This window comes from Eucalyptus grandis, chromosome 11, assembly GCF_016545825.1.
Source record: "Eucalyptus grandis isolate ANBG69807.140 chromosome 11, ASM1654582v1, whole genome shotgun sequence".
Lineage (NCBI taxonomy): Eukaryota > Viridiplantae > Streptophyta > Magnoliopsida > Myrtales > Myrtaceae > Eucalyptus > Eucalyptus grandis.
Genome location: NC_052622.1, coordinates 18863389 through 18935273, shown reverse-complemented (window position 1 = coordinate 18935273; position 71885 = coordinate 18863389). Strand labels below are relative to the sequence as shown.

Below are 71885 nucleotides of genomic sequence, written 5' to 3'. Positions count from 1 at the left end.
ATTTGCTTTCCCAATTAAATTTCCATGCTTAGTTGGCAGTGATTCCACCAAATCTCACCATTGTTGGTGAAATTTCTTGATGTTGCTCACCTCTTCATCTAGGGCAAACAGTTCCTCAATCTCCTCCAAATCTTCCTCGTCAAAGCTCTCTTTCTTTATGGGTTTGGAGATAGCGAGACTAAGTAACGGCAAAATGGTCATCTCGAAATGGGTTTTCCCAAACCCATTGTTTTTTCACGAACTGGAGGCAAATTCTAGGAAAAATTAGAGATCTTGACCCCGTTTTCAGGGTTTAAGATCCTGCAGATTAGTGTAGAAGCAAGAAAGGAGAATAGAGAGAGCGAGAAGCAACGGTGGGGAGAGATTGGAACGTGAAGTTCAGAGACTCTTTTTGAGAGCTTTTTGTGCTGAAACGACACTATTTGATTGCGTTTGTAGTGCAAGAAAACGCGCGATTAGCATTCTTTATCAGAGAAAGCATATCATGCTGTCAATCTATACCGGTGAATCACTTGCCATGCAAACATGTAAGATTTATGGTAGAACAACGGTTCTTGCTTGATTAACCAGAACTTTAAAAAGTAATTTCTATTGAATGAGGTCGGCATGTCTGTAATCGGATCCTGAGCGGGATGTTAGGTAATTAAAAAGATTTGCTTGCTAAGTATTGTATCGGCCTGGATCATGCCCCCCGATTCATCCTCCATCTGGTCAAAGTTCCTAGGGTTGTCGACCGAGTCGGAGTTGGGGTTGTGGAGTAATTCCCAGTCCTGAACTCGAGAAAGAAAAACAGAAGGAAAAAAACCAACCCAGAAATTTTTGGACAAAAAAATCCCTTCCCCACTGGTTGGAACAATCGCACGGCTCGCTGATCAGTGAAGATTTGGCTGGCCTGAGAGTTCAGCTCTTATTAGTGACTGATTTTGCACTTCAACCTTTATTTGAGAAAACAATTCCATTTCGAACCTTTATTTGAAATTTTGTCATTACCTGAATTGCTCAAACAACAAAAACCCAGTCACTACTGAACAAAAACATGTTCAGCCAATAGCCATTTAGAAAGGAAAACAAAAATAAAATAAAAGATAAAAAGAATCAGGGGAACCAAGAATAGGGACGGCCGTTTTCTGGGCTTAAACAATAACTGCTTTGATCAATGGCCACGGCAATACCAGGGTTTATTCGCGTCGAAACAGAGACCAATACGGTGATGAGAGTTGAAGGCGGTGGTTGGTGGAGATGAAATCTTTTGCCATACGAACTGGATGCTCTCTGGCCATTTTTTATTTTTTTTTTAGGGATGAAGCCACTGTGAGCGGATCTTGTGATGATTGGAGTGGCGGTGTAGAAGAAGAAGAGAAACAAATAGGGTTGCTCGAGCTTCCCGATGAGTTTAATGCAGATGGATTGTCTTCCTTTCTTGTTTATGTTGATCGAGTTCACCTTGTCTTTGGCCTTAGATTCGGAAGAAGAAGCGGTGACCATAGCTGAGCTTGACGAATTAAGAATTAAAGGGTTATATTGGCATATCTTAAAATGATTAGAATTAAATTGGTCAGATTAAAAGGTTTATAACTGAATTAAAAATTTAAGGAACTCTTTTTGTCTTGGAAATCGGAAATCAGAACAAAATAAAGAGAAAAGAAAGAACACAGGAGAAATCGTTTGTTTACCAATAGGAGGATTTTGGTAGTTATTTATCAAATATGATTTTGGTCTACGAAAGAAAAAATTCACACGATTTTTGTCTAGGAAAAATTAAAAAGATCCGATACTTACAAAAAGAAAATTTAAGTTGGTAAGGAAAACAATAAACGACTCTATTACAACGTGCTTGACGGAGTCTATGATAAAGGGCCCTGAAAAGTCATCTCTCTTGGTAATGCTCCAAGTAAGTCTTTCTCACAGGAAAGATGATGACAAAATTGTCTTCCCAACAATGAAAGAGAAAAAAAAAAAAAACAATGGAAAAAAATCTCACTTGGTTTCTTAAATTGGTGTCCTCTACTTATCAAGACTTGGTAATGGTCCAAGTCTTTTCGTTTGCTATGATACCATCAAGTAACTACCTTCAATATTATATATGACCAAAATCATCCGAACCCGATTTAGTCTCCAGTTTTGGTGGAACTTGTTTCGGAAAAAGCCTGAATATGGATTATATGAGAACGGGTGCACGTATCGAACCTGACAAGTGGCTCCGCAATTTTCGGTAGCTAAATTATGGTGATATCGATGTCTAAATCTGCGTGGAAGCAAAGTAATAGCGAGTCTTCTTCTGCATCTCTCAGTCAAAGAATTGGACTCTGAAAAGTAATTTACTGGACTTTACTCTGATCCCCACTTGTGCAATGGCCTTAACGCATCAAGTGCGGGTCAAGGATCACCTCTGCGGTTCAGTTGTCTTCTAACTTTCCGACTTTTCTAACTTAGAAAGCTGAGTTTCCGAAATATCCCATTTCTCAGAACCTTTCAAGCGTTGTCCTGATATGGCGGTCCAGAACAAAAAACGCGTCGTCAAAGTCCTCCAATCTGAAAATGGCTTAAGAGCCTTTCTGAAAGGAGAAACTTCAATGGTGAACAAAAGAAAATATCTTCAATTTTCATCATGTTAATATCTTGGGTTTTCTTTTTCATATCTTCAACTGAAACTGAAAAGTAGTCCGTCGCCATTGTCATCAAAGCGAACCTGATCGAAATAATTTTTCTCATTTTGGCTGCTAAAATAGGCGATCACTTCAGTGGAGAATCTTTTTCTCCATGAAAGATCTGAAGCTGACAATTCTGCACTTGGAAGCATCCTCGGATATGGGGTAGGAGTCATAAAGTAACAGAAGAAAAAGGCGTTTAGGTAACCCCGTCTTGCGCTCATCCCTCGAACAGGGTCGTGATTCTGGATGAATAGTGAGATCATTGATCTCGTGGAAAATAGGCGAGGATGAGGCCAACGACCCGGCCAAGCTCAGTCGCTGCCGACCACCAAGAAGCCTGTGGTCTAAAATGAGTCATCGTCAGCGCAATAGCTAGCTACGGAACCATTGTTTCTCTGTTCTGTCGTTGTCGGAGACTAAGTCAATGATCAGTTCTAATATAAGTTCTCATATGATAACGGTCTTGAAGGCCATAGATTTTACAAGTCGTCATTGGTTCGCACCATGCTGATAGTTCCAAGCTTGTTTGCGTACAAATTGGTTTCCATATGGATGGGAATTAGATTAACCCGTTTTCCACTGGTCTTGCGCAAAATTCTTGCCTGGATCCAAGTCTCTATGGACTTGATCCGTCATAATCACTTATTATGGGGGCTCCACGTGAGAGTCACACTCGATCATCGGCTGTGATTGCATATTATATGGGACACGGGCACCATACGCCTTTGAAGAAGTCCAATCTCAGCGGTCAAAAAAAGGCCTCGTCTGCTTGCCTCAAGTGCCAGTCAAAGATCACATGTGCAGTTCAGTTGCCTCGTACTTTCCAGTTTTTCTAACTCCGAAAGCTAAGATTTTGCATCCCCATTTCTCGGTACCTTCAAGCCTTGCCCGAATGGGCTTGTCTAGAACAAAAAACGAGTCTCCAAAGTCCTCCAATCTCAAAATGACTTGGAGCCTTTCTGGAAGTAAGAAAATTTCTTCACATCTCATCAGGTTAATTTCTTGAGTTTTTTTTTTTTAGCTGGCAAAATCCCGAAATTTCATGAAATTCGTGAAAGATTAGCTAAATTATGGAGACATGAATCCTACTCTAAGTAAGATTGGATTACAATTGCTCAATATTTCACTTCCCTGGACACATGGATAGGGATGATTAGCAATAATTTCCTGTAATTTATCCAATGTGCAGCCGTTCACTCATCGTGAAAAATGGTGAAATTCGAGTCCTCTAAACAAGGTTAAACTCAGAAGTCGATTTAATAAGTAACCGAAACAGTGCTAAACTAAGACAGATATTCAGAATTTACAGAAAGACCACATTCATGTTTAATTAGGAACTGTAAATGACCAATAATAAATACTAAACAAAAAGATTGGCAATGAAATGTGAAATTTTGCGACAATAAGCAAAGACATGGAACCATGTTTAATCTAGCGTGGAAGAGGAAGAATTCATACATTATTGGTCTACGATAAATTAAAATGAACCGACTCGTATGCGAAACAATTTAAGTCAAGAAGGAAAGGATTAGATATCTCAATTATAAAGATGATGACAAAATCATATCCCCAACAGCTGGAAAAGTCACACTTGGCTGCTTCCGTTGGTGTCCTTTACCTATCAAGCTTCGATATTTCCATATTCAAGGAAGCATCGTCACAGATACTAGGAAGTAGCAGAGCTGGAACAAAATTATGCGTAGAGTGCATCAGAATTCTTCCCCTCTTCCACATAAATAACAATATTAAGGGACTCAGTCCATATCCCCTTTCTCCATATGTTTAGGTCCATGCACACACAGACGTGAACATCATGTCGAACTCAGAGTTTCGAATTCTTGTGCTTCTGGTTTTCCTCACGATACAAGCATCCGGAGCTGCAGCTGGACTTGCAAGGCCCAACTGTGTTGAAACATGTGGGAACGTCAGCATTCCCTTCCCCTTCGGAATAGGTGCCGAGTGTTTCTTGGATCCCTGGTATGAGATCTTCTGCCCAAATAGGTCGGATCCAATACTAAAAAAGATGGGATTGCAAGTTCTCAACATTTCACTTCCCAATTCTTATGGATTCATGGATGGCATGATCACTGTCAGTCTTCCATTAATATACTCAAATGCAAGCTGCGGGGGCGAAGGACTTGGTGTGCCAGTGAACTTTAGTGGAAGTCCATTTGTCTTTTCCCAGACATGGAACGTATTTACGTCGGTTGGTTGCAACACCATGACAACAGTGAATAGTACAGAATCAGCTGTTGTCGGTTGCAGATCAAAATGTGCTGGAACCAATGCCAACATTGGCCGATATAGTGCTTGTTTCGGGAGGGACGGATGCTGCCAGACTACGCTCCCCTTTAACCTTCAAGGCTTTGATGTGGATTTTCAAGAAAAAGGTGAACCTCAGGGATGCAAGTACGCTTTCCTGGCAGATAGATCATGGTTCTTGAGGTCTAACGTTACAGGTTTATATGATTTGAGTTTGAACGATACAGTTCCAGTGGTGTTGGAATGGGGAATTTCAAACAAAACTGACTACGGACTCAGGCTTATCCAGCAAGCCTATGGCTTAGGCTATCTTAATACCTTCAGATGTAGCAGATACAGCCTCTATGGATCGTATACGAGTGAAATGCCAATTATACAGTGCTATTGCAGAAGGGGGTACAGGGGTAACCCCTATCTTACTGAAGGATGCCAAGGTAATATACTTCATGCTAACTCATTCTGTTTTTAAGGGCACTAAACGGAGAAGTGGCTTGTTCATTCCCAGAATTTTCTCTGAAAAGAACGCATTGAAACTGTTTGATGATCACGTACATGCTTATCTGCCTTCTTTTTCTTGTTTTACTGCTCAATATTACACAAAGTGAATTCCAAACAAAATTGCATGAATTATACTGATAATAATTTACTGGAAACAAAGGGGAGAGTCTGTTGGTTACAAGCATAATGTTTCGGCTATGGAGTAAACAATTCAAGAGGAAATGCGACCTACTAATCTCTCTAATTTTACTCAGGGACATGGGTTTCGCTGCTAATATGTTTGTTTTATCACCTGTCATCAGATATTAATGAATGTGAAGATCGAGACTTGTGCCCCGGGATTTGTGTGAACAAACGGGGAACCTATGACTGCATCGCTGGTAGAAAGACACCTATCATTATTGGTAAGTAGATCTTTTAACCTAGAATTTCAGACCCCTTCTTGTTCTTGAGTATTGTTTTACCTTACCGTTTGTTCTAACATGATTGTCTTTAGCTTATTGAGGATTATAAGTGAGTTTCAATAGACAGTATCTATCAAAACAACTGAGAAACTTTCTCAGCACCCTAATTTTTGATAGATAATAAAACATTAAAGAAATAAATAAAAAAATTCCTACTTATTCTCGTCATATTGGAAATGGAATTATTAGAAAGGAACTTTTCCACTTTCGTCAATGGTTTGAAAAATTACTGGACAAATTAACTTTTCATGGTTGTTAACATAAATCCATATGAAAGGAAAGTTAGGTAATCGATTCCATATATACTCCTTTCAATCAAAGTCACTATAATTCTTGATGATCAGTGCCTCTATAGATTCTTGACAAGCAGCAGGTATTTTTAACACTATTACCCCTTAAATTTTTGCGATGCAGGGGTTGGGGCAGCCTTTGGGGCACTAGTTTTGTGTCTTGTCTTATGGAGGTTGTACAAATACGTCAAGAAGAGAAGAGAAATCAAACTCAAAGAGAAGCACTTCAAACGCAATGGTGGCCTTTTGTTGAAAAGTGAGCTATCTTCACCAGAAGGCAATGTCGAAAAAAGCAAATTGTTCAATTCCAAGGATTTAGAGAAGGCCACGGACAATTTTAATGATGATAGGATACTTGGGCAAGGTGGACAAGGTACTGTTTACAAGGGAATGTTAACAGATGGAAAAATAGTTGCGATTAAAAATCAAAAGTGATTGACGAGGGAAAAGTCGAACAATTCATAAATGAAGTCCTCATCCTCTCACAAATCAACCATAGGAATGTGGTTAAATTATTGGGGTGTTGCTTAGAGACGGAAGTCCCGCTTTTAGTGTATGAGTTCATACCAAATGGGACTCTATACCAATATCTACATGACCCAAATCAAGAGTTTCATGTTTCGTGGGACACGCGGCTACGGATTGCAACTGAAATTGCAGGAGCCTTATTCTACTTGCATTCAGCAGCCTCTATTCCCATTTATCATCGAGACATCAAGTCCACCAATATCCTTTTGGATGAGAAATATCGGGCAAAAGTGGCGGATTTTGGTACTTCCAAGTCAGTTTCCCTTGATCAAACTCATGTAACCACATTGGTACAGGGTACTTTCGGCTATCTAGATCCCGAATATTTCCAATCAAGTCAGTTCACTGATAAAAGTGATGTGTATAGCTTTGGAGTGGTACTTGCTGAACTCTTAACAGGGCAAAAGCCAATTTCTTCATTGAGGGAACAAGAAGGAAGAAGCCTCGCAACGTATTTCATAATCTCGATGGAAGAGAACCGTTTGTTCGACATTGTTGATGCTCAAGTTTTGAAAGAAGGTAAAAAGGAAGAGATTGCATTAGTTGCTAACCTTGCGAAAAGGTGCTTAAACTTGAATGGGAGGAAACGACCTGCAATGAAAGAAGTGGCAATGGAGTTGGAGGGTATAAGGAAGCTCCAAAATCCTTCAGTTATTTTGCAAAATCAAGAGAACCACAAGGCAACTGAATCTTATAATGCTGCTTTTCCATCTAACAAGTCAAACATTGACATGGATGTCATTACATTTTCGGATGTTCAGCCACTCTTGCCTAGTGAGTCGTGGTGAAGATTTGTTCTGCCTCTTACTCTTATGGGTCATATTGCTTTGTTTGTCATGGAAATCAGTCTTGAGACCAAAAGAAAGAGAAAATAAAGAATGGAGGAAAACTCATTCCTTCACTAATAGGACTAGTTAGTTACCCATTGGTTATGAAGTTATTCTCGATGTTTGCGATCGATCAATTGTTAAGCTATACTATCCCAAATTATTCAGATCTCTGTAATTAGCTAGGCATCATCATTTAGTGGATGTGCCAATTTGGAAATACTTTGCAAACTGCAATCATCTTGCACAAGCATGATGCAGTGTTTTTTCTTTCATATGAGATCCGTAAATTACCTGTTGTCAATATGATTATTGCAGAAATTACTTCAGTCACTGGTACTCCTGCGGACAAGCATTTTTGTTAAGCCGGCTTTCACCATTCAATTAGCTTCTTATTTGCAGAATTTCATGAGACGTACCATGGGCCCAAGTCAGTATGGTCATATGTTGCATTTATTCATCGCGGGTAAAAGTGACTTAAGCACAATCAAGAAATTTTTGTTCCTTTTTTGAATTTTTATGTCGTATTTTTCTTTTTTAAAATTTTCAAGTTTTTTTATGTGGCACTTAGTGGAAGATTTATGTGTTAAGAAAGTAATAAAAAAACGACCACCTTAACATTTTCTATTAATTAAATTGAACGAAATTAACATAGGAACTTTATTATAGGAATTTAATAAGTTTAGGGATTTAATTGCACTTTTTGAAATTTTAAGATTTGATTGCATTTATCTCTATCATAGATCACGGGAGATGTGCATCGTAGGCCTTTGAAAAAGTCCAATCTTAGCAGTCAAAGTTGAAAATTGGATTTATTGCTCTTTTCTTTGCCAAACACTTGTGGCACATTGAAAGAAACAAAGATTTCGCAAGACCAAATTCACGTCTTTGTATATATATCACATGATTATTTCCTTTTAGATGAATTCTTAGATTCAGTTTAACAAAACGATTAACATCTTTCAATCAGATTGATTTACGGGGATCAGGTTCCGAAGTCAAAACACAGAGTTCTGCTGGACTCAGTGAATAATTTGACTCTGGGAAAGCGATTTACTTTGGACTCTTCGCCGATCCCACAACTGCTAATGCCTCAACTGCCGGTCAAAGATCACCTGTGCGATGCAGTTGCCTTGAACTTTCCGATTGTTCTAACTCCGTAAGCTATAGTTTTCGAAATATCCCCATTTCTCACTACCTTTCAAGCCTTGTCCTAATGTGGCACCAAAAAACTTGTCTTCAAACTCCATTCTGAAAATGACTTGGAGCCTTTCTGAAAGGAGACATTTCAATGGGAACAAAAGAAAATATCTTCGAATCTCATTATGTTGATTTCTTAAGTTTTTTTTTTTTTTTATGTTGGAAAAAAATCCCAAAAATTATGGGGAAATTCCCAGAAGAGTGGCTAAATTATGGAGACACGGATCCTATATTTAAGTAAGATTGGATTACAATTGCTCTCACTTCCCCTGGAAACACGGATGGGGATGATTAGCAATAAATTTCCTTTAATTTACTCAATGCCCAACTGCTCACTCATTCATCGGGAAAGGCTTCTAAACGAGGTTAAACTCAGAAATTGATTTAATGAATAACCTAAACAGAGCTAAACTCAGACTAATATTCAGAATTTACAGAAAGACCATGCTCATGTTGAATCAGGAACCGTAAGCGACCAAGCTAGTCAATACTAAGCAAAAGAGATTGGCAATGAAAAGTGATATCTTGTGACAATAAGCAAGGACTATTTAATCTAGCGCGGAAGAGGAAAGTTTCATACATTTTTGGTCCTAGGATAAATTAAAAACGAACTGATGCGTACATGAAACAATTTAAGTCAGTAAGGAAAGGAATAGAGGTATTAATTAAAATGTGCTTAACAGGGGCCATCCCGAAACCTCATCTAGCTAGGTAACTCTCCGTGTCTTTCTCACGAGAAAGATGATGACAAAACCATCTCCCCGACAATTTGGAAAAGTCACACTTGGCTACTTAAATCGGTGTCCTCTACGTGTCAAGCTTTGAAATTTCTATCCTCAAGGAAGCATCGTCAGAGATACTAGGAAGTAGCAGAGCTGGAATAAAATTATGCGTACGGTGCATCAGAATTCTTCCCCTCTTCCACATAAATAACAATATTAAGAGACTTTTAGTCCATATCCCATTTCTCCATACGTTTAGGTCCATGCACATCCTAGACATAAAAATCATATCGAGCCCGGTGTTTCGAATTCTCATGCTTCTGTTTCCCTCATGGTACTGTAAGAGTTTTCCTTATGTGGATTACATTAATTAAGATTGTAATTACCGTTTTACGGAGTTGGTCTGATAAGGTAAGGCATAAGATTTTCTTAATGGTCGAATATGGGCCTGGCATTGTTTGGGCCGAGTTGGGCCCGGCCCATGATGAGAGGGCCCGTCCAAAACTCTATAAATAGCGCTAAGGTCCCTCCTTTAGCCCTCATTCTTCCATGAAAGTCTCTCTCACCTCACATAAGGCAAATCGTGAGTAGTGGTCTCATCGAGCCAGGAACCGAGGGTCATAAAGGAGAAGATCTTCAGCATTAAATGCTCGGATTGTTGTTGGATCATTGTCATTCTGCATAAAGAACGATGGATTCTAAATAAGGTAACAAATCTTCATATTCTCCTCCTACATGTTCGGTTTTCTAGCTACGCCAATCCTAGAAAGCCGCTTCGATGGCCAACAGGTACAAGCATCAGGAGCACCAGGACTTGCAAGGCCTAACTATTCTGAAAGATGTGGGAGCAATACCATTCCCTTCCCCTCTGGAATAGGAGCCGGGTGTTTCTTGGAGGACGGTACGAGATCGGCCGCCAGAAAACAACACGGTCGCCATACTAAACAGGATTAAATTGCGAGTTCTCAACATCACTCCCCTCTATTCGGACATTCATGAATGGCATGATTGTCGTCAGTCTTCCATTAATTTACTCAAATGCAAGCTGCGAGGGCGAAGGACTTGGTGTGCCAATGAACTTCGAAGGAAGTAAATTTGTCTTCTCGAAGACACAGAACATCTTTACATCAGTCGGTTGCAACACCCTCGTGACAGTGAACAGTATAGAATCAATTGTTGTCGGTTGCAGGTCAACCTATGCTGGAACCAACACCAGAACTTGCTAGTGTAGTGCTTGCTCCGGGAGGGATGGATTCTGCTAGACTACGCTGCTCTTTAACCTTCAGGGTATTTGTATGGATTTCAAGGAAGAAGGTGGACATCAAGGGCGCAATTACGCTTTCCTAGCAGATAGATCATGGTTATTTTGGTCTAAATTTATATGGTTTGAGATTGAATGACACAGTTCCAGTGGTGTTGGAATGCGGGATTCCAAACAATACCAAGGATGCACTTGAGCTTATCTGGCAAGACAATGCAATATCCAGATTGAGTAATACGAAGCCCTTCACTTGTAACACGTACGACCTCTACGACCTGTATTGGTATGGAAGTGAAATGCCATTTACGCAGTGCTATTGCGGAAGGGGATATGGTACTAATTTCTATTTTATTGGAGAATGTCAAGGTAACATACTTCATTCTATCCCATTCTGTGTTTAAGGGCACCATATAGAGAATTGGCACGTTCATTCCCAGATTTTTCTCTGAAAAGAAGGCATTCACACTGTTTAGTGATCACACACACGCTTATCTGCCCTATTTCTTGTTTATCCGGCCAAGATTATACAAAGTAAATGTACTTTCAAACAAAACTAAATGAATTATGATAATAATAATTTACTGGAAACAAAGGAGAACAAGACAGTCCTTTTGTTACAAGCATAATATTTTTTTTTTAGCTTTGGATTTAACGACTTTTGAGGAAATGGGACCTAATAGTCTCGCTAATTTTACTCAAGGAGATAATGCGAAGATCCAAAAATGTGCCCCAGGGCTTGTGTGAACAAACAGGGTGGATATGACTGCGTTGCTGGTAGATCTTATTAGTAAGTAGATCTTTTAACCTAGAGTTTTGGACCACCTCATGGCTTTGAGTATAGTTTTACCTCACCCTTTGCTCTAACATGATTGTCCATTAGCTTATTGATGATTATACGTAAGTTTCAATCAACAGTATCTATCGAAACAACCTCAAAACTTTCTCAACACAATAATAATTATTTTTTATAGATAGGGAAAAACTAGAACTTTTCTAGTGTAGTCACTTCATATCTATCAAAAGATATCAAAGATTCTTACTTATACTCGTCATATTTTAATGGAAATATTATTAAGGAAAATTTTCACTTTCATCAATGGTTTGCGAAATTCCTGGAGACAAATTAACTTTTCATGGTTGTTAATATAAATCCACGTGAAAGGAGAGTCAGGTTAATAACTTCCAAATGTTTTCCTTTCAATCAGAGCCACTTAAATTCTTGATTATAAGTGCCATCAGAGTCTTGACAAGCAGTGGACATTTTCGACACTTTTACACCCTCAAACTTTTGCCATGCGGGTCTTGGGGCTGGGCTTGGGGCACTACTTCCGTGTCTTTTCTCATGGAGGTTGTACAAATACATCAAGGAGAGAAAACAACTCATGCACAAAGAGAAGTACTTCAAACGCAATGGTGGCCTTTGGTTGGAAAGTGAGCCATCTCCATCAGAAAGCAATTTCGAGAAAAGCATACTGTTCAACTCCATGGATTTAGAGATGGCCACTGACAATTTCAATGATGATAGGATACTCGGATAAGGTGGGCAAGGTATTGTATACAATGGGATGTTAACGGATCGAAGAATAGTGGCCATCAAGAAATCGAAGGTGATAGACAAGGGAAAAATTGAACAATTCATAAATAAAGTCCTCATTCTCTCACAGATCAACCATAGGAATGTGGTTAAGTTATTGGGGTGTTTCTTAGAGATAGAAGTTGTGATATCCTCGTTTTCGACCTGGTTTTTCATAACGGAATTATTTCGGCAAGCGATCATCGGACAAGATTGTCTTGAGAATTGATAGATCACGAGGACATCGGAAAAGGCTATTTAGGAGTGAAAACTAGATTTTTCTTCGGTAAGAGCATATGAGTGCAGAAAAGTGGAAACAGGTCATGGACGGGGATCGAGTGGGCTCGAGCCCAAAAGGGTGGCCCAAGGTCCACATGCCCAAGGGGTGGGCGGCCAAGGGAGGCCCATGGGCCCCTCAAGCCTATCAAGCCTCTTTTGACACAATCTTAGCATTAAATGCATGAAAGGATATGAATAGTGCATGAATAGTGCAAGATTCTGGTGAAAGGATCGAAGTACCCTTCCATTGGACTAAAGATGAAGTTGCAAAGATGGAAATTGGTTATGGAAGGGGCGGCCATGCATGTAGTGGGTGGCAAAGGAGGAGTTTGAAGCCTGCCTAACCTAATCTAGTCCAATCAAGCCACTTGAGTGCAATTCACCTCCATTAATGCTAAATCTTGCTTTTATTTTGGGCAAGCTTGATGGACATGAGCAAAGGGAAAGTGATAGGGCATTAATGGAGACAAGACTTCACTCTCTCTCCTCTTTTTCCCCCCAAGGTCATCGGTCTCTCTCTCTCTCTCATTCCCTCATTTATTCACTTGTTTGGTTGGAAGACCTCGATCTCTTTTCCCTCACCACCACCAAATGCCCACACCTTCATTTTCTCTCCTTGCAAGCTTGTTCGTCACTTGTTCCACTTGTTTTCCTCGCCGGTAACAGCCCGTTGAACTCCCGACGTCGGACCGCCCTTTCGCTCCACTGAAACGTGGACTAAGCCAATCAACCAGCCACCTTAAGGGCTGTTCGGTGTTGTGCAACCCTCACTGGAGCTCCCTCTCGCTCATTTCTTCTCCGATCTAACCCCTCACGAAGCCTAGAGGTTGTACCAACGTCAAACCATCATCGGACCGCCGATGAGCCACCACCGGAGCCGCGACTAGCCACTGTCCAGCTCCCTCACGTGTGGTGGACGAGCAAACAACAGCCCTCAGCAGCTGATTCGGTCTTGTTGTCCCTTCTCTCGACGTGTTTTGAAGCCCGAGTAGTTAATGAGTGGCTTTCTAGCCTTTGATTAGAGCTTTCGTGGTATTTATGAAGTAATTTGGGACTTATGAGTGGTTATATGATGATTTGTTGACGTGATAAGCTATTGTTGAACTTAGATAGGTTATCGAGTATCCAATGATAGGTTATCTCGTTTAGGGCAACACGTTAACGGGTTATTATGGGTAAATTTGATATATGATTCCATTATGTTGTAATATGCCATGTGGATTAGTGGTTAAACATGATATTTGGGTTATGTGCCATGTGGATTAGTGGTTATATAGGATATTTGGATCATATGCCATGAGTTTAAGAAGTGAATGGTGCATATGTATGTTGGCAGAAGTACACCACAAGTGCCATAACTTGGCAGGACACTTAAGTCATAACTTCAAAAAACGGTACACTTAAGTGCCACTTTTTTTTTCGAGTGGGACACTTAAGTGCCACCTCCGGCGACCCTTGCCGGAAATCCTACGTGTGCAATATTTTATTATTATTTTTTGCTTACGTGGCTCGGAGCTCCAAATCGCATAAAAATTAAAAAAAAAAAAAAAATTAAAAGTTTTAATTTTAAAAAATTTTAAAACTTTTTTTTTTTTAAAAAGAAAATTTTAAAAATTTTAATTTTAAAAAATTAAAAATTTTAAAAAATAAGAAAATTTTAAAAATTTTAATTTTAAAAATTTAAAAAAATTTTAAAAAAATTTTTAATTTTAAAAATTTTAAAAATTTAAAAAAAAAAATAAAAAATTTAAGAAAATAATAAAATTTAAAAAATTTTAATTTAAAAAATTTTAAAATTTTAAAAATAATAATAATAAAATTTAAAAAAATTTAAAAATTAAAAAAAGGGGGGAGGCGGCGGCGGCGGAGGTGGCGGCAAGGGAGCCGCCCATTCGGCCTCCCACTCCCCACTTTTTATAATTTTTTATAATTTTAATTTTTTAAAAAAATTTCTTAATTTTTAAAAAAATTTAAAATTTTCTTAAATTAAAAAAAAATTAAAATTTCTTAATTTAAAAAAATTAAATTTTCTTAATTTTTTTAAATTTTTTAAAATTTTCTTAATTTTTTAAATTTTTAAATTTTTTAAAATTTTTAAAATTTTTAAATTTTTTAAATTTTTTAATTTTTCTTATTTTCTAAAATTTTAAAAATTTTAACATTTTTAAAATTTTTCTTAATTTTTTAAATTTTTTAAATTTTCTTAATTTTTAAATTTTTCTTAATTTTTAAAATTTTTCTTAATTTTTCTTTTTTTTTAAATTTTTTGAATATTTTAAATCTAATTTAATTAATTTATATACTATTATTTACACGTAGACGCGAAACGGCGTCGTTTTGCATTTTCTCCGCCACGTCGCGTGCAAAACGACGCCGTTTGGGACCGAGCTCGCCGGAAAGTCGCCACGTCAGCCATTTGGCCGGATTTTCGCCGGAGTGGCACTTAAGTGTCCCATTTTACTCCGATGATGGCGGCTAAGTGTACCATTTTAAAGTTATGGCAAGACTTAAGTGTCGTCTTGCCGATTATGGTATTACAGACTGCGTGTCCCGCACTCTATGTATGTTATATAATGCAATGCGCGTGTATGAAATGATGGCATATGACAAGTGAAGTTGCATATCACATAAGTATCGCATGAGTATCATATGAGTTAAACAAGAAAGATAAGAAATGGAATGTGTGATTGTATGCTCGTCTAATCACTTAAGATTCTGATGCATTTTACGTGGAGTGTGAACCCGTCCTGAGGTATTTTACGCAGGACAATGCCTGATTAAGTTCAGATGCCCCAAAGTCAACGGGATGCCATTCACAGATGGATTTCGGAACGAAATTCCTTATAGGAATGTCTCCAAGTCAACGAGATGCCGTACTCGATGGAGTGAGACGATGCCTGGTTACGCCAGATGATTGTGAACCTTTGGGTTGACCTTGGGTCTTGAGTAGGCATAATTATTTGGACAAATGTGTATGAGAGGTGCATGGGATTCATATATGATTGGGCTTGGATTATTGCATGGCATGACCGTATGACTTAGATCATAATGCACATTCATATGTTTGGCTTGAGAGCATGAAATATATATTATGGAATTGTTTATATGTTTATATTGTGGCTTTAATTAATAAATTTGTTGTTATGAGGATAGTGAGCGAAAAGCAAGAAGAGCGTGGTCATGTTTTGCCATCAATAATTAATTGCATGTTTAGGGCGCTTCCGAGATCAATGACTCCCCTGTGTGAAGTCTAGACAATTTACTCATTGAGTTTATTTCATATTTGTTTGTTGAAATGTTTACAGACCCTAAGAATGACTGAGCTGTTCCAACATATTCGTTTTGGCCTCCCCCGTCGAGCATAATTAGGAGGTGACAGAGTACTCGATTGCGAGAGGGGCCGATGCGCAATATACGTGTTACATCACAACCATTTGGATCAATGAGGGCTTGCCTAATCTCGTACCACACCGATTCATGGCCTGGTACTTTTGGGTGGGCGGTGAGAGTCATGGTCCCATCCGTAGCTTCAACAATCCATCGAGTGTCGGAGGCTCTATGGGAGGCATTAGTCGAGAGGCAAAGAGGGGGACGTTCTCGATGTGGAGGTGTCCGACCCTGAGCTTGATCCCGATCTGATCGTCGAGTCAGAGCCATGGATCCCAGAAGCCATAAGAGCTTAGGTAGTTGCATGGTTGTTAGCACTTTTGGACCACCCTCGTAGTATTAGAGGTGTAGGTATACCCCCAATCCCTTTTTATAAGAGGTCGTGCCGAAGCGGTTAGACATGTCGGATATGTAAAGCTAGTTGTTTAATCTTCAAACTCGTTGTGTGTGAGATGTTGACTTATGACGCTTTTTATAAAAATATGATTATGTTCTCAACTATCCCTGTTGATTGATGGTTGTAGATTTGTTTATATTTCTGCTTGTGCATTTTAAATGTTATCGCAAATTGAGTCGGCGACGCCTTCTGGGACGTCACAATCGAATGACCAAAAGATAAGTAAAGGTTCAATGGGCATAGGTTGTCGCGCGGCCATAGAGGTTTGGGGCGTGACAAAAGTCTCACTTTTAGTGTATGAGTTTATACCAAATGGGACTATTTCAATATTTACACGATCCAAATGAAGAGTTTCATGTATCGTGAGACACACGTCTATGAATTGCAACTGAAATTGCTAGAGCCCTATTCTACTTGCATTCAACAGCCTCCATTCCCATCTATCATCGAGACATCAAGTCCACCAATATCCTATTGGATGAGAAATATTAGGTAAAAGTGGCAGATTTTAGTACTTCCAAGTCCATTTCCCTCGATCGAACTTATGTAACCACATTGGTGCAAGGGACTTTTGGCTACCTAGTGTCACCACCTACCCTTACCCTTTGGTAGGGAGAAGAGTACCTTTAGGCGTATTACCTAAAGAATGAGCCTAAGGCTCATAATTTAGATGCGCGTTCTCTCTCCTTAGCCCATACCTCACGCGACGTCGATGTTCGAATACATGCTATGAGAATTTTTTAAAAATGAGTCACCACTAACTTATTGGAATCAGTTAGAAACCAAGTGAAGCATTGGGCATTCTTCACTTCCTACGTAATCAAAAAATTTAGGTTGGTGACTTCATTACACCAATTAAACAATTAATACTATTTCGGTACCTAATTTTGTTCATTTCAGAAAGATTTTTGTCAGGCAATTTAGATTGATTTTAGACCTATTTACTAATATGTGAAATGATTATGCAAGTGCACGATCTTTAAAATAACAATTAGTAACCAAATGAAACATTAAATTAATTGCAAGGGAAAACAATCATCTAACACTAAGAGATAAATAAATGTCAATCCTAACTAGGTTAAAGGGTTCGACCAAAAAAAAAAAAACTAGGTTAAAGGGAAGCCATAATCATCATGTCGAAAAGTGCTCAATCAAGAGTATTCATCTCTAAGGATAATCAAAATCCTAAGGGCTTGATCAACTTTAAGCACAATTTTAAATAAAAGAAGGCTCCCACTTTTAGGAGAAGATTATCCAAAAACCATTTTTTAAGCTATTCGAGGAATTCTAGTTTTTGAAAAAAATTTATGCATTTTCTGAATGGCGTGAATTTCTGAATTTTTTAGAATTTTAGAATTAACTTTTTATTTTTATTTTTTGTAAAAGATATTTTATTCCGAAAATACAGACTCGGCCCGGGACCTGTGGCCGAGCCCGCAAATAAAAGCTGCTGTAGGTCACACGTATCTGGGCTCAAGGATACGAATGGGCTATACTCATTTAAAATTCCTTTTTTTTTTTTTTTTTTTGGTCGTAAAGCACATTTAAAACTTTAATAGATTAAAAACGAATTGGGCTCAACACATACAATTAAGCCCAATTCCTTCTGTATTTAACTAAGCCCAATCCCAACGGATCAAGTTCAGGCCGAAGCTAATCTAACAAGCCCATCTAACCTAACCAGAGCCCACAACACTCTAACCCACAACACTCTAAGTTCACATGAGCCCGAAGTCATCAAAATCCAGCTTCGGCCCTCATTTCCACAACATGGAGAACTTCCTTCTTCCTTAGTTCTCTTCAGCCTCCTCACTCCCCAGAGCATAAATACGTCAACTTGATGCGGGAGGGGTATGAGTGCACTTCTTCTGGATCTTAGGACGCTTGAAGAAGGACTGACTTCAACAGATCCTTCCTTTGGAGTTGGGGCTCCAAATCTGACTTGCTTGTTAGGAAGTAAAGGGTTGTACCCTCGACGAAAGAAAGCGCCGCTTATGGACGGCCATCTCCAGCACTGAACGAAACCTCACCGTCATTTACCACCACCTTCTCACCAAACCAACGCCTCCGAACATTACAATCACGGCGCTCCAAGAATAAGGCGGAACATTTTCAACTAGATTGCGAGCATCACAAACAGTGAGCACCTTCGAATATCGGCCAGGTCTAACGCAAGTCTTAATCACACTAGGTGCAAATCAAACAAACCTCAGCAACAATCAAGCATGTTTGATGAAGTTTAAGTAAGTTTTACTAACCTACAGATTTGTCCGACGTTCATTGGTGATGGAGCTGCTGTTCTACAACAAACACACAAAATCAATGCGGAATCTGTGCTGATTGAAACCAGAGGAAGGAAGCGAATCACTTAGCTTTAATCCATTGCCGTAGTCTTTAGTTCGGTCGGAGGAGGCTACGAACACGTCCATGAAGATGAACTCCAGAGTAGAAAACGAAATTTCTGAGAACACGACAAGTAAACCGAGAGTTCAGCACTGTAGATCGAACCAGAATCAAAAGCCAGAGAAAAACAGAGGAGACTTAGCTCTGGTTTTTCTGCTGGACAGCCACAAATTGAAGGTAACCGAGCTTGAATGATGATGATTGATGCTGCAAAGAGATCACTGGAGCCGTGCTGGTTTGAACTTGAATCGCAGCAGAATTGATGGACTTCGGAAAATGTACAATCATCGAAATCCCTCTGCAAGGAAAAAGTCAGGGATCAGCCTTGATTCTAATTTCAAGAAAATGTGAGAACCCGAGAAAGAATGAGTGGAAGAAGCAGACCTTAACTCCGGGAAATTAAAAGAGCCTCATTTCTTCCCTCTTCCCAGCCAAAAGCCTGGCCTTCACCTTCTCCATGTGAGAGTCGGTCTTCACCATCTCGGCGCGATAGTCCGAAGGCCTGAGAAATGGAAGCCCCATCGACTGGAGTTTCCCAAAGGCTTCCCTCGTCCCCTCGAGCACCTGCGTATAGAAAGAGAGCTCCCCCGGGAGGTCGTCATTCATGTCGACCTCTTGCTCTTGTCGGCTATCGATATCTACGGAGAGTCTACGTACCCAGGGCACATCCTGTGGCCAGCCCGTGTCTCCGAGCTTATCCAGAATGCCGTCCCTGTCGTATGCGACGTTTTCCTTAGCTTCGGGCAACTTCACATGTTCCTTTTCTCCTGCGTCTGATACGTTTCGGGATCAAAAGCTTCATCCCCGAGATCATTCATTTCGTCTTACGGCATGTCGTCCTCATTGAGTACGCTGGTCTCTCTCCGATTTACGGCCATCTGACAGGACTCGGTTTCGCCTCCGCTGGGCAAGCTTTCGCTTCTGCACTGGCAATTCGCCCCGCGAGAGAAGAGAGACCCCCCTACCATAGATCACCCCTCTGCTCACCATCTGTTCTCGCTCGCTGGGACCTCTCTTTTTCCAAGCTTCTATGGCTTTTTCCTTCTTGCTCTCCCCAAGAGCCTTGAGAACATAGTTGCTTCTCTCTCTCTCTCTCTCTCTCTCTCTCTCTCTCTCGCCTTCTCAGTCTTACCAGTTGTTGGGGAGAACTCGGGTACAATAATTCACCACAGCCAAACGCAATCCAGGATCAATTTCTCCTCCGAAACTAAATCAACTAAATTTCTCTTAACCCCTAACAACAACCAGCAATATATAGCCTCACAATATGCAAATATAATGCCAAAATGATAAGTAGACAAAGCAAATAATAACACCAAGGATTTAACGTGGCAAAACCCGATATGGGAAAAATCACGGACCACCCAAAAACATCCACTAATCACCAAGAATAAGAAAGATACACAAAGTATTCTTCACACACACTGAGGCTCAACATTAACATTACAATAATCTTTTCTCACCACATGTGCAGACATGCAGTTTGGAGCAAGAAAACCTTAATCGCAACTGGAGAATTTGGAGACGGTTCTCGACAAACAAAACCATCAACTTGTAGCCCTCGGTCTCACGAACAACATACTAAAATTTGAGTCGATTCCATCAATATTTGGCCTTCGAATCGAAGCCGTAAAGTTGCAGTCCTCTTCCTTTTTTTTTTTTTCTCTTGTTTTCTCTCCTCTTCACTTTTGGACGCACACGCACGACCCCACTTCCACTTCTTTTTGTTCTTTTCTTTTCTTTTTTGTTTTGTTTTTTTTTAATTTTATTTAATGCTGGCTAGGCCCCACATGAAGGTGGACCCAGCCAACAAATCTCCCCCTCCACCTCATGTGGGAAAATTCGTCATGCCGCTTTTCTTCTACAAGCATCAAGCTTCATCACGGGCAAGACATTGGTCATCATGTCGGACCTATTATTGTCGGTATGAACTTTCTCAAGTAGGAAGAGCTTATCTTTTAACTTTTCTCGGATCGAATGATACTTCACATCAACATGTTTCGATCTTGAATACAACACCGGATTCTTGCCAAGATGGATGGCACTCATGCTATCGCAATATAGAACAAACTTCTCTTTGCTTCAAGCCCAATTCTTGTAGGAATTTTTGTATCCACAAAAGTTCTTTACCTCCTTCAGTAATAGCAATATACTCCGCTTCAGTTGTAGACAAAGCAATACATTTTTGCAATCTTGATTGCCATGAAATAGCTCCCCCTGCAAAGATTATTATATAACCCGATGTGGATTTCCGAGAATCAACATCACTAACATAGTCCGCATCCGAGTTGCCACTCAACTTAGGCTTCACATTTCCATAACACAAGCAAAGTGTAGAAGTGTCTTTAAGATATCTCAGAATCCATTTAACAGTGATCCAATGCTTCTTACTTTGATTAGAGAGAAATCTACTCACAACACCAACTGCATGAGCAATATCGGGTCTTGTACAAACCATGACGTACATCAAATTGCCCACAGCCGATGCATAAGGAATTTTCATCATCTCAACCTTCTCTTTCTCACTTGAATGACACTCATTACTACTCAACTTGAAATGGCCTACAAGTGGAGTACTCACCAATTTACATGTGCTCATGTTGAATCTTTCAGGCACTTTTTCAATATACTCTTGAGATAACCAAGGTTTCTTATTCTTCCTATCACGAGTAATTCTCGTGCCTAAGATTTGCTTAGCCGGGCCTAGGTCTTTCATTGCAAAAACTTTACTCAACTCATTTTTCAAGCTTTTGATTTTCTTGGTATCATGCCCAACAATCAACATATCATCCACATAAAATATGAGATAAGAAAATCATTATCTGATAATCTTTTCATAAAGACACAAGAATCGGAATTTGTCTTACCGTATCCTTGTTCTTCCATGAATGATTCAAACTTCATATACCATTGCCTTGGCGTTTGCTTGAGACCATATAAGCTTTTCCTTAATCTACATACAAGGTGCTCCTTGCCTTCAACTTCAAAACCCTCCGGTTGCTCCATAAATATCTCTTCTTTTAGATCTCCATGAAGAAAGGCCGTCTTTACGTCAAGTTGTTCAATTTCTAAATTCAAACTGGTGGCCAACCCAAGAACAACTCGAATAGAATACATCTTTACAACCGGTGAAAAAATTTCTTCAAAGTCTATGCCTTTCTTTTAACGAAAGTCTTTCACAACAAGTCTAGCCTTGTATCATGGTTGCAAATTATTTTCTTTTGTCTTCAACTTGTACACCCACTTATTTGTGAGTGTTCTCTTACCCTTAAGCAACTTCACCAATTCAAATGTATGGTTCTCATGCAACGATTTAAGCTCCTCTTGCACGACTTCATGCCACTCATTCTTTTGTTCACATAATATAGCCTCTTCATAAGTTTATGGCTCTCCTGCATCAATGAGTAACACATACTCATGTGGCAAATATTTTTGAGAATGCCTACGCTCTCTTTTAGATCTTCTAACTTGAGGTGGGATAGATTGCTCTTGCTAAACTATTTCACCTGTCTCAGCTGAAGAATCAACATTATGTGAGGATTCACCATCTTCATGATTTCCATGCATTTCTCTCCCATGATTTCTATTAATATTAGAAGGATTTGGGCTGAAACTAACTGAACGTTGAGCTATATTATTTTATCTCTCCGCCTTGTCAATGTCTTCAATAGTTTGATACTCACAAAACACCACATCTCGGCTTCTAATGACCTTCTTTGCAACTGGATCCCATAACCTGTAGCCAAACTCTTCATGTCCATAACCTAAGAAGATACACTGTTTAGACTTGTCATCAAGCTTGGATCTTTCATCTCTTGGAACATGCACAAATGCCCGACAACCGAATATTTTTAGATGGCTGTAGGAAACATCTTTGCCACTCCAAAATATTTGCGGAACATCCTCCTTAAGAGGAATTGATGGAGACATATTTATCAAATCCACCGCTGTTCTCATCGCTTCACCCCAAAATGACTTAGGCAACTTCGCATAAGAAAGCATACATTGAATCTGATCATCAATTGTCCGGTTCATTCTCTCTGCCACTCCATTATGCCGTGGTGTTTTTGGAACAGTCTTCTCAAGCTTGATACCATAATCCCTGCAATAGTGTTTAAATGTGCCTCTATATTTACCACCGTTGTCAGCCCGAACTCATTTTAGCTTCTTCCCAGTTTCTTTTTCCACATTGACATGGAATTGCTTGAAAGCCGCAAGTACCTGATCTTTAGATTTCAAAGCAATAGCCCACACTTTTCTAAAACAGTCATTAATAAATGTCACAAAGTATAATGCACCTTCAAGAGTTCTAGCATCCATGCAACAAACATCAGTGTGAACTAAATCAAGTACATTTGATTTTGTGTGTGGAGAGGAACTATGAAATGAGAATCTATGTTGCTTACCTGTAAGACAATGAGTGCATTCCTTTAGATTTTTCTCCTTCAAAGGTAAAAGATTTTTTCTAGCAAGAGTTTCAAGTCCTTTCTTGCTAAGATGACCTAGCCTCATATGCCATAAATCAACCGAGGAATCCTCCACTGCATTTACCTCTTCTTTAATCAAGTCAGCTTGCATGGTGTAGAGAGAGCCTGTTTTCTTACCTTTTGCCACTACCATGGAACCTTTAGTCAACTTCCATTTGCCATCAAAGAAGGAATTACAATAAGCATCATCATCTAAGGCACCCGTAGAGATTAAGTGAAGTCGAATATCCAGAACATGTCTCACATTTTTCAAAAACAAATTACATTCGACATCGGTTTCTAATAAACATCTCCCATGCCAATAACCTTGGAAACATCACTATTTCCCATCCTAATATAACCAAAGTCGCCGCTACGATAAGAAGCAAAGTAATCACACCGTGAGGTGACATGAAAAGAAGCCGCAGAATCAACAACCCACGTAGAGTCTTGGCATGTAAGGTTCACACATCCGTCGTCACATACAAACACAATATCGCCATCGAATACAACCGTTCTTGTAGCTTGTTTCTCTTCTTTCTTTCGATCTCCATTTCTATCATGGGATCTATCTCTCTTTGGTAACCAATACTCTTTTGCATAATGTCCCATTTTGCCGCAATTATAACACTAGACACTCCTCATCGGTCTTGATTTCGACCTTCCTCTTGACTAGCATCAGGTATCATTTCTTTGAAACCTTCTTGATTGACTTCTCGCTCTGTTTTCTATAACAAGAGCATCTGATGTGGAAGCATAATTCTAGCATTTTCTTCTTGTTTCTTCATTGAACAAACTTTCTTTAACCATGCTCATATAAAGCACACCAAAAGGAGTCGAGTTGTTTAATGCAACAACCAATGTGTCCAAACTATCAGGAATAGTACCAAGTAATAAGCATGCTTGCAATTCATTACCAAGATCAATCTCAAGATTTGTCAATTGATTTACAACATCTTGAAATTTACTCAAGTGTTCCGCTATATTACTCCCCTCCTTGTATCTCAAATTCACAAGTTGTTTAACTAGAAGAGCTTTATTTTGTGGAGTTTTTTTCTCATAGAGATCTTATAATTTTTTCCACAAAGTGTCCGTCTTCGTTTCTTGAGCAACATGACAAAACACACTATCATCAATCCATTGTCGGATAAATCCAACCGTTTTCCGATTCATTCTCTCCCATTCTTTGTCTTCCTTATTTCCTTTGGCTTCATCACCCTCAATGGGATCAAATAAGTCTTTGCAATACAACATGTCTTCCATCCGAGGCTTCCGAATAGAAAATTTTGAGGCATTTAACTTAAACATGGTGCTGTTAGTTTCTTCCATTTAACACTAGAATCTCAACCTAGCTCTGATACCATTTGTTGGGGAGAACTCGGGTACAATAATTCACTACAGCCAAACGCAATCCAGGATCAATTTCTCCCCCGAAACTAAATCAATTAAAATTCTCTTAACTCCCAGCAACAGCCAGCAATGTATAGCCTCACAATATGCAAATATAATGCTGAAATGATAAGTAGACAAAGCAAATAACGACACCAAGGATTTAACGTGGAAAACCCAATGTGGGAAAAACTACGGACCGCCCAAAAATATCCACTAATCACCAAGAATAATAGGATACACAAACTATTCTTCTCTAGTCACACACTAGAGGCTCAACATCAATATTACAATAATATTTTTCTCACCACATTGGTAGACAGATAAGTTTGGAGCAAGAAAACCTTAACCGCAACTGGAGAATTTGGAGACGGTTCTCGACGAACAAAAATCATCAACTTGTAGCCCTCGGTCTCACGAATAACATACCAAAATTTGAGCCAATTTCGTCAATATTTGGCTTTCGAATCGGAGTCACAAAGTTGCAGCCCTCTTCCTTTCTTCTCTTCTCCCTTGCTTCTGCAGTTTCTTTTTTTCTCTTGTTTTCTCTCTCCTCTTCACTTTTGGATGCACACACGCACGACCCCACTTCCACTTCTTTTTGTTCTTTTCTTTTCTTTTCTTTTTTGTTTTTATTTAATGCTGGCTGGGCCCCACATGAAGGTGGACCTTGCCAACACTAGTTGCTCTCCCTTGGCCCCAGCAAGCAAAAACTGAGTCCCTCCTTTTATGTAGCAGCGCGCATGGGATGTGGCGTGCCAACTGCCTCTGGCCAGTCTGCCCCTAACTAACGGAGCGTCTCTCGCAATCGCTCGCCCTGTTCTCCCTATCCTTCGTCGCTTATGTCGTCCTTTCCGTCTTCAAGCCACAGTCCAAGTGGACAGAAGGAAAGGAGAAGAAGAGCCACGCTCGAGTCGGGCCGAAACAAAAGGAAGATGGGCCGTGTGGGGGAAATAAGAAGGAGCTGGGCCTAGGCCCAAGCGAAGAGAGATAAAGGGGAGAGGAGAAAGAAAGGCTCGACCAGCCTAGCCTGGTCCGCTTTTTTCTAATTTCCTTTTTTTAATAATAAATTTTCGATTTTTTTTAAATTTTTGAAAATTTTAATAATTAACGCTAACCATGAAAATATCTTTAATGTATATGCGCGATGCATTTTAATGAAAATTATTTACTTTACTCTTTTTAATTAATTAATTTTTTAATAATTTTTTAAAAATAAAATTTCAAAATTTTTAATAATTAATACTAGTCATGATAATGTTCCTAATTAATGAAAATTAATTTTTATTCAGGTGTTAATAATTAATCCTCAATTTTTTACATGATAAAGTTCTTAATAAAATGATAAAACTTAGGTATCAACACCAAGATTTCAAGTATTTCCAATCAAGCCAATTTAAAAAAAAAAAAAAAAAAAAAAAGTGATGTGTACAGCTATGGAGTTGCAGTAGTTGTACCATTGATGGGACAAAGCCAATCTCGTCACTTAGGGAACAAGAAGAAAGAAGCCTTGCGACCTATTTCATAATTTCAATGGAGAAGAATCGTTTGTTTGACATTGTTGATGCTTTAGTTTTAAAAGAAGATAAGAAGGAAGAGATAGAATTAGTTGCTAACCTTGCGAAAAGGTGCTTAAACTTGAATGGGAGGAACCTACCGAAATGAAAGAAGTGGCAATGGAGTTGGAGGGGATGAGGAAGCTCCAAAATCCTCCAAGCATTCAGCAAAATCAAGAAGATTGTGAGGCAATGGAATTTTATGCTGCTACTTTTCCATCTAGCAAGTCAAATATTGATGTGGATGTCATTAAATTTTTGGGTGTGCAGCCACTCTTGCCTGTGAGACATAGTGATCAACTGTTTTGCCTCTTATGGGTCATACTACTCTGCAAAGCAAAAGAAAGAAAAGAAAGGAGGGAGGAAAACTTCGCCAAACCGAAATCGTATTTGGTTAATTATCTATTGATCATGAGTTTATTTTGGTGTTTGGGATCAATGAACGGTTAAATCATAGCTATTAGAAATTTATTAAGGTGGTGTAATTAGCTAGGAAATACTCTGCAAATTGCAATGATGTAGCTGGAGCGTGAGGTAGCGATTTCGCTTCATCTTGTGATCCATGAATACTTGCTGTGGATGGAATTATTGCAAAAATCACATCAATCACAAGGGTACTCCTGGGGGTGAGCATTCTTTGCTGCACCAGCCTCGACCATTCGATTTGCTTATTACTTACAGATGCCTAAAAGATGTATCCTGGGCACAAGTCAGTTTGGACATCCGCTGCATTTGCATTGATTATGGTAAAAGTGATTTCAGCACATTTAAAAAGAAGATTACTTTTCACCGATACGATTTGTGCGCACGATCAACTATTTATGTCATGCGATGGGTTTGCCTTGTACTACTCCGTCTCTTCTGGATATGTGATTGCTCTGTGCTGATGACTGAAAATTCAAATGAGTAATAGGTTCCTAAAAATATAAAGATAATTTATGAGAAATGACCGAACTTTAATTTCCTTTTATGCTAAATCATAATCGAGTCCGAAATATTATCCTGTTGGTCCGAAATTTTTTTAAAATGACCAATCAAACTGAACATGTTACATCTTGGCTGGCACAAAGAAGGCTCATCTAAAAAGATGGGAGTAAGACAACGAGATCCAATCTAATGCAAAACATGTACAATGGTACTCCTTGGAGATGTCAAGAAGAACTTGACATGTGGCCCTCCTCATGTTGACACATGTCCCACTATTGAACCTTTCTTTTCTCTTTTCCATTTTCCACAAATACTAAATATATTCATATCAATTTTTGTTTTAGAATAACATTAGAGCCTTCACCATTGGTGTACTTAAAAGTAGTCCGCCCTAGGCAACACGTTAAAAGGCTTATTTTGGGCCATGAGATGTTAAAATGAAGTTGGGTGGAGCCCGGGGTTGAGGCTCGAAAAGATTCTGACTCAACAAGGTGGATTATAGCATTCGGAAAAAGATACAAAACAACTTATGTAGCCACAATATTATGTAGCTTCTTTTGGGCCATGAGATGTTAAAATGAAGTTGGGTGGAGCGCGGGGTTGAGGCTCGAAAAGATTCTGACTCAACAAGGTGGATTATAGCGTTCGGAAAAAGATGCAGAACCACTTATGCAGCCACAATATTGAAAGCAATTACACATACCAAGACATATGTCTTCCACATTGAACTTTTCTTTTCTCCTTCTTACTTTCTACAAACTTCAAAAAAAAAAGAAAAAAAAAAGAACATATCCAAAGAAGTTTTGGAAGAAAAACGACATTAGAAAGTTTCATCATTGCGATTCTTATGTAGGAAAAATTATTAATACTAAAATTTTCTAAGCTTCTAGCCACATTTTCATTGACATTATCCAATTGAAAGTAATTATATAGTGGCGAATTTAATCTCAAATAAGCCCCAAACTTACTTACTGTCAAATCATTATATGAATAACTCTTGTGATTTGTTCTAGTGGCCACCCTTTTTACTTGAAAATATAGAAGTGAGAGTTCAAAACTCCACTTTTTTAAGGGGATTGAGAAGAGGATGATTTAGTTTTGGATATAGAATTTGACTCCCACGCCTTGTAAGGAGGTAAGACAAAAGTCTAAAAGTGAGTGTTAAAGCAAAAGTAGAGTAGAATTAACAAATTTAAATAAAAATCATTATATGAATAGGAACATTTTCGTCAAAAAATATTTTTCTTTCCTTTTCCTTACTCCTTTCTCTCTCTTTCTCTATGTTCTCTTTCCTTCTTTTTTGTCCTTTCTTCTTCCTTGTTCAACCTCACCTTGAGACTTCCCTGTCCAACTTGGATGACCTCCTTGGTCCCTTTCCCACTTCAACTGTGACTTCCCCTACAAGAACACCTTCGATGCATTTGCCTTCTCGACCGCCTCAACAAAACCCTACACATAGTCTTGGTGATCAGCACCTTTGGCCTCAATGTTGCGACTCTAGTCTAGTGCAATAGCCACCTTCAAGCTTTACTCGACAGAGTCTACCTTGATGCGTTGCCGAGTGGTATACATGAGTACACCTTATTGATTATAGTGGCCTTCTTGAATATGATCAACAGGGCATTCATTAGTCCCATAGTGGTTTCCTAAATCACAAGGTTATACATGATATTACGAGACAACTTCACTTGAATAACATCCAATATCTGTCTATCCAACAAATCCAAAATAACTTACTTATCAACTCTGTCTTCTTCCCACAAGAGGATAAGTGCAGATTCCTTTGATACATATTATTCTTGAGAAAATTGTTCAAAAAGTCTTAAACTTATTACACTTTTATCAATTCAGTCATAAACTTTTCATTTTGCCAATTGAATCCTAATTTTTTTTACTTCTTGCCAATTAAGTCCATTAGACTAATTTTAGCTAGAAATTGCTAATGTGAAAGGCGGTGACGCCACGTAAGATTGTCAGCGCGACGTGGATAAATTTTAAAAATATTTTAAACATTTTTTTGGATTTTCATTATTTTTTCTACTCTCTCTCTCTCTCTCTCTCTCTCTCTCTCTCTCTCTTCAGCCTCACCTAGGCCAGGGTGGCCTTGCTCAGCATCACCTTTGCCCAGTCGACACCCGGAGAGGCCGCCCTAGCCTTGTCGAGGGTGGCCTTGCCTCACCAAATCTAGCTCGGGCGAGGTTGACCTTCACCAAGTCTCGTTGGCACAAGGGTGAGCCTCGCTAGGCGAGCCTATGCCCAGTTTGCGCCTCGCCTGTAGCAGGCAAGGCCAATTGGGCTGGCATGGCTGGTGGCTGAACACTAGCAAAAAAAAGAAGAAGCATAAAAGAAAAGGAAATAAAAAAGAAAAAAGAGAAAAAAATTTCAAAAAATAATAATAAAATTCAAAAATATAAAAATATTATTAATAATTATCCATGTCGGTGCCAACAATCCTACATGGCATCCCTAGAGTTCACATCAGTGATTTTCAGTCAAAATTAGCTGAATGGATTTAATTAGTAAGAAACAAAAATGTTTAGGACTCAATTGGCAAAATTAAAAGATTTAGAATTAAATTGGCAAATGTGTAATAGATTTAGAACTTTTTAGACAATTTTCTCTTTTATTCTCGATATGCATATTTCACAAACCTACATCATTCCAATCAAATTTGTCAGTTTTCACCTCTGCTTCTTCTGTTGCCATAGATATGCTTTAACTTAGCCTAATTGGACTCCTATATCAATTGTTGCAAAAACAAGCGAGTGAAGGCAATAATAAATAGAACAAGAAAATAAATTTGACATCAGAAATCCGTAATTCTGACAATGTGACACATTCTACGAGGAGAGCAACATAGGATTTCACTATAGAATAAGGAGATACATTAGAGACCACAACCAAGGTCAAATTAGTCCAACACTCTTAGTATTTCCATCCTCCAATCACACGATAACTTACACAGTATTTGGTCATTGCAATTCCTTACAAAAAAATTTCTATCAACCTTGCAGAGACACACCCATATTTACAAGACTTTGTCATAACTCCAAAACACTGGCAATTTCTTTAGGATATAATCCACGAGCGTGTTGTACAATTGATTGTTACGATTACAAGTTCTATGCTCATTCATAAATATAATCTCAACAAGCTTCCAAATGAAATATCATCACGCCATCTATGGCAAATTATGGGTGTTTCTTCAGCATGGCAATAGTGCATAGGGATCTTCTTTCAGCAATCTAATCTTTCGAATTCTAAACATTCACTTATTTACAGTGGATGTAAATGCCAGTTTGACAGTTAGAGACCTTCGAGTGATTCTTAAGTTTTTATGTTCTTAGAACAGTCATGGCTTCCTTCCTCTTCTTCAGAGTAATAAAAACCTCATTAAAGTGGAATTGGTGCTCTATGCATAGATCTTATGTTTCTATTAAGCATGCGTGGATAGAAAATTGAAGTTTTGATGATTTTATCTTCGATGAAAAAAGAAACTTCATTGGTTGTCTTTGTTGTGGCTTTCAGAAAAGGAGACACTTCAATGAGGGAAGAAAAGAAAATATATTCAAATTGTTTTTGTTGTACAATAATGTAGAAGTGCTGATAGATCTTGCAATTAAATAAATACACAATCACCAAAGAAATATATAATGATCAATAAGGAACACCATAAATTTGGATAGATTGGCTTGGGTGTCAGTATTTATTCCACAAGGAGAGCCAGTAATTAATAATTCACTAATAATCGTATAATTACATTATTATAATCGATTGTTTTCCACACATATATAACACTCAAATCCATGGTGTTTAGTCTCACCGAAGAATAAACGTCTCAATTGGATATACACTTCTTAGGGGTGTAAATGGGTCGGGTCGGGTCGGGTTTTGACGTTACCCGACCCGACCTGAAACATAAGGGTTACATTATGTTATCGACCCGACTTGACCCGAAACACATTAGACTCGCATCAGAAATTCGGGTCGGGTTTCTGGGTTTTCCTTATTCTTTTTTTCACCTCCCTTTTTCTATTTGTTCCATTTAAAATGTAATTATTTTTAAAATCGGTACCTGACCCATCCGGTCCCTTCTACACCAATGAATTGGATTTTCTTTTTTTCTATTTGTTCCATTTAAAATGTAATTTGCACTTAGTCATTTATTTATTTATTTATAGTTCTTCTGCATCTTTGTAAAGTCTGATTACCTTAATTAAGAATATCGCTCATTTTGTTTTGCTTGTTTTTCAACTGGGTATTACCATTTAGAATATCGCTCAACACATATCAAGCTAAATGCGAGCTCCTGAATGCCAATCTAATGGCAAAATCGATACCATTGAATATGGACGAAGCTCTTGGTAATTGGGATTTCTTGCTTAAATATACTTGGACAACCAAAAATGCTATCTTGCAAATTTTTCTCCATGAAAAGGTTTTCTGATGAAACCGTGTCTACAACTGAGAAAATTCCATTGAAAAGAACGAAACCTTAAATTCAGTCTCTGTAGAAAGTCAACCATAGAGCTGGCTTTGCCAAGAGGATGCCCACCCATTTACCAAAAGAGTCAATCTTACTAAATCCTCTCGACTGTTGGAGATCTTCTTGTCTGTCTTATAGGTCAGATTTTCTTCTGGCACCCATATATATAATTCACATCCTTCAGAAACGCAGGACTTTGTATCAGCATGTTTGTGGCTACAGCAGAATAAGTTTCCCATTCGAGTCAAATAATTCTTCTTGATGACAAGCTTGCTTATGCATGTCTCTAAACTGGGAAATAGTCCTGGTGGCAGCACATTCTCAGAAGAATTTTGTCCATCAAGACCTACACTTAACTGGCGAGCGAGCTGTTCATCACTAAAAACTTCAGATGTTGCATCAGGAAGGGCAGCATTGATTCTGGTTACCCCTACTAGAGGTGAACTCCTCGGGATTGCAAGCTGCCCAAGTAGAAATTGAAAACGAACTTACCCATAGGCGAGCCAAAAGATATTGTTAGGAGTGCAAAAAGAGAAATAAGACTTACACAAGTTGCATATTATAAAATACTAACCTCTAATACGTCAATCATTGAGAGAAGTTAACATCGAGCTTGACTCCGTAGTTGTATTTGGCAATTCTACCTTCACAAACCACGTTCAAGGAGTCCCACGAACCAAACCCACCCTGCGGCACGTAAAATTCCCTTCACTGTGCGGCTTGAAGGAATAAATAAAATGCAGCCAACTTTCAAGGGTCAAATCTCGGACAGTAAGATTTGCACTTTTCTTGACCAACGGGCAGGGACTTCCCCAAAGACCAAAAACGCGTCTCTGTATATATGTCATGTGAATAATCCTCCAAGATAAATTCTAATTAAATTAGGAAAGTGTGATATTAGGATTTCTTTCCTAATAGATTCGTTTTTTACTTTATTATTTTCTATTAATCTCTTTCTTATATCCTCATATGAGACTGAAACACAATGTGTCGCGATCGCCATCAGAGCAAACTTGATCGAAACAATCACTTCAGTGGAGAATTTTTTACTCCATGACGGGTCTGAAGCTTTGACAATTTTGCTATAGGAAGCATCCTAGGACATAAGAATGTTTCAGATTCTTCTGCTTCTAGGATCACTTTTGCTTCATAAACAAGCATCACTAGCTGCTCCTCTGGGGAAGGGCAATTGCACCCTAACATGTGGTGGCGTCGCCATTCCCTTCCCCTTCGGGATTGGAACCGGGTGTTTCCAGGACGAGTGGTACGAGATCGTCTGCCAGGAAAGCAGCAATGGCACCGTCCCAATACTGAAAAAGCCCAACTTGAGGGTGCTCAACATTTCACTACCCGATTCCTATGGCAAAACAATCGGCATGGTCAACGTCGTTCTTCCTATAATCTACTCGCCCAATATGAGCTGCGGGGGCAAAGGAAGCTTCACGCCTGTGAGCTTGAAAGGAAGCCAATTCGTCTTTTCCCAGTCGAGGAACGTCTTTGCAGCTGTTGGTTGCAACATATCTGCTCTGATAAGGGACACGAAGTCCGTTATCAAAGGTTGCCAGTCCAGTTGCGAAGCAGACAACAACGTTGTTAGGAAGACTTGTTCAGGCAGCAATGGATGCTGCCAAACCACAATTCCCTCGAATCTTCAAGATTTTACCGTCACTTTCCAGGCTGAGGAAAAAACAGCAGGAGACAATGGATGCAATTATGCCTTCTTTGGAGATAGGTCGCAGTTTATACCTTCAACTATGGACTTCAATGAGTTGAGGGCAAGCGGGCAATATGCAGCAGTGCTAGAATGGAAGATAGCTAACTCCTCAGGACCAGAGCTTTATGAACAAAACTTCATCTCTGGTAATCCCTATAACTGCAGCACATTCAGTTTCGATTTAGCACATCGGACGGAGATGTCATATTTGCATTGCTCTTTGCAACAATGGCTTCACTGGGAACCCCTACATTAAAGATGGATACAAAGGCCAAATAGGTTACATTTTATCACACCAATCGTTGAAAACGTAGTGTTGAAACAATACAAATAAGAAGTAGCTCTTTGGAGGCTGAATTAGCTTTTCATGCAATCCTAAACACCCAATAAAGAGACGAAGCCCTACTAATTTTGATTCATCTTATGTTCAGATGTTGATGAATGCCGAGATTCGACCAATTGGTGCCCTGACAGAAAGTGTGTGAACCGACTGGGTCACTATGATTGTGTAGAAGAAAGTGAGAAAATCAAGTTTATCCTCGTGGGTAAGCAGATTTGTACATTATGTCATGAGTTATGAACAAGGACAAATGATCTTTTGTGCATCCAGATATTCCTGAATGTCGCTTCCTATAAATGCAGGATTTAGTCTATAAGTGATAAAATCCAAAATCCACAATTTAAAACAAGCATAGAGCATGATGCATTTACAGTGGATCGGAGGTAGGTGTTTCCGTAGAGCTCTTTGGAATCCAGTTTTTCTGTTTGACTTGGGCAAATATTTTTTGTTACAATTGTAACCTAATTAGTTCATACTATTCAACTTGATAGACTCATCGACACATACAATACGTCAAACTTAAAACCAGGTTCTTTCCATTTTACCCTTGATGCCCCTGGGGCATGAACAGCATAATTTCGATCAACCAATATCTGTGTTTTATTTTCTGGCTGCTGCTCGACAGACGAGATGGCTGTTTCTGTCATATGCAAAGTTTTTCATAAGGAGACTAATTTTGCACCAATCACATTAGCTTTCTATTTGATGAAATGGAGGGATATTCGGAAGGCATCTAGGGTAAATCTCTCCAGTATCAGATTAGCATTTCAGCTCTTCAAATAAAAGCAAATGCTTGATGCTTGCTTTTGGTTATGCTCCTACCACTGTGATAAAACAGGTATTGGAGCAGGCCTGGGGGCACTAACCTTGCTTCAATTGTTATGGCTGTCGCACAAGCTCATGAAGTTTAGGAAAGAAATCAAACTCAAAGAGAGGTACTTCAAACAGAATGGGGGTCTCTTGTTGCAGCAACAACTGTGTTTGTCCAAGAGCAATGTTGACAGGGACAAATTGTTCAGTTCAAGGGATTTGGAGAAGGCCACCGACAATTTCAACAAGAACAGAATACTCGGCCAAGGTGGGCAAGGAACTGTCTACAAGGGGATGCTCGCAGATGGAGGAATTGTCGCCATTAAGAAGTTGGAGGCGATCTATATGGGAAAAGTTGAACAGTTCATCAACGCGAATGCCATTCTCTTGCAGATCAACCACAGGAACATTGTTAAGCTATTGAGGTGCTGCTTGGAAACAGAGTCACCACTTTTGGTGTACGAATTCATATCGAATGGAACTCTTTTCCAGAATTTACATGACAATATAGTAACGTGGGATATGCGCCTTCGAATTGCTACTGAAGTGGCAAGAGCCTTGTCATGCCTACATTCTCCAGCATCAATCCCAACCTATCATTGGGGCATCAAATCTACTAATATTCTCTTGGACGACAAGTACTGCACAAAAGTGGCTGCCTTTGCAACTTCCAAGTCAGTTTTGGTTGACAAAACTGATGCGACTACAAGAGTCCAAGGGACATTTGGATACTTAGATCCTGAGTATCTTCAATCAGATCAGTTCACAGATAAGAGCGATATGTACAGCTTCGGTTTGATCCTTGTCGAACTCTTGACGGGGCAAGAGCCAATGGCATTTCTTGGAGATGACAAGGAGATAAACCTCGCAAGCTATTTTCTCCTCTTGATGAGCGAGAACCGCCTATTCGACACCGTGGACACTCGAGTTTTGAAGCAAGGTGAGAAAGAAGGGATTGTCCCCTTTGCTAACCTTGCGAGAAGGTGCTTGAAGTCACATGGGAAGATGCGACATACGATGAAAGAAGTGGAAATTGAACTGGATTTAGAATGCTGGAAAACCCTGCCACCAAGCATGGTCGTACCCAAGAGGAGTAAGTAGCACGCATTTGAAATCTGAGGTGTCCACACCATCGAACTTGCAACCGCTCATATGTAGTGAACCATCGTAAATTTGTTCTATCTATATTATTTTCGATATATTATTACTTCAAAAAGAACATCAGGATTTTGTTGTGTGTAAACGTCAAAGGACTGAAAGGAATAAATTCGTATGTTGCACTCTTTCTTGATGGAACTATTTCAGAATCACCATCTAACATGATAACAGTTAAGCGGACACTGTCACAATGTCTAATCGCCTCACTACTTTCTTTATTTTGTTGAATAGGAAGAAGGATGTTGCCGATTCCATATTCCTCTAAGTCGATTACCACTTCTTTCGTCGTCGGTTGCTTCCTTCCCTCCAAGTTTAAATATTTTTTTGCGAGTTTAGCAACAGACATAGTCTCTTCCTTCTCGCCTTGCTTTAGAACTTGAGCATCGACAGATTTGGATCGTTTCACTCGATAAAATTCCCGGAAATGGCATTGTTATGCTGGGCGTTCTACTAGTCCCAAAGTCATCCATTGGTTATCACCAATACCATTGTGGTCTTTCCACGTTTGTTTACGAGCAAATTGGTCTTCATTGATGACTCGACTCCTATTTCTGTATGCAAACATTGCTTTATATATCACGATGATCTCCCTCAGAAAACAGGAGTCAATTAGAAAAACCTGATAGTATCCTAATCACACAAAATGTTTACTTCCCAATCTTGTGCAGGTGCATGACCAAAGTTTCCATGAGAGGGGTGCTAGGAAGAGAGATAATTATGTGACAATTTTATCATCTTAATGCGGATGTACTCCAGTGAATTTCCAACCCTTTCCATCGCATCCTTATCAGCAGATTTTAGAAGCGAAGAAGATCTCACTGTCCAAGCAATTACGTTGATACAGCAATTATGTTCATTCTTGTATCAACGGAAGACTTCCTTACCTATTAAAAATTCATTTTTGACCATCATCAAGCTAGAGATTTCAGCATATTCAACCAAAAAAAAAAAAAAATTACATTTTGCTTATAGAGCTTGAGTATACGATCATCTATGTCATGTGATACGTCCTCCTATCAAAGTACTCATACAACAAGAATGAGTGTTGTGGATGCAAACAAAAGCCCTCTAGTTTCACAATATTGCGGTGTTGGATTTCCGTCAATGCCAATCCCGTCGTGTATAAGAAGAAGGAATGTCGGGTTCGGAGCATGCCATCGTGTGTCGATGAATACGCTGTCGAACCCATTGATCAGCTAGAGATTTTCGATATCCTTTTCTTTGTTATTGCTTCTTGTTTGATTCGATTACTACTCCATCTATTTTGTATATGCGATTTTGTGGTGATAATTGAGAATTCAAGCTAGGAATAGACCAATGCCAGTATAAAGACCATCAATAAGAAACGATCAGTCCTTAATTATCTTTTCTCCTAAACCACAACTGAGCACTTTATGCTATTGGTGCGGAAATCTTCCAAAACGACCAATCAAACCGACCATTGTATGTCTTGGCCGGCACAAAGAAGGCTCTTGGAAAAAGAGAAGACACAGACAACGACTTCCAAAACTAAACTTTTATTTTATTTTTATTTGAATTTCTTATGCTAAAATTCATATATTATTTTAGACCTCAGTAGGTCTTTAAACTACTTAAGGAAGAAACAGGCGGAGGGACCCGCCCTAGGGTGGGGGACCCGCCCGGGGGTGGGAATCCCTGCGTGTCTGTCTTCTGTAAAGGTAGGGTTAAGGCCTTAAAAAAGATACTTAACCCCATTGCTAGACCGGCCACAATCCCTTTTATTTTAATTTGAATTTCTTATGCTAAAATTCATATATTATTTATATTGAAATATAATTTTAATTTTGTTAATTTAGTAAGTTTGTTATTTGAGAAAAATAACTTTTCTACCATGAATATTAAAAATCTTATCTACTTTTATCTCATATTCTCTATGAGATAATTTATTTGGCTTATATTCCTTTTATATCCGATTTTATTTTGTATTGAGTAGGCATTAAACGCGAGATAGGATAATATCTATCTCAAATTTATTTTAACTACCAAACGCAACCTAAAAGCTCTTTGCTCATTAATGGGAAAAAGTCAACAAAATCCACCTCTTAATTATTACTTAATGAGTATAAATTTAATCTCAACAAGTTTCAAAATGAAAAATCATCATGTCATCTAAGGTAAATTTTGGGCGTTTCTTTAGCATGATAATGCATAGGGATTTGCGCATTGATCTTATGTCTCTCGAGAGTAATAAAAACTTCAGTAGAGTGGAATTGGGGCTTAGATTACGTTTCTATTAATCATGTGTGAAGAGAAAATAGAAGCTTTGATAATTATATCTGTGTTAAAAAAAAAAAAAAAAAAAAAAAAAAAAAAAAAAAAAAAAAAAAAAAACTTCATTGGTTGTCTATGTCGGGGCTTTCTAAAAGGAGGATAGGAAGAATAGAAAATATATTCAAATTTTTGTCATGGTACCATAAAGTGGAAGTACTAATAGATCTTACAATTAAATCAATGCGAAATCATCAGATAGATAAACAAGAAACAATAAGGAGCACCAAAACAATACCTATCCCATGAAGAAATCAGCAGCAAATAATCCACTAATAATCATACAATCATAGAGTTACAATTACTAACATGCTTGAGTATTTTCTATTCTTATTTTACACCCAAAACTAGCGTACTTAGTCTCACGTAGAATAATCTCATATCTCCATAGAGAAAATGCATTGTTGCGACTTACCCCTTAGGGTAAAGAATATATTTAGGGGTATTGGCTAAAGGACAGGCCTACGATCCATGATTTAAACGCGCACTTTCTCAAGCTCATATCTCATGCGACGTCCAGTGTTCATATTGAAGATATGAAAATTTTCTAAAGATGGAGTTGCCATTAGCCTATTAGGGTCAAGTAGAAACTAAATGAGGCATTGGAGTGTACCTCATTTCATACATAATTAGAGAATTTAAGATCGATTACTTGATTATACTAAATAATTAATTAGTGCCATTTCGATATCTAATCTTGTTCATTTTAACAAAAGATTTTTTGTTAGGCATTCTGAATTGATTTTATGTCTATTTACTAAGATGGAAGGTGATCATGCATATACATATTGATTAACATAAAAATCAGCAATCAATGAAAGCATTAAGTATATTTCATGAGATAGCAAAGACTTAACACTAAGAAAAAATATAAATTATAATCCTAATTAGATTAAAGGAAAGTCAAAATCAACGTATCAATATTACACCATCAAATGCATTTGTTCCTAAGGACACTTAAAACCCTATGGTAGAGTCCTAAGGGTTTAGTCAATCTTGAGTATAATTCTAAATAAAAAAAAAAAACTTCCATTTTTAAGAGAAAATAACCTAGAAGATTAAATTTAACCTTTTCTAGGATTTTTTTAATTTTAATTTTTTAGAAAACAAATTTTTGGAAAAATTGAGTTTTCAAATTTTCCAAAAATTGTGGATTTTTTAATCTTTTTGACTTTTTGATTTTTTGATTTATTTTCTTATTAGTACTGAAATTTTTAAAAAATTTCGGAATTTCGGAATTCTCTGAAATTTTTGAATTTTTCTTTATTTTTAAATATTTTTGAATTTTTAATATTTTCTGAAATTTTTTGAATTTTTAGTTTTTTTTCATTTTTTTCATTTTTTTTTTTGAATTTTGAAATATTTTAATATATTTTTAACATTTAATATTATTATATTTGGGAAAATGGGTTCGGGGCGTAAACCCGACCCGGCCCTTTGACCCAATCGGACGACCCAGACTCGACCCAATTAAAAAATATTTCTAAAAACGTTTTTATATTATTATTATTATTATTATTTTAATTAATTATTTTTTATTATTTTTCTGTTCTTTTCCTTTTATTTTTCTCTTCACCTTTGGTCTTCTTCTCCCCGTGCTTCCTTCTTCGTGCGTCTTCTTCTTCCCCGACGCTTCTTCCTCATGCTGCACCATCTTCATCGAACCAAAACCAACACCACGGCGAGCCATCACGGGCGTTAGGGGGTTGCCAAGCCACCATCCGGCACTGGTCGTTCGGTCCGACCGACGCCGACCACCGTCGGCGATCTATTCCGGCAACCATTAACCCATTTTCCAGCGCGTTGAAAAACCTCGTCGACTCGAATACAAACGAATATTTCGTGCAAAGCATACGAAAACACTATATATACGAGTAAAGCAAGCAGGATTCAGCAGGCATGGGGTGAAAATGAGTTGTTCTTGCATTAAAACATGAACTGCTCTTCGGTTTTCTTAAAGGCATTTCATCAAACATTTAAGACGCATTGATAGAGGGGTAAACATAGACTCGTTCGGGGCTCGGGTTTGGGCCAAGATCAACATGCGATACACAAGAACTATTCCAAATCAGCTTAGGGACAAGTTTATCAACATTTAGCTAGAATATGAACAAAAATAACAAGTCTCGGCCAACACCGAACACACAAACATTTGTATAAAGCCATTACTACAAGTATGTCACATACGCTAACCGAGGAACGAACAAGGGTACTACGGAATTTCGGGCGAGGATCGGGACCGAAGCTTGTGCGAACTGGTCGACCACGAGCTCCGACCCAATGCCCAGCAAAGAACAGGACTGACGTGCTCGAGAATGACCTACCCGGTTTGGGGGTCGGGGGTAGGGGGCGGAGGGACCGCTGCGGCGGATGGCGGCTGACAAACGGACTCTGGCGATGGTCGACCACCTCCTCGAGCTCCCTCACTCTCTGGTTCTCTCCCTCTCACTCGCTCAAAACTCTCCCGAGCTCCCGGACCTCTCCCCCTCTCTCTCTCTCTCTCTCTCTCTCTCTCTCGGCCTCTCTCCCTCTAACAGATAGCAACCGGCGTGCCTGGCTTCTGCCACTGCCGGCTCGCTGGCCGGCCTGACCCCGCCCAACAAATCACGCCGCCATTTGCAACTCGCGATCCTCTACCTCTCTAGTTTGTACGTTTCTTTCCTGCAAAAGCGAGAGCAGCGTGGCGCGAGGGAGAGAGGAAAGAGAGAAGGGGCCAGGCTTGGAAAAAAGAAAATGAGGCTGGGTTTGGGCTCAGGCGAAAAAGGATACAGAGAGAGGAGAACGGGAACGGACTGGGCCTAGCCCGATTTGCTTTTTTTCTTCTTCTTTTCCCCCATTTTTTTAAATTTTTAATGATTAGTGATAGTAATGTAAATGCTCCTAATGTTTAAATGCAATGCATTTTGATGAAAACATACACAATGCATTTTAATGAAAATTATTTATTTTATTTTACTTCTTTTTTTTTAAAGACTAATCATTGATTATTTATGTAGTTAACTCCTAAATAAAAGGGGAAAATTTAGGTGCCAACATGCCTTGATCAGTAGGGGTATGAACGGACTGCCTGAACTAGGAGCCGCTCGAACATGTTAGTTTGGTCTGGTTCCCAAGAGTGTTGGTTTGGTTCTTAATTCCTAAAAGTTAAACTAATGTTCGAACAGTTTGATTCCTAGCTCCAAGGGAAAATGTTCATAAAATTCTAAACACAAATAAATGTGTTGAACAAATAATATAATAATGAGAAAATAATATCATCCCACAGAGATTAATGAATAACAAACCAATTAAATATTGAAAATAGATTAATTTTAACAAATCAAAATAGAATTAAAAATAAATTAAAACTGAAAATCTTGGAAAAAAGCAAAAATCAATCAGATAAATATGTTAGAATATTTCGATTTTATCATAACCACTAGATATTAATTTCATATTGTTACGCGTATAAGAACAATATCAAATATGTGAAAGTAGAATTTCCTAATCTATTTGCTATCATATCTCTAGATATAACAAATTTATTCAGTTTATAAATCAACTATATTTCTATGTGAATTTAAATAAAGATAAGGCATTAAAATTAATGAATATTCTCCACTTACAATGAACCTTTTGGATCACTTTATTATCGAAAGCAACACGGATAATATGGTATATCTTTACTCACATTTAATTCATGGTTATATTTTATAAAGAGCTATTGCATATTATCACTTCTCAATCTCAAACATGCACATAAATCATTCAAATGGTGGCTAGTTAGTTAAAAGTATTAAGCACGATAATATATAACTTACATGAATGAAATCACTTGTACACATAGAAATCATGAAATTTATATTATCATGGCTAGGCTATATTGTAGCCCTAACAAAAAAATAAAATAAAAATAAAACATAGTAGAAAAAGAAACGAAAATATAAATTAAACCAAACATTTTAAATCAAAGAGACAAATTTTATCACTACTTTATCTTCTCTTCAAAAATACTTGAAAAACTCCTAGAACAATAAAGAATGATATGGAAATAAAAACCTCATTTTCCCCCGAATTCTCAATGTTATCAATAGGATTCATTCGAGAATGCTAATACAAGGTAATTGCTTATTATTATTATTATTTACATAAAATTAGGAGTAAATCACAGAATATTTGATTTTGGTATCCATCATCCAATTATTTTTTATTTATTTAAATTCCTAAATTACAAAATTTTCATTTTCTTCTTTTTGCATTTTTCCTTATTTTCTTTTCCATATCTCATTATTATGCATAAATAAGGAAGATTTGGGTAAATGGAAAGAAATCCAAATATTTACTAACAAGTATTGTATTATAAAGTACTATATTTATTGCCTCAAATAAGTAAAATAACTCTATTATTATAAAGTTATTAGGAAACTGGCTAGACCGGTTAAATATACTTTTTATTTTAAAATTTATTCAAAAAATTAGTAAAATGTGAACTAAACACTACCTTGGTTCAGTTTCAAGTAATGAGAAAAAAAGTAATGGGGAAAAAAAAAACAATTGGTTCCATTGGACTGGACTGGAATCAGATTGCCCAAAACTGGATTGGCCTAATGGTGCGGTTTGATTGCGGTCGATCCTAGAACCAACTAGTGCGGTCTCTAGTTTTGATTCTTGGGAACTATGAGCCATTCACCCTTATCAATTCGATGTAAACTTCTCTATGCACAAAAACATTCAAGGAGTCCCATGAACAAATTCCATTGTGCCGCAAGGAAAAATCCCTTCAATGTTTGGCTTGGAATAAATTTGCACTTTTCTCAACCAACAAGGACTTTACCGAAGAGCAAAAACTTGTCTCTGTATATTAATATCATGTGAACGTACCTTCAAGATATAGTTCAAATAGGAAAGTTTGATATTGAGATTTCTTTCCTAATAGATTTGATCTGATCTACATCCTCCTATCGCTTTCTTATATCCTCAGCTGAGACTGAAACACAATACGTCGCCATCTCCATCAGAGCAAACTCAATCGAAACAACCACTTCAGTGGAGAATTTTTTACTCCAAGAAGGATCTGAAGCTTTGACAATTTTGTTATAGGAAGCATTCCGGATATGCAAGGGTTGAAGACAACAGAAGATGAAGGAGTATAAGTAACGGCGCCTCCTGTTTCCTCCTGGAACAGGTCCACGATCTACCGACAAGAGAAGTAGGAACAAGAATGTTTCAGATTCTTCTAATTCTAGGATCGCTTTTGCTTCATGAACAAGCATCACTAGCTGCTCCTCTGGTGAAGGGTAAGTGCGCCCAAACATGTGGTGGCGTTGCCATTCCCTTCCCCTTTGGGATAGGAACCGGGTGTTTCCTCGACGAGTGGTATGAGATCGTCTGCCAGGAAAGCGGCAATGGCACCGTCCCCATACTGAAAAAGCCCAACTTGAGGGTGCTCAACATTTCACTACCCGATTACTCTGCTGAAACAAACGGCATGATTAACGTTGTTCTTCCTATAATCTACTCGCCTGGTATGAGGTGCAGTGGCAATGGAAGCTTCACGCCTGTGAGCTTGAAAGGAAGCCAATTCATCTTTTCCCAGTCGAGGAACGTCTTCGCTGCTGTTGGTTGCAACATATCGGCTCTGATAAGGGACACGAATTCTGCTATCACAGGATGCCAGTCCAGTTGCAAAGCAGACAACAACGTTGTTAGGAAGACTTGTTCGGGCAGCGATGGATGCTGCAAAACCACAATTACCTCAAATCTTCAAGATTTCACCATCACTTTCCGGGCCGACATAAACACAGTAGGAAATGAAGGATGCAATTATGCCTTCCTTGGAGATAGGTTGCGGTTTGTACCTTCAACTATGGACTTCAATGAGTTGAGGGCAAGCGGCCGTTTTGCAGCAGTGCTAGAATGGGGGATAGCTCAATCCTCTGGAGCTGGATTAGAGATCTACGAACAAAGCTTCATCCCCAGCAATTCCTATAACTGCAGCACAGTCAGCTTTGATTTAGCAGATCTTATGGACATGCCATTTCTGCAGTGTTCTTGCAATAAGGGCTTCACTGGTAACCCCTATATTCAACATGGATGCGAAGGTAAAACCAATTATATTTTATCTCACCAATCTTTGAAAATGCAACGCTGTACTAATAAGAAGTAGCTCTTTGGAAGTTGAAGTGGCTTTTCATGCAATCCTAAACACCCAATAAAGAGACAAAGCTCTACTAATTTTGATTGTCATCTTTTGTTCAGATGTTGATGAATGCCAAGATCAGACCAATCGGTGCCCTGACGGAAAGTGTGTGAACCAACCAGGTTACTATATTTGTGTAGAAGAGAGCAAGATAATTAAGTTTATCCTCGTGGGTAAGCAAATTTCTACATTCTGTCATGAGTATTAACAAGGATAATTGATCTTTTGTGCACACAGATATTCCTGAATATCACATCCTAGAAACGCAAGATTTAGTCTATAAGAGATCAAATCCACAATTTAGAAAAGCATGTAGCATAATACATTTACAGTGGATCAGATGTTAGGTGTTCCTATAGAGCTCTTCGGAATCCAAATTCGCTGTTTGATTTGGGCACATATCTTTTAGTACCATTGGAGCCTAATTACTTCATAGTTCAACTTGATGGACTCATCGACGCATACAGTATATCAAACCTAATACCGGGCTTTTTCCTTTTTACCCTCGATGTCCCTGGGGCATGAACAACATAATTTCGATCAAGCAATATGTGTGTTTTATCTTCTGGCTGCTGCTCAACTGATTGGATAGCTGTTCCGTTATATGCTAAGTTTTTCATAAGAAGACTAATTTTGCACCAATCACATTAGCATTCTAATTGATGAAATGGAAGGATATTTAAAAGGCTTGTAAGGTTAATCTCGTTAGTGTCAGATTAGCATTTTCTGCTCCTCAAGTCAGAGGCAAATGCTTGATACTTACTTTTGGTAATGCTCATACCACTGTGACAAACCAGGTATTGGAACAGGCCTGGTGACCCTACCCTTGCTTCATTTGTTATGGCTGTCCCACAAGATCATGAAGATAAGGAAAGAAATCAAACTCAAAGAGAGGTACTTCAAACAGAATGGGGGTCTCTTGTTGCGGCAACAACTGTGTTTGTCTGAAAACAATGTTGACAAGAGCAAATTGTTCAGCTTAAAGGATTTGCAGAAGGCCACTGACAATTTCAACAAGAATAGAATACTCGGCCAAGGTGGGCAAGGAACCGTCTACAAGGGGATGCTCGCAGATGGAGGAATCGTTGCCATCAAGAAGTCAGAAGCGATCAATATGGGAAAAGTTGAACAGTTTATCAATGAGATTGCCATTCTCTCGCAGATCAACCATAGGAATGTCGTTAAGCTACTGGGGTGTTGCTTGGAAACAGAGTCGCCCCTTTTGGTGTACGAATTCATATCGAATGGGACTCTTTTCCAGTATTTACATGACAATCAAGTATCGTGGGACACACGCCTTCGAATTGCTACTGAAGTGGCAGGAGCCTTGTCCTATCTACATTCTTCGGCATCAATCCCAATCTTTCATCGAGACATCAAGTCTTCTAATATTCTCTTGGACGACAAATACCAAGCAAAAGTGGCTGACTTTGGCACTTCCAAGTCGTTTTTGGTCAATCAAACTCATGTGACCACTAGTGTCCAAGGGACATTTGGGTACTTAGACCCCGAGTATTTTCAATCAGGTCAGTTCACAGATAAGAGTGATGTGTACAGCTTCGGTGTGGTCCTCGTGGAACTCTTGACAGGGCAAGAGCCAATCGCATTTCTGGAAAAAGATAATAAGAGAAACCTTGCAAGCTTTTTTCTTCTCTCGATGGACGAGAACTGCCTGTTCGACATTGTGGACACTGGAGTTTTGAAACAAGGTGAGAAAGACGGGATCGTCACCTTTGCTAACCTTGCGAGAAGGTGCTTGAAGTTACATGGGAAAATGCGACCTACAATGAAAGAAGTGGCAATTGAACTGGAGCGAATTAGAATGCTGGATTATTCTGCCATCAAGCATGGACATAGCCAAGAGAACAGTAAGTAGCACACATTTGAAATCTGAGGTGTCCACACTATCGAACTTGCAATGGCTCATATGTTGTGAATCATTGTAAATTAGTTCGATTTATATTATTTTTCATATATTATTACTTTAAGAAGGGCATCTGGATTTTGTTGTATGTAAATGTCGAAGGACAGAAAATTAAAATTTCGTGTGTCGCACTCTTTCTTGATGGAAGAAAGAAAAAACTTAATTCTCATATATCTAAAAAGACACTCAGCATATAGTGAAATTTATCGCAGTCATTGAGACAATTCAATATGACAACAACAATCCCGGAATTACTCATTCATGTTCCAAAAGATGCATCAATTGGAAACAAGATAGAATGACAACATAGTAAGAGAAGCCATCCGTACAACACCTACTCATAACTTCACCGTGTTTCACTGGCATAGGTGGGGGTGCATCGCAGAATCGAACTATTTCAGAATCAACATCCGACATGGTGACAGTTAAACTGATGCCGTTTCTATGTCAATCGCCTTACTACTTTGCTTATCGTGTTGAATAGGAAGAAGGATGTTGCAGCTTCCTTATCCCTCCGACTCGATTGCCACTTCTTTCATTGTTGTTGATTCGTTCCCTTCAATTTTAAACATCTTTTTGTGAGTTTACAAACAGGCATAGTCTCTTCCTTCGCACCTTGCTTTAGAACTTGAGCATCGACAATGTCGGACAAACAATTCTGTTCAATCGAGATTAGAATATGGGCTGCAAGCGTCTTCCTTCTTGTACCTGTAGAGAAGAAATCGGCTTCTGCCAGTTAAAAGTGCAACCAGGATTACTCCAAACGGCAGATAATAATTGTGGGCTTCAGTTTCAATGATAAAAAGGTTTAGAGGCCGCTGAGTGCAATTAAGATAGGGCTTCCGCAACTTCGGCGGCAATCTGTACGCACATATCCCTGGATATGGGAAACTTGTCGCTTGGGCCATGGAGATATACTGGTATCGAGTCCCACTGGGCATGAATTCATATGTTAGAGCGAGGACTTGTGTTTCCAAGCAACATCCTAATAGCTTGATCACGTTTGGAGGGTTTGTTTATGAGAGAATGATGACCTCATTGATATGTGGACTTTTCCATCATTTATCTCTTTAGTTTTCTTGATCACAACTATTTTTCCATAGATTAACATTCCCTTGTAAACCGTTCCTAGCCCACCTTGACGGAATTTTTCATTTAGGTTGAAATGGTCAGTTGCTTTCTCTATATCCGTAGAATCAAATAACTTGCTTTTCTCAAAACTGCCTTCTGGGGAAAATAGATGATGTTGCAACAAAAGGCCACCGTTGTGTTTAAAATACTTCTCTTTCAGCTTAATTTATCTTCAAATCTTGATGACTTTGCACAGCAACCATGCGAGAAGAACCGAAGGCTGCACTTTGACGCTGGAAACCAGGCCGTTGATATGCAAAATATTGAGAAGAGAGAAAAGTTGGAAGCAAAGGTTGCTTGTTAAGGATATGTACTGTGCAGATCATTTTACAAGCCGTAAGATGCGAGCTTGAATTGGGTTGCTTCTTTGCTGAGAAAGAAGACGTATGTATCTAGATATTGAATCACTAATTGGGCCTCTGTTGCGTCCATTCGCCTTCGATTCCCTGGACACTGGCCCAGAAACGACAAAGAAAAGGCATTGAAATCTCATATGGAAATACGAATCGTCGATAAAAAGCCCGGCATGCCGTTTTTTTTGCCGTTGATTTGCTGCTTTATTCCTAAATTTCGTTAAGTCATACATGTACTTGTCCTTCGTTGAGATAATTCTCCATTTATAATTCACAAACTCTTCAACTATTAGATGTTGAAAGAATTTTAGTTAGCTTGGGAATTTGGAATAGTGATTATAAGAACATAGAGGATAGAACAGCCAAGCGACTACTATTTATTCAACCATTACTAAATATTAGGTTTGAACTATATCTACTCAGTACCTCATAAGATCCTCGAGATAGGTTTATCAACATAGCCACATTGACATGTCAACAGTCTATAATTCTCTCCACATAATGTGGCAATGTCCACAACCACAAATTTGCCAGAGGTTTGATCACGACATAGCGAGAACTTGTGATCTTGTGGACGATAGGTGAGCACGAGACCATCAACCCAGCCAAGCTTACTGGTGGACCACCACTAAGAAGCTTGTGGGCAAAGGAAAGTCGTCTTCAGTGGACTTAATAGCTAAGGAACGATGTTCTCTCTAATCTATCACTTATGGACACCAAGTCTATGTCCTGTTCTAGCATTATTTCTCTGTCAATAATGGTCTTGAAGACCACAGGACCATTATCAACATGTCATCCATCAGTTCCCACCATGCCAGTCTTCCCAAGTTTGTTTACATACAAATCGGTTTCCATATGGTTAGCCTGCTTTCTACAGGCTTTGGGCAAATCTTCACTTAGATTCATATTTACACGGACTTGATTCATTATTAAAAATATGTTTCGAATTTGAGCCGAAATAAAACCTGACTCGATGTGTTGTGCGGACGCTCGACCATGTAAAATTGAAAAGAAAAGAGAGAAGCACGTCTGCGGAGCTCTTAAGAACAGCGCCAACACAGAGCATTAAATGAAGATGAACATGGGTTTATGTGCATGTCTCCACGCCGATTTTCATTTAATGCTCCGCGTTGGAGCCGTTCTTGAAAGCTTTGTGGACGTGCTTCTCCCTTTTCTTTTCAATTTCGTGTGGTCGTGCGTCTGCACAATACATTGAGTATGGGTTCAAACTCAACATATATTTTCGATGATTTAATAGATGACCAAAAAAGGAAGAGACGTCTGGCGCCCACAATCTTCTATGGGCATACCATGTGCATGCATTAATGAGGAAGAAGAAAAAATGGACGTCGAGACGTACACATAAACCCATGTCCATCTTCATTTAATGCTCCACATTCCCCGTTCTTAAAAGCTCCGCAAACGTGCTTTTCCCTTTTCTTTTCAATTTCGAGTGGTCAAGCGTCCGCGCAACACATCCAGTTGGGTTTCGTCCGGGCCCAAATCCGAGACATATTTTCAATATCCATTATACCGGCTAACCATACGGGCCCCATCTGTAAGTCACACTTGATCAACAGCAATGATTGCATACTAGGTCCATGAACCAAGATCCATGCAATAGTTTCTCCAGATTTTGGTTCATGTGGGGACGAACGGAGTATTAGGTATGGAAAATTTCACAATTAAGTCACCATCCTACTTTTAAAGAAGGATCGCATTCATGTTAAATCACAAAGTGTAAGTGACCGAGCTAATTGATACTAAATAGAAAGATTGGCAGTGCAATGTGAATACGTAAGATATGGGTTTTGAAAAGTCAAAGGTGGAAAAAAAATAAAAAATAAAATAAGTTTGAAAATTTAAAAGAAAAAGAATAAAAGAGGCCACCGTGATATTAAAGGAAAAGAGAGAGAAGGCCAAGAGTAGTTCGGGAAAAGAAAGGAAAACGAGAGAGAAGAAGAAGAAGAAGAAGAAGAAAAAGAAGAGGGGAAGAAAGGAAAGAGGGGTTTAGTGTGTGCTCACCATGGATGTCTCGCCAAACTGACTTGACTCTGTAATGCAATGTCTGGTAAATGCTCGCACCCTTTGTTATTCCAATCGCAATAGTTTCGGACTTAGGACTTGAAATTTGGAATTATTGGAGATACGTGTGGCAAAGTTCGATTTTTGAGTCGTTGAGTTGCATATTTTTATAGAAAAGATAGTTTAGGGTGTTATGAAGGCATATGATTTTAAAGATCTTCATTTGAGCTTACGATTTGCCTGAAACAAAATTTTGAAGTTTCTCGTGCGCAATGAATAGTGCATGTCCAGCAACTTTGGGCCCTTATTTTGTCAATTTTCAGCTTGATTTTGGGAAGGTAAAATTGGGATTCTTATAGTTTGTTTGAAGGACTTTCTATTGACTATAAGTACATATGGAATGTGATTCGATAGAGAGAGTTTTGGCATAACAAAGTTTTGTGCTCAAGCTTTGTGTTGCAAATGGCTTGAATAATTGCTTTGAGTATATGATTTGTGAGTGCCTAAGAGTCTTTTTGTTAGTGTTTAGGTGTACTTAAGCCATTTCATAGTTGAGGTAGCATTTTTCTTAGTTTTAACATCGATTCTCGTTTAATTGCTAGGATTATGAGATCGTCAGATTGTTTAGCTTTGTGTTCTTTGGTTTTGGACTGTCCAAGTGAGTGGTGCTATCATTTCTTTGAGTTTGTAAAGCTCATATTTTGGAAATGAAAGATATGAGATATATTATGTGCGCATTGTGATGTGGCTAAAGGGCAAAAGTAATGTTCATAGCATATTTGATGCACAACTTCGGATTTAGCATTTACTACTTTTTATCCATTTGAGAATGGTTTAAGGGTTGTGTTATGGAAGGTGTCATAAAAGTTTAAATGTGTGCGTTACGTTGAGAATTGATTTATGGAATGGGTCCTTTGACGATTTGGGAAACTTTTAATAAGAAATACTTCCAAAATATTCTTGGTTTATGAAATAAATTTCAAAATTGTGCGAGAAATGTATTGTGAAATATATACTTTAGGTAGTTGAAAATGTAGTTGAGAAAGATGACATACTTTAGGTGTAGGAAACCTTTTTGTGAAAGAATTATGTTGACTTTGCGTATGGATTATGAAAAGTGATTTGATTTGATATGCAAAACTGATTTATATACGGATTCTGAATTGGTATTATGGAAATAATTAATATGTGAAAGGCTATGTTATGACCTGTGAAACTGATTGTGATATGGACTAGTCAAGGATTAAGTGCTACCTGATAACATAACTTTGTAGAGCCACCTCTAGAACCTTGTAGTCAAAGGCTCAGTACTACATAATAACGTAATTTTGTGGAAGCCATTTCTAGGGCCTTATACTACTGATATATATTGATCAAGAACTAAGTATTACACGATAACATGATTTCATGAGAACTACCTCTAGAGCCTTGTACCATGGATATGTGTTGGCAAAAGACTAAGTGTTACATGATAACGTAATTTCATAAGAGCAACCTATTAGAGTCTTGTACCCTTGATATGTGCTGGTAAATGACTAAGTGTTTTACAATAACATAATTTCATTGGAGCCACCTCTAGAGCCTTAGTCAAGGGTTAAGTATTACACGGTGATGAATCTTGTGGGAGCCACATCTAAGGCTTTGAGAGTTAATGTGATATGAGTTTGGAAAGTGGAATGAATCATTGATATGAGATATGAAGAGTTTGTTGAATTGAACCAGCATGCTTATTTTGATATTATGGATGAACATGAAATTCTACAATTGAAATAGCAAGGTTGAAGTAATATATAACTCATTTTATTATGATAAGTTGTTATATTTTGGACTGGCATAAATGAGTCATGTTTTTGAGTTTTATATGTGTAATGTGGAGGCTAGATTTTCTTAGAAGATGTAACTACTTACTGAGCTGTAGTTGCTCACCTCTCTTTTCTAATTTTTTTAAGTCTTCAATTAGTGACCGTTAGAGTGAGAGCATTATCACGAGAACTTTTGGGAGTTGGATTTTGTGAGTTTGAGACTGCATCCTTTGGGTGGAAGGATGGCTGTGTCACTCCCTTTTCTGCTAGGGTCTGGGGTGTGACAGAATATATGTGGCAATAAGCAAAGATGTGGCACAGATAATTAATGTAGTGCGGAAGAGGAAGAATTCAAACGATTTTGGTCGAGGAAAAATTGAAAAGGATCCGACGCCTACGAGGAACAACTTTAACTGTGTAAGGAAGGAATTAATATCTCAATTCCAATGTGCTTAACGGAATCCACGACAAAAAATCCTGAAAAGTCTTCCATCTTGGCAATACTCCGTGTCTTTCTCATTAAAAAGATGTTTGACAAAAATATCTCCCCAACAATGAGAAAAGTCACACTTGGCTGCTTAAATTGGTGCCTTCTATGGTGTATCAGAGCTGGAAATTATGCAAACAGTACATGAAAATTCTTCCTTCTTTAACGAAAATAACTATATTAAGGGACTCACTTCCTGTCACCTTTCTCCATCGGTTTAGGTCCATGCACATACGAACCGTGAAAAGCATGTCAAACTCGGTGTTCCAAATTCTTTTGCTTCTGGTTTCCCTCACAGTACAAGCATCAGGAGCCGTACCGCGACTTGCAAGGCCTAACTGTGCTGAAATGTGCGGGAACATCACCATTCCCTTCCCCTTCGGAATAGGAAGAGAATGTTTCTTGGATGACTGGTACGAGATTGTCTGCCAGCAAAACAAGACGATTCCCATACTAAAGAAGATTGGATTGAGAGTTCTCGATATTTTACTCCCCACTTTTGATTGGCAAGGGTATGGCGTGGTAAAGGTCAGTCTTCCAGTAATTTACTCAAATGCAAGCTGCCAGGGCAATGGACATGGTGAGCCGGTGAGCTTAGAAGGAAGTAAATTTGTCTTCTCCCAGAGTTGGAACTTCTTTACATTGGTCGGTTGTGACGCCGAGGCAACAGTGATTAGTGAAGAATCAACTGGTATAGTCTTTACATCGACTGGTTGCAGGTCGAAATGTGATGGAACCAATACCAACATTAGCTGGTCTAGTGCTTGCTCCGGGAGAGACGGATGCTGCCAGACTACGATCCCCTTAAATCTTCAGGCCTTTAGTGTGGATATCAAAGGAGAAGGTAAACAACAGGGGTGCAAGTACGCTTTCCTGGCAGACACATCATGGTTTTCAAAGTCGGACGTTACAGGTTTATATGATTTGAGAGTGAATGATACGGTTCCAGTGGTGTTACAATGGGGGATCCAAAACGATACAGACTATTCACTTGCGCTTCAAAATCAATCGATGAGTTCTGATGCTGTCTCGTGTTACATCAGTAGCTTGCCATATGTGGAGTGCTGGTGCCTAAGCGGCTATCATGGTAACCCTTATTTTATTGGAGGATGCCAAGGTAACATACTTACGCTATCACATTCCGTTTGTAAGGGCACCATACAGTGAAGTGGCTTGTCATTCTCAGATATTTTGCATTCTCACCGTTTAATGATCCCATACATGCCTTTTTTTTCTTTTTCTTTTTCCTGCCCAAGGTTATACAAAGCGAATGCACTTTCAAACAAAATTGAACGGGACAGTCCTATCTTTACAAGCATAATATTACACTCAAGGAGACGGCAATTCGCTGCTAATATATTTTTACCATTTGTCATTAGATATTGATGAATGTGAAGATTCAAATATATGCCACAGGAGGGGCCGGACCTGTGTGAACAAGGAGGGCAGCTATGACTGTGTTGATGGTAGAAAGAAAGCTCTTATTGGTAAGTTGATCTTTTAATCTAGAAGTTAGACCGCTTCATGCTCTCGGCATTGTTAGAAAAAGCACATCATAGCATAAATTATGTTCATGAAAAGGTACAGAAATAAGTTTTACCTTTTCTTTTTTCGTTATGAGAGAATTGTCTGGTCACTTGTAATTTGATACATCATACTATTCTTCCGCATCATGATTTGATACATCATGATTTGATAGAAGCGTTGAATTCAATTTCCAAACTATGCTATTAGCTTAAGATGATTATTTTTCCTAGGAAATAGAACTTTTGTTAATCCATTTGACAAACTTTTTTGCGGTACTAATGGTGAGATAAGTTTAGTAAGAGTGAGATTGAAATACGATACCACTAAAAATTAGTCATCAATTTGAGTAGATTGTTTACACGACATCTAGTGAATTTTATTGCATTTGCTAAAAAGTTTTCTTTAGTTCAACCTCATTTCGTAATCTAAGTTTGGCCCATTTATAGTTGATGGCTTCCCATGATGGGATGAAATTGCTACTTGGCCAATGGAAAGAATATCCGCCGTTCAATGTGAGATTTATAGTTTTCCTGCTTCCAAATTACTCTATTGCTCCGACCAAAAAAAAATTACTCTATTGCTAAATTTCCGGACTGCAGGCCTCGGAGCGGGCGTTGGAGGATTAGTGCAAGTGTTGCTTCTCTCTCGGTGGTTATACAGAGTCGTCAAGAAAAGAAGAGAAATTAAGCAAAAAGAGAAGTACTTTAAAACGCAGTGGGGTCTCTTGTTGCAACGACATCTATCTTCATCACCTGAAGGCAATGTTGCAAAAAGCAAATTATTCCATTTCAAGGATTTAGAGAAGGCCACTGACCGTTTCAACAAGAATAGGATACTTGGTCAAGGTGGACAAGGTGTTGTTTACAAGGGAATGCTAACTTGTGGAAAAATAGTTGCGGTTAAGAAATCAAAACTGATAGATAAAGAAAAGGTTGAAGAGTTTATCAATGAGTTCATCATTCTCTCACAAATCAATCACAGGAATGTGGTTAAGCTAATGGGGTGCTGCTTGGAAACAGATATCCCGCTTTTAGTATATGAGTTCATACCAAACGGGACTCTTTACAAGTATCTACATGACCCGAATGAAGATCTTCTTGCATCATGGGACACACGCCTTCGAATTGCAACTGAAATCGCTGGAGCCTTATTCTACTTGCATTCAGCAGCTTCTATACCTATTTATCATCGCGACATCAAGTCCACTAATATCCTCTTGGATGAGAAACATCATGCTAAAGTTGCAGATTTCGGTACTTCCAAGTCTGTATCCCTTGACCAAACTCATGTAACCACATTGGTGCGAGGAACTTTTGGATACTTGGATCCAGAGTACTTCAGAACAGGCCATTTCACGGACAAAAGTGATGTGTACAGCTTCGGAGTGGTCCTTGTTGAACTCTTAACAGGGCAAACGCCAATGTCTTTGTTTAGGGAAGAAGAAGAAGAAAGGAGCCTTGCAACCTACTTTGTAATTTCAATTGAGCAGAATTGTTTGTTTGATATTGCTGATGCTCGGGTTATGGAGGAAGGCAAAAAAGAAGAGATTGTAGCTGTTGCTAACCTTGCAAGAAGGTGCTTGAGCTCAATTGGGAGGAACCGACCGACAATGAGAGAAGTGGCAATGGAGTTGGAGGGAGTAAGGAGGCTCACAAGCTCTTCGAGTTTCCAGCAAATTGAAGAAACGATTGAGGCCGCTAAATCTCGCGACTCTAGTTTCATGTCCGGCAAGTCTTTCGTGGACATAGGTGTAACAACATTTTCAGATGTGCAGCCATTCGCCTGTGAATCATGGTGAAGGCACAATTTTTGGCATCATCTCCGCAACATACATGCAGAGGCCAACGACTCGAATACGTAAGCTGCACCAAAATTGATCTGTCCCCATCCATCTTTAGCCTTAATAAATAGGGGAAACTTGCCCTTGGACTAGTCAATTATACCCGCTTTGTTTAGTCGTTTCCTTGTCGCAGTTGTGGGGATCAAAAGAGTGCTTGTTTTAGTTGTTTCCTTTTCAAATTTTCTCTGGCTCAGTGTCGGCGTTTGACTTAAGTATTATAATGCTGTTCATATGCCAATTAGAAAGAGCTTTGAAATCATCCCGCAAAAGTGGCTTATTGCTTCTAGGGGATCCGCGAATAGTCGTCTTTAATCCAGTTATTGTGATATTACATTAGAGTTGCACATGCACCCTTGCTAACAAGCATTTTGCACCGTGTTGACTGTTGACAAAAGCTGGAATGCAATTTCACTTTCAGATAAACACGCAAAACTCTATTCCATCAAAGAAAAAACTTGAAAAAAAAAAAACATTTATTGGTTAAATTTCATAGTTGTCATTAACTTCCCAATCTTTTAGTGTAAAAATACAACAAGATTGTAAGGTAAATCTCCAAAGTTCACATAAATCTCCAAAGTTCACAAATATCTTAAGTTCATGTATCTGTTAACTTCATGAATTTTTTCAGTTCATGAATAATCTTTAATTCATGTTAACTTAATGTCTTTTTTGATGTCATGTATCTTTTCAGCTCATGTATGTTTAGTTTGTGTCCATTCAAACTCTATAAATGATTTAGGATTATTCTTCATTCCAAGAACAAAAAGAATATGGAGTATAGATTATAGGTATAGAGAATAGACTTGCGTCAGATTACTAATATTAAAACTGTCTAGTGATGACTCTGATGATCAAACCGAGAGAACCAAAACCAACGTTTAGAGAAGGGAAAAAGAAGAGGAAAAATACTTATCGTGGAGGTCTATTATGCTTGCTGGCCATTGCTGATTTTCCACCGACAGATTGACCTCAAGATCAGAATGCACGCGCTAACCGTTGGAGAGAAATTTCTCGAGCAGTACAATTGCTTATCAAAACCCGTTTTCTTTTAATTGTTACAAAGTCAGATATGACTCTACCAAATCTGAGGTAACCTTGAATCGAGTCATATGGTCAATGGGTTTGGATTTGGCAGAGGGAGTTAGCTTTGTGGGAGTTTGTGAGTGAGGGTGTCTATGGTCGGGGTGGAACACCCGTGATGCTTGGGAGCACAACATTAACATCGTGAAACTACTGTACAATCCTAGATTCAAAGACAAACTGAGAAGGAAATACATGTGAACGCATATAAATCAATAAAGAGCATTTTAATTAAATTAACTATAAAAGGTATTTTTTTTTTAAAAAAATTAAAGGTGGTAGCACCACCCTTTTTGTAAAGTAATCTAAATAAACATAGTATTTTTTTTTCCTTTTTGAATTCATTTCATAATTTTTTTTTCCTTTCTGAATTCATTTCTCCGACATATTACTTACAAGTAGGCTCCGCACCTTGATACTAATACAGGTCTTGTCCGGTTGGGAGAATAACTTATATTAGTTATCGATATTTGAATCTCTCTGGCTCCCTCAAGATAAGTATCTGTACTTTTTAGGAATTACAATCCTTTTGTTCCCCAAAATATTTTTAAAAAATTATTTTGTGGATATATATACCTATCAATTTCTATATTTTGTTCCCATAATCTCTTTCCATTCATTAATTTTTTAAATATTTCCTAATAAAGGAATTGTGGAAGATAATCAATATATTAATTTTTTGCATACACGCAACGTAGATGCACCTTTGCTAGTAGTACTAGAAAGTAAACTTATTACAAAGATTATGCATTAGTACACTCAAAAGCACCGGCTCGAAAGAAACAAGGAAAGGAGCAGAAAGAACTATTCTTTTATGAAAAGGGAAATAATAATTTTAATCGCCAAGAAAGCTTTGAAGAATAATACTTTTATTCATTTTATTTGATGATATAAATTATTTTTCTCTATTTTTGATGATATATACGTAAACATTAAACATAAGGTATGGGTACTCGGAGATATTGCATGCAAGACAATAGTGAACTAACATTCTTCTCTCGCCAGAAGAAGAATTAACACTCTAGGACATGTTTTCCATTGTTTGCTACTGCAATACTTCACAACACATATTCTTTGTTCATTACCGAGACCATAACTTATCAGTTTCTATATAGCAACGGCAATTGCACACCGAAACTCTCAAAATCTGAATTAGACTCATCATACTCATGCAGTACCTCTGAAAGTTTTTGGCTTTGAATGGCCCAAGTTTGCATAAGATTTTGAACGTCAGCATTTTGCTTTCTTAAACATGTATATCAACAAACCCCTACTACCATAGGAATGGTTATAGTTGACACCCCACATTTTTAAATATCCATCTATTTTACAAAATAATATATATAAAGATAGAAAGCAAGCAAAAAAAATAATAAAAAAATAAAAAAATATATAAATATGAAACGATAAAAAAATGAAATGAAATGAAAAAAATAATAAATAAAAATGGATGAAATAAAAATGAATAAAAAAAGAAAGAAAAATGAAGTCATGTGGGTCGACCTGTCCGGCCTACTTAGTAAATTTCGGCCCCCAAAACCCCTCCCTATATTAGTCCAGCCCATTCATTTTTATTCCCTAGGCTCATCTTTTATTTTAGCCCATCTCTCTTATGTTTTCATGGCCCATCAGAACTAACAACAAACGAAGGCCCAGCCTAGCATTCTTCCAGCCTTCTTCAATATAAGCCAGCGACAGCGAAGGAGGAGCGTGCACGGAAAAATGGCAAAGAAGACACGACCGTGACCGAGAGAAAACTAGCTTCTGTGACGCGAGGAGATCAACAGCGAGAGTGACGAGAGCGAGCCCGACTGTTCTAGAAGGCTGAGCTTCGCTGCAGAAGGACGAACGGAAGAGAAGGAGAGGAGGTCTTGCAAGGAAGAGAGGAGGATTCCTCGCCATCGTTGGCTAGCCGAACGTTGAGAGTTGCTGCCGAACCACTGCCATCAGTCGTTGTTCGTCATTCCAGGCGCTTCGAATCACCATTGTCCGCGGTTGTGTCGTTGCGCCGGAGTACGGTCGATTCTGTGGGGGTCTGTTCTTAGACGGTTGTGAAGGTTTTATTCATCAATCCAAGCTTCGGTCGTAGCAGAACGGCTCCGGTGCAACGGGTACGTGTTTGCCCGAGTATACCCTGTTTCAGTGAAAAGAGGAGCTAGAATACAATGTTCCTGATCAATTTAGAGTTGAATCTATGCGAGCATGCCTGATAACAGTGACTGACATCGTGGGATGATGAGGTTTGGATTTGCTCGCTAATTCCGAGGCCATGGCGCTTCTCGGTCACTCCTTCATTGTTTGTCTACAACGTGTTTGTTAAAATTCCATTGAAAACACAGATCGAAGAATATCTTAAAGATTTGCCACGTTGATGTAGAGGCATGAATCCGTCATTGCTAAAGTCCGATTTCAGTTGTGTTTCTTTATCATCGAAGATAGATCTGCACCTTCTCTTCGTTCTTTTTGTTCTGTGTTTCTTTTATGTCCCTACGTCATTCAATGATCGGTATCAGCGAGGAATAATTGGAGTTAAATCGTACGCTGCTCGACAATGTCTGTATCCAGGTTCTGATTTTATGCCTGTATTTTTATTTTATTTTTTGAAGTCGCAAGGTGATGATAAGCGATATGTAACTACATTTTCAGATGTGAAGCCACTCACACTCGTTTGATCCCAAGACCAGCAATTTCTGGCATCATCTCCGCAACAATTTCTTGCTATAAATGCAGCGGGCAATGACTCGAATATATAAGCTGCAACTAAATCGATTTTTACCCATCCCTCTTTAGCCTCAACGAAGAGAGGGAACTTGCCCTGCGATAGACGGTTTGTTATAGTTGTTTCCTTGTTGCTGGTGTTGGGATCAAACGAGTGTTTGAAAAGTTACCTTTTTCAAATTTTCTCTGGCTCAGTGTCGATGTTCGACTCAAGTATCATAATGCTGTTTATATGCCAGTTAGAAAGAACTTTGAAAATCATCCTGCTAACATTTATGAAGTGGCTTATTCCATCTTGAGGATCCATGAATAGTGGTCTTTATTTCAGTTACTATGAGAATTACATTAGAGTTGCACATGCACCCTCGGGAACAAGCGTCCAAATTATTATCAACCTTTTGACCAGTGTTGAAGAAAGCTGTGTGATCCAATTTCACTTTCAGATAATCATGCAAAGTCCTACTCCATCGGCGAAAAAACTGGAAAAATAACCGCTATTCAGATCATACCAACATTCTCAAACAGCAGAAAATTACAAACTCCTTCGTCTTAAGTAAATTATCAACATAGTAAATTTATTAAAAGGGAGACCATTCTACTTCTCCTGGATAAGGAATTCCTTCATTGCGGTCGGGGTTGGTGCTTACTCTAATGAGGAGCAGGGAATCGGAATCAGCCATGACAGGCTGCGAGTCGAAACCCGACTTTGACCGACCCCATGCTGATATTAAACACCGGAACTCTTTCCGGAGAGACCGGTGTTGCCAGGAGCTAGCGATCCCCTCAAACCTTCAGGAACTGCAGGTTTCCTTTCCTCACACATGTCTAAAGGTGAGTAAAGAGTCATGGTAATCATTAAATTATTTCCCAGTGGCACTAGACACCGGTATAACGCTTGGGTAAGAGCTTGTCTGATGTCCGAGCATGGGGGCGTGTTCCTGCAAATATGGCAATGTTAGTAAACGATATTGTTTGAAAATTTAAATAATAAATTACGCATTCATCTAAAAGATTCTAACACATACAATAATCCAAGATATAATAATAAAAGAATTTTTTTTTGGTTCATCATATTTCACAAGACGATAGAATTACAAAGTTGGTATGCTAAGTGAATACTATATAACAAAGAGGGGGGGCCTTGGACATCCGGTGAATATACCATGTCAATTATCCAAATGTTTTAGAATGAACTAAAAGCCAGCTAATTGAATTCGTACTTTATTAAGAAAATAAGAAAATAAATCCAAACTTTGATGACATTATAATTCGCTTTTATTCTTAACTAGTGTTAAAAATATACTAGGACTTATCTACTAACTTCCCAAATGATAAATGATGACGCTGATTCATGTTGAGTTCTTAAAGGGGCATGCTAATTTAAATAACCACTAGGGTCATATCACTTACTAAAACAAGTTAGTAAACAAAAGTTAAGTATATCAAGCAGTCCTCTTTTCTCTCTCTCTCTCTCTCTCTCTCTCTCTCTCTATTTGACGTTGGAACAAGTGGTATTCTGAGTGAGGGTAATGCTACCTGCACTAAGAAATCATATTAGAACTTTTTTCTTTGACTGACATAGTGATTTCATATGTGAATGCTTAAAAATGACAACGATTCATAATATGGGTCTCGCTTGTTTGAGCACAAATTAAACTTACCACATGACTTAGTAAAAGAATATCGTAAAATTCTTAGTACATCTAGCATTTCTCTTCGAGTTTACTTTCATTCACAAAACTAAATCCACCGTAAAAATTTAGTCAAAAGCGGGTTAGTCACACTAAATTTTGGCAAATATCAATGAATAAGGAGATTCAAATCTAGCTTGTTGCCCTGAGATTTGTGCAAACCAACCAGGCATCTATGCCGCTATCACCCTGAGATTTGTGTGTACTAACCGGGCGTCTATGCCGCTATCAATGATAGACCAAGGCTCGAAGGACAGCTACATTCATTCTTGATGGTGTCTAGATCTTTTAATCTAGATTTTCAGACCTCCTCAGGCGCTTGATTTTTGTCACACGGAGTATATCATAGCCATATTGTAAATTATATATCTTCAGATGAGATATAGATAGAAGTCTTAGCTTACCCTTATGCAGGAAATGGATTCCTGGAAAGACAAACCAATACTCGAATAATCGAATACTGAAAAATGAACATGGAAATGTGTCTGGAAAACATGTAACACCGATCGAAAGATATATCACAGAGATTGACATACCTTATTTACCATATATTAAATACTAGTTGCTGTTTTAGAGAAATCGATTGAAGCTCTAAAGTTCCGTTCCTCAAAAGGGAGTACATTGTTTTCTCAAGAGAAGTAAATGAACGTATTATTTCTCAGAAAAAACTTCAATCAACGTTCTTCCTTTTTACTTATATATTGCAGTTATTTTCACTTAGAATATAACTGCCCATTTCCTCTTATGGGCTGGGTTTGGCCCAACATGGGCGGACGGGTTTGACTTGAGCCATCAAATAAAAAACCCATCATCTCCCACTCGTACATGGTGGTCCAAACAAGACTCTTTCTTCACCTCTCTACAATGGTCATACTAGTAAATAATCTGTGCGACCAATATATTTCGAGAGCTCATTGACATACATCTATTAGAAATATATAGTAGCTCATAATGGACATTACATTTTTGAGTAGATATAGTATATAGTATCCTAAATCGATCGATCACATTTATATCTCTCTTGATTTCTTTTTAATAATGATATATTGTATTCACAATTATGATTATTCTAAAAACAATCATAATTGGTTGACTAGTGAATACAAAGCTAGAATGTGATATCCCAAACTCGATCTTCCTCTTTCTTTAAAACTTTCAATTTCAGTTCAACTTGCTTTTCTAGAAATGTCCAATTAGATCGAATTAATTTATAATCATTGGCAACATTCTAAGATAGCAAATATTGAATAGAAATCTTGAGAATAACTAATAGTCATGAGGACACTTAATTGAGGAACTCTTTTCCTCAAGAGTTTCACACGGCATAAAAGTTGAGATAAAAACTTTTTTCACTTTTATTGGTCGTCTCATGCATATATAGTATGAAATACATATTACGGTATTAACTCATTTCCCATAAAGTGTATGTCTACACTTTTAATACTATACAAATGATAGTTCAGACATACCTAACGTCTAACTTTAGTTCATGTATCTACTCCCTCAAAAAATCCATTAGAACTCACATCTAGTATCAAAGACAAATAAAGTAAAATATGTAGGTTATTTTACTTTCGGACATAGTAAATATTATGCAATTATCTTAACACTTAGTTAATGTGATATCTATATTTTAAAATTGAACTCTCGATTATCACATAGATAATAAACTTAAAAACCATCTTATCTCTATTTATCACATAGTAAATAGATGCCAATCACCCGTGTGAGTAGGCTAATCTCTTATTTGTTCGACATACTTTTTTAATTTTATATGATGCATTAAGCATTAACATACATATACGTCAAACAAAGACTTATAGACATTAACAATGAAACACAAATTTATTAAATGTGAATACTTAAGGGAAATTATAATATTCAATACATCAACCTTTATGCTGTCTTAGAGATTTTATATGGCCACAGAACACATTTCTAGATATTGGTTTTTTCATAGGATCTGCTATCATTCTATATATAGATTTGTACTATAAGTTCATATTTTTGTGTGCAATCATATCCTTGACGTCCATCTTTTCTTCTTTTTTTCGGTGGTGGGCGCCCCGGGGGGGAATTCCAAAGTGCCTTTTATTGATGGCTTGAGCAAGAAAAGCGAAAGAATGACTGACTAGACGATGCGTACACGAGAAAAGAACAATAAAAATGACTTGTACTTCGATAACGGAAGAGATTGCGACATTCGCACATGGCACTCCGATTAAAGATGTCAGAATGAAACCACTTTTGCTTTAATAAAAGTGATTTTTGCTTTAACTTAAAGTTTTTGGATTTAGAAAAGATGCCAAACCCATTTCATTCGTCAAGAGCACAAATCTTGGTTATCGTACATCAAAGTTGTCAGATGATTTTTCCATTCGCAAAGAGATTCTTGTCGTGGAAAGTGGCTTTCTTTCAAAAATAGGACAAAAAAATAAATAGGAACTCGAGACCATCACAGGTTAATTCATATTTTATACTATGATTTGATTTTTGTGTTCGTCTTGACTGAGTAATAATTATTAAACGAACACAATTCTCCTTCCATGTGTTAATAATGATCGAGTACGATCTTTCTTCCTAGCTCAATTCTAATGTGCTTTAATAGGATCCACAACAAAGGATCCCAAAATGTCGTCCATTCTGATAATAACCCAAGTCTTTCTCATGAGAAAGTGACGACAAAATTATGTCCGCATATATGGGAAAAGTCATACATGGATGCTTAGAAAAGTACCAAAAAAGCATTAAATCTATTATATTGGTATCAATTCAATCTTAAACTTTTAAATTGAACTAATTTAGTTCTTAACATTTTCATATTTGTATTAACTAAGTCAATCTGGTCAATTTAAGTAGGAAGAAAACTGACATGGATGTTGGCCATCTACGTGGCACGGTGGGTGCTAGTGTTGACACTTTTTTTATTTATTTATAATTTTATAATTTTTTAATTTTCATTTTTTTTCCTTTTCCTTTTCTTTTTGCTAGACTGGCTAGCCATTGGCCACATGCAAGAGTTGGCCTCGTTGGGCTGCACTTGGGTGAGGGTGAGCATCTACGAGGCCCCCACGCTAGATCAAGCGAGACCGAGCCTTGCCCAGGCCAAGGCGGCCTCGCATCGGCAAGGGTTGGCCTTGCTGGGCCTTGACTAGGTGAGGGTGAGGCTCGGCGAACCTCTCCCTTGCCTGGGCAAGGGTTGGCCTCCTCAACGCAAGACCAACCCTAGCCCACACCACGACAAGGTATGGTGAAGCCACCTTGGCTTGGGTGAGGGTCGGCTTCACTTCAGTGAGAATGACCTAAGGAGGACCTAGCTAGCACTCACCCTCGCTCAATGCGGTCTAGCGAGGCTGACCCTTGCCCAGGCGAGGCCAATCCTTGCCGGCCATGGCTTGTGGCTTGCAACTAGCGACCTGCCACCAACACAAGCAAAAAGAAAAGTGAAAGAAAAAAAAATTCAAAAAATTATTTATAATGTCCACATCGGCATCAATTGTGCCATAAATGATGGTTGACATGCACATTAGCAATTTGTGATTTAAATTGACCGAATAGACTAAATTGGTACCAATGTGAAAATGATTATGACTAAATTTGTCCAATTAAAAAATTTAGTATTGAATTAGTATCAATGCAATAAATTTAGGACTAAATTGATATCATTGCAATAGATATATAACTTTTTTGATACTATTTCCATGATTGCTTAGAGCCTTGAATTGGTGTCCTTCACGTGTCAAGCTTTCACATTTTTATCCTCATGGAAGCATCCTTAGGTATACCGTACAGGAACATTCTTCCCATCTTCCACAGGAGTTACACTGTTAAGGGACTCAGACCCAACAGACCCCTATCAACACAAGCCCACTAGCAAATTCCCACGTCTTCCCCACTCACGGCTTCACAGAAGCATTTCCTTGGCCGGACGCGCGCTTCGTTCTTTCCCAAGGACCATGAACAATGACCGACGCAAACAGCTAAAAGGACCCAAGTGTTAATCAGAGTGGTTCGGGCACAATACAAGCCACGTTGAGCCACTACGCGGCTGTCATATGTGGCCACAATCACAACTGCCCCGTCTTCGCCGACCGAGAACCGGCCACCCGTGGAAACATATTGCACGCCGAAATAAACCACGACACAAGGTCATTCAAAACAAAGGGTAGCAGTGGGAATCTACCGGAACGCATTTGACCAATCACGAACACTAAAAAGGGACGGAGGACTTAAGAATAAACGCGTACATTTCAGTCAGACATTTCATCAACATGCGGAGGGCGTCAGCTAAGAGGACGCTTCGAACTTGTCCGAGACAGACCAAAATCAGCAAGTAATGAATGAGCAAGGTTGACAACTCATTTATGCTCACTAAAAAGGCACATTGAAGACCAAGAACGGGCGTCTAATTTAGGCAATTTATCGAACATTTAGTATACGCCAACTGAGGGGTGAGAAACAGGGACGTCAGACCAAAGCTCGTGCCGGGATTCGCAGCCAACGACACCCAAGACCCTGCGACCTCAGTACACACGCTGTTTGAGATCATTTTTCTCTAAAAATAATGCATTCACACTGTTAAATGATCACATACATGCTTTTAAGCCTTCCTTTTCTATTTTTCTGTTCGAGATTATACGAAGTGAATTCAATTTCAAACAAAATCGATTATATCGATAATAATTCCCTGGAAATGAAGGGGAACATGACAGTCTTTTCGCATCATATTTTAGCCATGGAATTAACAATTTGTGAGAAAATGCGACCTACTAGTCTCGCTACTTTTAGCCAAGGAGGTGCGTTTCACTGCTAATATACTTTATTCTACATATGTCATCAGATATTAATGCATGTGAAGGTTCAAATAGGTGCCCCGGGACTTGTGTGGACAAACCGGGCTCCTATGACTGCATCGATGGTAGACAGAAAGATAAATTCATTCTTATCGGTAAGTAGATCTATTAACCTACAGCTTCATGCTGTTAGCGTTGTTGGAAAGAGTGCAATGTAGGATGAATTACATTCACAAAAGTTACAAAATAAGTGTTACCTTACTCTTCATTTTAACATGATTGCGCATTCTCCTTGTGATGGTTATAGATAAGTTCCAATTAATAGTATCTATTAAAACAACCTCAAAACTTTCTTTAACACTAATACTTCAATAGATAAGAAAATGCTTGAGCTTCTCTAATGCCACCGCTTCATATTTATCAAAAGATATCCAAGATTCCTATTTATTCTGGTATATTTGAATTGCAATGATTACAATTAAAGATGAATGCTGCTATGAACTATTTCACTTTCATCAGTGGTTTCCTAAATTTCTTGCTAGGGAGATCAATTGTACGGTGCAGATATATAAATAAAATTTTTGAGGGATGGAACTTAAACAGAAGACGAATTATTTTTTTGTGGTTGTTGAGAAAATCCGCATGAAAGGAGATTTAGGTTAACCACTCCTATATGTTTTCCTTTTAATTAGATTCACTTTGATGATAAGTGCCTTTAATAGATTTTTTGACAAGCAAGTACAATTTTCTCACTTATGCACCTTAAACTTTTGCAATGCAGGGGCTGGGGCAAGCCTTGGGGCACTACTATTGTGTCTTTTCTCATGGAGGTTGTACAGATACATCAAGAAGAGAAAATAAGTATTTCAAACGCAATGCTGGCTTTTTGTTGAAAAGTGAGCTATCTTCCCCAAAAGGCAACGTCGAGAAAAGCAAATTGTTCAATTCCAAGAATTTAGAGAAGGCCACTGACAATTTCAACTACAATAGGATTCTCGATCAAGGTGGACAAAGTATTGTTTACAAAGGAATGTCAATCGATGGAAAAATAGTTGCTATTAATCAAAAGTTTTAGACAAAGGAAAAGTCAGATAGTCCATAAATGAAGTCCTAATTCTCTCACAAATTTACTATAAAAATGTGGTCAAGTTATTGAGGTGTTACTTGGAGACTGAAGTCCCACTTGTAGAATATGAGTTCACACCAAATGGAACTCTATACCAATATTTGATGACCCAAATGTCGAGTTTCTCATATTGTGGGACACGTGCAATTACTAAAATTATTGGAGCCTTATTCTACTTACATTCAGTAGCATCTATTATGATATATCATCGAGACATCAAGTCCACCAATATCTTATTGGATAAGAAATATCGACCAAAAGTGGTGGATTTCAGCACTTCTAAGTCAGTTTCCCTCGATCAAACCCATGTGACCACATTGGTGTAGGGGACTTTTGACTACCTAGATTCAAAGTATTTCCAATCAAGTCTATTTATAGACAAAAACGATGCTATAGCCTTGGAGTTGTCCATGTTGAACTCTTAATGGGACATCTCGTCGTTGAGGGAACAAGAAGGAAGAAGCCTCACACCTATTTCATAATTTCGATGAAGGAGAATTGCTTGTTCAACATTGTTGATGCTCAAGTTTAGAAAGAAGGTAAGAAGGAAAAGATTGAATCAGATGCTAACCTTGTGAAAGATGCTTGAACTTGAATGGAAGGAACCCACCTACAATGAAAGAAGTGGCAAAGGAGTAGGAGGGGATAAGGAAGCTCAAATATCCTTCGAGTACTTAGCAAGATCAAGAGGACCATGAGGCAATTGAATCTTACGCTGCTGCTTTTAAATCTAGCAAGTCAAACATCAACGTGGATGTCACTACATTTTTGGAAGTGCAGCCACTTTTTCCTAGTGCAACATGGTGAAGATAAGTCCTACCTCTCATTGTTATGAGTCATGTTGTTGCGTTTGTCATGGAAATCGGTCTTCGAAGCAAGAGAAAGAGAAAAGAGAGAGGGAGGAAAACTTGTTAGTTTACTAATAGGAGGATTTTGGTTAGTTATTTATTGCTTATTGGTAAACGAACATTTTCTCGATGTTGGGGATCAATAAACTGTGAAATCATACCAATCATTGAATTGGCTAGGCATTATCTTAACATGTATGTGCCAATTTGCAATCATCTAGCTTGAGCAAGATGCTGTGATTTTAGTTTGTCTTTGAGATCCTTGAATACTTGCTGTCAATTCGATTGTTGTAGAACTTACACTAGTCACACGGCGCACAGCCTTCGTGGTTTAGTTAGCATGTTACTTGCTTGGGGAAAAAAACAAGAAAGACGTTTCCCTTCTGGAAAAGAAAGCGATCTTGCATCTGCCTTACCCGACTCTTCCCTAAGGATCACACTAAATTGCTGATGGCATGGAGGGATTGTTGCCGGCTGCTGATGCTCCGACTGCTTAGATCAAGATATCATTCAATCCTCACTACCTAATGTATCGAAACTCACCACCCGAACTACCTGTATCAACATCAAAGAACCCCAGTAGTTACACTACTATCTGTCCCCCTCCTTGTGAACGTTACTTGCCAATTCTCAATAGTAAACAAAAACACTGAAAATCAATCATATATAAATTGAGCGCAAAATTGAATTAGTTTTGTGTCTTCAACATTGAATTATAAATTGACCACAAAATCATGGAATTTAAACTACGGACTTTTTCGTAGTCCGAACTTTCCCGACCACTGCTTTTCAACAAGATGAAATCTCCTTAGATATACTCCTTGAGTTGTATAATTCTTATGTTTTCGTCTTGAACTTCACACATACCAATTTCTTTGAGTAAGAACTTTTCTATACAGATAATTGTATTTTCACATGTGCATTAAATATGTTCGCTGAAAAATTCAATAATTAAGATTTTTTCAATATTTTATCCACTTTTCTATTCTATTGATTACAGATTCTATGTTTATTTAATAATCACATCCAAAACTACAACTGAGAAAGTGGGATCATGGCCAACATTGTCTTCTCTTTTTTCAATATTTTAAAAAAAAAAATTGGCAATTGTTTTCTGTGTGAATCCTTTATTTTCCATAAGTTTGGAACATTTTTTATAATGGAAAGTTTCATAAATGGTCGCACTGCTCGTAGTATGCTCTGAAACCCAAATCTTCTCCCCAAAATAGTTCACTATCCACCTAATTGGGCCTCTCTTGCAGCCAGGGCCCCCTCAAGCCCACATCCATTCGCCTGGACTAGAAACGCCGAAGAAAAGGAATTGGCAAATCGTTCCCGCCCAAAAGGCATAATCAGGTATAGAAATCTTAAATTGAAATACGAATTGTCAATTAGAATCTTATGATCGAAAATTGTATTGTTTTGCTAGATAAAAATCCCGGAAATGGCGCTGATGTGCTGCGCGTTCTACTAGTCCCAAATGGCACGCTATTCCATTCCGTGTACTCGTCCCACTGTTGTGGTCTTTTTTGGTGAGGATTTTTCATAATAGGCCATCTGCCAGATGCATCTTCATTTCCAATTCACAAGCTCTTATCATAGCAAATGGGGAAACTGCTTGTGTTAACTCGGAAGTCACGGAGCGATGATTAAAAAAATGAAAGGGTCGAGAAGCCAAGCATCCACTACAAGAAATTACATGTGAGTTACAGTTACTCAACACCATCTGAAACCCTAGATATAGCCCATTAGATGCGTCAAGAGTCCATAATGTTGTCCAGGGGAGGTAGCAGTGCCCACGAGCACAAGTTCGTCAGCGCCTTGATGATGACGCAGTGATAACTTTTGATGCCGTGAAAGATAGGTTGACACAAGACCAATGACGTAGCCAAGTTTAATGATGGCCTGCCAACTTGAAGCTTGTGGGCCAAGGAAAGTCATCTTTTGCATAACAGCTAGAAAGGGATCGATGGTCTCTCTATTCTATCATCATCGGAGACTTTAAGTAAATGGCCCGTCCTGATAAATGTTCACAGGCGATAACGTTATTGAAGACCACAAGGGCCGCTATCAACAAGTCACCCATTGGATCCCACCATGCCGGTCTTCCCTCATTTGTTTACGTACAAAATGGTTCCGCATTGATGGGACTTGACATGCTTAAGCCTTGCATTTCTATGATCAATGAAATCTTATCATGTGGACTGACATGTAGCAACATTTTCAGATTTGCGGCCATTCACATGGGGAACCACAGTCAAGGTGGTCCTTTCTAGCATCCTTGCCCCACAAGAATCTCTAGCTACACATGAACAGGCCTGTGATTATTTCCAAACGCATCAATTCACTGACAGAAAGATATATGTGTTAGGCTAATTTGTACTCCCTATTGACAAGATAGCATGGGAATCATGCTCTTTCTATTGTAATTGAGAAATGTAATAGAAAGGTGTAATATGCTAATTATAACCGAATTCTATGGACATTGCCCTAGTTTAGAGTAAACCCGCATAAATCTTGTGTCTCGAATTTTCCTTCTTGCTTTACTCTCATTTTTTTTCCTTGTGGTTGTGTGCCGAATCCTAATAATGTGTACAATTTTGCAGGGGTCCTTGTTGAACTCTGTGGGACACAATCCAATCTCTTTGCTGAGGAGAGGACGAGAGAAGAAACCTCGTGGCCTAGACAGCAAGTTGGGGGAACATGCTATTTCTGACTAGTCAACAAATTGGAAATTTGTTTCCCTCATTTATCTTGACAGTGTTTGAGCTCATCGTGAGGAATACAATAGAGTTGCACTCGTACTCTTATGAAGCAAGCGTCCTGTTTGTGTCAACCTTTGGCCAGTTCAATTCGCCGGTTAGTTTTCGGTGCCGAAAGAGCTGCGATTTGATTTCAGTTTCAGAAACATGATGGAGTCTACTTTATTAAAGTAATCAAGCTCGAGCATATCTCAAGTTATGAACAGATGCATGATCCAAAAATACATCTGCAAGTACATCACACGGAAAATTCTTCCCTTCTTTCATTTAATGAATAGGATTATGGGACTCGAACCCTGTTCCTTTTCTCCATAGGTTTAGGCAGAACGTGAAAATCATATCGAACTCGCTCAGCGTTTCAAATTCTCTTCTTATGTATGAAGTTGAACCAGCAAATTCCAGATACTAAAGCCAATTAGATATTCACACGACCCATTGGTACTGTCCTTCCTTTGGGGAAGACTACGCATGTTAAAAATGCATGAACTTTTTCTGACTGTAACATATTTTGGATATTGGTCTAGCAATTTCTTTGGACCTAACTGTTTTTTTTTTCCCCAAAACAATCGACTCTATTGTCTGTCTCCTCTCGTCGGTACCATAAATAGTTTGTTATATTTATTTGTACTGAAAATAAAAAAAATAAAACTGTGCCAATAGTTCAGCATACTTTTGTAGCATGATCAAGAGCAGTAGCGAATTAATAAGACCAGTTTAAAGCAAGAATCGCATTTAGCTTTCTTCAATTCTAGTGCATGATGGGCGGAATCTCTTTCATTGTGGAAGCAAAAGACTTCTCTCATGATTCAAATACGTCTTTTTTCCTCTTTTGGGGGGCCAAAATAGCATTCCGAAGTGCTTTTATTGATTTTATTGATTGCTTGAGCACGAACAGCGTTGGACTAAGAACAATAAAAATGAATTCCGCTTCAATAATGGGGGAGAGGCCGTGGTACACGCACACCCACTACTATTAAACAAGTCAAGAGGAAACCACTTTTGCTTTAATAAAGTGATTTTTGGTTCACCTTTGTAGATCGAAAAGATGCCCAGCCATTTCATTCGTCGAGAGAGAAGAAAAAGACGTCTTGGTCGTCGTAGTCTAAATTTATTGAATGATTTCACCATTTAAAAAGACGTTCTTGTTGTGGAAAATGGTTTTCTTTTTCTAAAAGGAGAAGAAAAGCAGTAGGAATACGAGAGTGGGGCCATCAAAAGTCCAAGTCCACCCGCGATAAATCACTTTAATTCATCTTGATAATGCTCCCAGTCTTTTCCCGTGAGAAAAGATGAGGACCAAGTTCTGGCCACGACAGTGGGAAAAGTCGCGCTCGGCTGCTTAAATTGGCGTCGTCTGCCTTTGGAGCTTTGATCTTTCTATCATCAAGGAAGCATCCCAATCAGATACCAGGAAGTAACAGAGTGTGTAATGAAATAATGCGTACAGTACATGAAATTTCAGTCCCTTCTTTCACGTAAATAACACTATTAAGGGTCTCTGTCGATATCCCCTTTTTCTCCGTAGTATTAGGTCTATACGCATACGAAACGTGAAAATCATATCGAACTCGGTGTTTCAACTGTCAAGCCCAATTTGCAGAACTAGTAGAAATTGAAAGTAAAAGGAAAACAACGCACACACACAATGCAAAATAAAATAAGCGTAATTGCACGAAAATTGCGCCATTCAATGAGCATGTATAACTTTATTATATACATAGAG

The 71885-nt window shown here is 38.4% G+C and overlaps 6 protein-coding genes across 6 annotated transcripts; 5 read left to right on the top strand and 1 right to left on the bottom strand.

The window, feature by feature from the left end:
• The first annotated feature begins 4301 nt into the window (after positions 1 to 4301).
• LOC104427378 (wall-associated receptor kinase-like 10) lies at positions 4302 to 7818 on the top strand. The gene is given in 4 exon segments (XM_010040477.3): positions 4302 to 5347; positions 5714 to 5815; positions 6290 to 6583; positions 6586 to 7818. Coding segments are annotated over 4 exon segments (2175 nt in total). The 5' UTR covers positions 4302 to 4464; the 3' UTR covers positions 7482 to 7818.
• An 11323-nt stretch (positions 7819 to 19141) lies between these two features.
• LOC120289795 (probable rRNA-processing protein EBP2 homolog) lies at positions 19142 to 19732 on the bottom strand. The gene is made up of 2 exons (XM_039305148.1): positions 19615 to 19732; positions 19142 to 19515 (listed from the first exon to the last, which is right to left on the bottom strand). The coding sequence occupies exons 1-2, from the start codon at positions 19730 to 19732 to the stop codon at positions 19142 to 19144; spliced, it is 492 nt and encodes a 163-aa protein (XP_039161082.1).
• Positions 19733 to 32675: 12943 nt separating this feature from the next.
• On the top strand, positions 32676 to 35531 carry LOC104427374 (wall-associated receptor kinase-like 1). Its single transcript, XM_039305147.1, has 3 exons — positions 32676 to 33426; positions 33712 to 33825; positions 34459 to 35531. The coding sequence occupies exons 1-3, from the start codon at positions 32676 to 32678 to the stop codon at positions 35529 to 35531; spliced, it is 1938 nt and encodes a 645-aa protein (XP_039161081.1).
• Positions 35532 to 43077: 7546 nt separating this feature from the next.
• Positions 43078 to 44580, top strand: LOC104427373 (wall-associated receptor kinase-like 5). Its single transcript, XM_018864846.2, has 3 exons — positions 43078 to 43957; positions 44115 to 44228; positions 44465 to 44580. Exons 1-3 carry the CDS (start codon positions 43078 to 43080, stop codon positions 44578 to 44580), a joined length of 1110 nt encoding a protein of 369 aa, XP_018720391.2.
• LOC108955982 (wall-associated receptor kinase-like 22) lies at positions 44135 to 45972 on the top strand. The gene is made up of 2 exons (XM_018864845.2): positions 44135 to 44228; positions 44853 to 45972. Exon 2 carries the CDS (start codon positions 44915 to 44917, stop codon positions 45929 to 45931), a length of 1017 nt encoding a protein of 338 aa, XP_018720390.2. The 5' UTR covers positions 44135 to 44228; positions 44853 to 44914; the 3' UTR covers positions 45932 to 45972.
• A 3409-nt stretch (positions 45973 to 49381) lies between these two features.
• On the top strand, positions 49382 to 55356 carry LOC104427372 (wall-associated receptor kinase-like 22). Its single transcript, XM_018865230.2, has 4 exons — positions 49382 to 49534; positions 51999 to 52894; positions 53157 to 53264; positions 53904 to 55356. The coding sequence occupies exons 2-4, from the start codon at positions 52003 to 52005 to the stop codon at positions 55100 to 55102; spliced, it is 2199 nt and encodes a 732-aa protein (XP_018720775.2). The 5' UTR covers positions 49382 to 49534; positions 51999 to 52002; the 3' UTR covers positions 55103 to 55356.
• The last annotated feature ends 16529 nt before the right edge of the window (positions 55357 to 71885 follow it).

Bases quoted from the DNA above. Each gene is read 5' to 3' on its own strand.
- LOC120289795 (XM_039305148.1), bottom strand. From the start codon at position 19,732: ATGGTGAGCAGAGGGGTGATCTATGGTAGGGGGGTCTCTCTTCTCTCG. The intron at 19,516-19,614 runs GTAAATCGGAGA...GAAACGTATCAG, and splicing joins CCGAGTCCTGTCAGATGGCC to ACGCAGGAGAAAAGGAACAT.
- LOC104427374 (XM_039305147.1), top strand. From the start codon at position 32,676: ATGTTTCAGATTCTTCTGCTTCTAGGATCACTTTTGCTTCATAAACAA. The intron at 33,427-33,711 runs GTAATCCCTATA...TCTTATGTTCAG, and splicing joins TGAACAAAACTTCATCTCTG to ATGTTGATGAATGCCGAGAT. The intron at 33,826-34,458 runs GTAAGCAGATTT...GTGATAAAACAG, and splicing joins AATCAAGTTTATCCTCGTGG to GTATTGGAGCAGGCCTGGGG.
- LOC104427373 (XM_018864846.2), top strand. From the start codon at position 43,078: ATGTTTCAGATTCTTCTAATTCTAGGATCGCTTTTGCTTCATGAACAA. The intron at 43,958-44,114 runs GTAAAACCAATT...TCTTTTGTTCAG, and splicing joins TATTCAACATGGATGCGAAG to ATGTTGATGAATGCCAAGAT. The intron at 44,229-44,464 runs GTAAGCAAATTT...CATATCTTTTAG, and splicing joins AATTAAGTTTATCCTCGTGG to TACCATTGGAGCCTAATTAC.
- LOC108955982 (XM_018864845.2), top strand. From the start codon at position 44,915: ATGAAGATAAGGAAAGAAATCAAACTCAAAGAGAGGTACTTCAAACAG.
- LOC104427372 (XM_018865230.2), top strand. From the start codon at position 52,003: ATGCACATACGAACCGTGAAAAGCATGTCAAACTCGGTGTTCCAAATT. The intron at 52,895-53,156 runs GTAACATACTTA...ATTTGTCATTAG, and splicing joins TTTTATTGGAGGATGCCAAG to ATATTGATGAATGTGAAGAT. The intron at 53,265-53,903 runs GTAAGTTGATCT...TCCGGACTGCAG, and splicing joins TAGAAAGAAAGCTCTTATTG to GCCTCGGAGCGGGCGTTGGA.